Consider the following 60,948-nt stretch of genomic DNA (forward strand, 5'->3'; position numbering starts at 1 on the left):
AAATCCATGATTGTCTCATAAATTCTCATACAAATACAAATGACTTTTTAAATAACATAACTCTAAACAATTTTAATTAATTCTAAAAACGAGCAATTAATAATCCTTATACATGCTTGAAAACCTACAAAATTTATTTATTAAATAATTTTACAATAATTTTATCTTATTATCAACACAACATTTATCCCTCAAAAAAAAAAAAAAAACAACACTTATAATTTTGACTAAAAGTCAACATTAACTTTTTTATGACTAAAACTCAACATTAATTTATATTTGGCTAAATAACATCAGGGTCCTTTAAGTTTGAGGTTTGTAATATATTGGTCCTTTAAGCTATTTTGGTCACACCTAAGTCTTTTAAGTTTGAGGTTTATAACTGATCGATCATTTAAGTTATTTTTGTAACACATAAGTCCTTTAAGTTTTTAAACGTTTTCGATTTAGTCCTTCTACCACATCATCATTTTTGTTACGTTTGGTTAACAAAAAGACTAAATTGAAAACGTTTACAAACTTAAAGAATTTATGTGTAACCAAAATAACTTAAAACATCAATATGTTACAAACCTCAAACTTAAAGGACTTATGTGTGACCAAAATAGCTTCAAAGATCAATTTGTCACAACGCTTATGCTCCAATTCAATAAAGTCAAGATTCATTGACATAAGCCACTTGAGAGATTGCAACAGCCCCCACGCTTCAACCCAAATAAAGTACTCTCTCCGGTCACTGTTATAAACAAAATTTCACTTTTTAAATACATGGAATAATTAATGTATATAGTCTTTATTATAAACTAGATACATTAATTATCCAATGTATCAAAATTTTGCTTATAATAGTGACGAGAGAGAATATGTGTGATGTGAAACGGCCTGAACTATCACACACACGCTCCCATACAAACTCAATCCCCAAGAAACAAGGGTTTAAGACAAAAAAATATCTCTTCTAACAAATGATAAGAGATCCGAAAATGATATTTGTACAACCATTTTGTGACAACTTTTATGACAACCTTCTCTCTCATATTCACATTATGTTTTAACTTTATCTTTCTATTATTTTGATTTTCGCATCAATGCATACTTTTATTTGCAAGTCCATGATTGTCTCATAAGTTCTAATATACAAATGGTTGTTCAAATAACACACCTATAAAAGATTTTAATTAATTCTAACGAACGACAATTAATAATCCTTATACATGCTTCAAAAACCTACAAAATGTATTTAATGTTTATTTTTACAATAATATTCTCTTGTTATCATCACAACATTAATAATTTTTTTAGACTAAAAGTCAACATTAACTTTTTTATGACTAAAACTCAACATCAATTTTTATTCATTAAAACTCAACATAATAATTATTTTCTAAAAATAAAAAATAATAATGATAAATATAAATAAATGTTGAATGTTTTAAATGAGTATAAAAAATATTTTCTACCACTTTTGACCACATTTATTTTATACCTTTTTTTATGCCAAAAATATTTTATACCATAAACACTATTTTTTTAATGATTGAGTTTAAGATGTAGAAAACTTTACATAGTTTTTTAATGCCTCTTTTCTATAAATATTATCACATTTGCAAAAATATCCGTCAAAAAAAATTGTCACTTTTAGTTTCCAATTTTACTTTAATTGTATAATGTAATTAATGTTTTGAGCATCACTAAAATGTTAGTAAGTTCCTTAATTTATGTTTTTAATAATTTAAATACATCAATAAGTAATATAAGTATTTCGTTTTGTCAAAAAAAAAAAAAACTATCTCGGGGAAAGAATCATTCTATTTTATTTATTTATTAATATGCGTCGATTGAGGTTCTGTATTTGATTGTACCATATACGATGTATCCACGTGCACTCTCAACATCCTCCCTCTCTCTCACATATGAATCTGCACAAAAGTTAAGGTTGTTTTTTCTTCATTGCACTCACTTCATAATCAAGTACGTTACTTATCATTATCATATGTTTTCCAACCTTTTTCTTTGTCTTTCTCTTTTATGTTTACATTCATCTTAAATTGATCATATCTTTTGATTGATCCACCTTGTTTGGTCTTAAAGTTTAAGCCTTTTCATAACTTCACTTCAAGTTGACAATCATGAATATATATTCATGTCTTACAATGTTTATATTTGTTAAGTTGACAGTGTCTTTTGATTAAAAGTTCACCTCATTTGGTTTTAAAATTTAAATCTTTTCACAACTTCATTGTAAGGGAACCATTAGAAATTTATACATTCTATTCAAGTATATCCCATATCTTTTAACTTATATATATTTTTTATTTCAATTAAAAGATATTAAAAACATCAACCCACACACACACAACACACACAAGATCTATATATGATTTATCCAAGAGATTTCTCAAAATCCTCTCTCTCTCTCTCTCTCTCTCTCTCTCTCTCTCTCTCTCTCTCTCTCTAATATGAATCTGCACATAATTTAAGGCCGTTTTTTCTTCATTGCACTCAAATCTATAGTCAAGTACGTTACTCGCTATTTATATTCATCTTCAATTGTTAATTTGTTCATATCTTTTGATTGATCCACCTTGTTTGGTCTTAAAGTTCAAGTCTTTTCATAACTTCACTGTAAGTTGACCATCAGAAATTTATATTCGTGTCTTTTGATGTTTGTATTCATGATAACTTGTTAAGTTGATGATGTCTTTTGATTAATTCATCTTGTTTGGTTTTAAAGTTTTAATCTTTTCATAATTTCGCTCTAAGTCGACCATCAGAAATTTATATTCGTGTCTTTTGATGTTTGTATTCATGATAACTTGTTAAGTTGATGATGTCTTTTGATTAATTCATCTTGTTTGGTTTTAAAGTTTTAATCTTTTCATAATTTCGCTCTAAGTCGACCATCAGAAATTTATATTCGTGTCTTTTGATGTTTGTATTTATGATAACTTGTTAAGTTGATGATGTCTTTTGATTAATTCATCTTGTTTGGTTTTAAAGTTTTAATCTTTTCATAATTTCGCTCTAAGTCGACCATCAAAAATTTATACTTTCAATTCAAGTATATCCCGGATCTTTTAACTTAATTTTTTTCAATTCAATTGAAAGATACTTCCAAAATGTCATGATTTATGCATATATATCTCATATCTATCTTAAGTTGAATTTTGTGATCATATTTTTTGTAGACTAATCAAGTATTGAAGAATAACACGTTGCAAGATCAACCACTTAATTAGCTTTTAAAATTTGAATTCCGATGGTACCCAGAAAAAGAAATTTGCAACATTGGAATCATCTATTCGTGAATCTTATCGTAAGTCTTCTTTCCTGTTTGCCCTAATTTATTATTCATGAGATAGAAATCAAAATAATAACAACATATGAAAATTTACAAATGGATCAAGAGCATTGATTATGTGATTTTTTTCTCTTCAATTTGTGATATATATTGAATAGATTTTATGTCATTACCATGATTAATGCATCGACTATGATATATAGACCTGGATTGGTTAGATTACAAGAGAACAATTGATTGCACGATAACGTTAGTTACACAGGATGCCTTTTGTATTTATACACCCGACAATTTCGTCAACCAAATTGTGAATTAACAAAGCTCGTTGAATCTATAAGAAGTCACTAAATTATAATTGAAGTCATCTAAAATCATAGTTATTATAGTTCATTAGACTAGTAATAAATTATTCAATCATGACTTCATTAACTGTTTAACTTTGCCAGCGTTTGTTCGTTACATTGGCGCACACACAACATTTACACACACACACACTCACTCACTAACCATGTGTGAAATGATAAGTTGTCATATGTCAAACACAATATTATTTGATTTTTGTGTGTATTTTTTAAATGTCTAAATTGTAGAAGATAAAAAGTGGGAGAGGATTAGTATAACATACCGTCATTAACTAGATCTTGCATGTGTTATCAAAAGCACAACCTCAAGAGGATAACCAGTGCACTTAGCCATTTTCTTTTGCAGTTTACGTAAAACTTCGTGTTGTTCATCAGATGTATTCATGAGCAGTGTTTAGATTTGTAAACCTGGAAGAGTATCAGAAGAATTTCCACTGTCATAAACATCGATGAAACGACTAGTGATTTTTCGCAGCACATATATACCCTTCATTTTTTCCTCATCAATATCTGAGTTAAATTTCTTTGCAAATTGTCCACGAATTTCCTCGCCCGTTTCTCGAGCAAATGCTGCGCTTTTTTCATTATTTTACCACTCCTGTACTTAGAGTCTAACTCTTGTAGAACTTTATGAACAAATTTCCTTCTAGCTAAACAATGTGTGTTGAAATCAAGGCTAGTTTATTGAAAAGAATATTACTTCCTTAAGCATGAAATCAAGGCTAAGAGCAACCTTGATACAAAATTCTGTTTCTGGTGCTAGTGTTCCTTGAAGCTTTATCTATCACTGTTTGAAATGGCATTACTCAAGTCGTCTCATAAAAACTGACATGTAAACTACATGGATTCGTGTAAACCTTTTACGTTTACATGCATGAAATTTTGAACTATCTTTTCTGTGATATTTGATTATTGTTTGAAAAAAAAATTTGACCATCACTGTTTGGTGATAAATGTGAAGCTCCCATGAACAAATTACCACAAATTCAAAACATGGGTGCTTTTTGTTAATACATGAAGGGGTGAGGGATTAGGTTAAGTTACTCTAGAGGTGCTCATAGTTTCTCTAATTTTTCAAAAAGTACTAATTTGAAAGAAATTGCTTCAAAATTTTCAAAAGTCTAAAGAACTATGAGAAACTTTCAAACCGGTACTTTTTGAAAAATTAGAGTAACTATGAGCACCTGTAGAGTAATTTAACCTAATCCCTCACCCCTTCATGTATTAACAAAAAGCACCCATGTTTTGAATTTGTGGTAATTTGTTCATGGGGGCTTCATATTTATCACCAAAAAGTGACGGTCAATTTTTTTTCAAACAATAATCAAATATCACAGAAAAGATAGTTCAAAATTTCATGCATGTAAACGTAAAAGGTTTACACGAACCCCTGTAGGCTTTACATGTCCTTTTTATGAGACGATTTGAGTAAAGCCATTTCAAACAGTGATAGATCTGTTAGTTCTTCTAAAAACAATTTGTTTATTTTTCTTTTCTTAGATCATTGAAAACCTATGGATTTTAGTACTATAAAAAGAAACATTGAGGCTAAGAGTGGCTCTAGTTATAAGAATGTGCAGGAGATATATGCTGATGTGAGACTTATTTTTAAGAATGCAATGGAATAAAATGATGAAAAGAATGATGTCTTGACCATATGATGGCTCAAGACTTTTTTTGGAAAAATTTGAGAATAAATAGCTGCATCTTCTGCCTAAAGTTGTTAGGCGATATTTTTTGTTTTCCCAAATTATTTTCCTTTCTTTTGGATAAAATTGATTTCAGTCATCGTATGCAATATTTTTCTGTAGCTACATTGACTTTTTTTGATAATTTCTGGAGAGTGAACTATCAAAAGAAGACGCACATGAGCAATTGAAGCACATGAGAGCACTTATGCCAACATGACTAGTTAATCACTGTTGTTTTGATATTCATCAAGGCCATATCAATTGGTTTGGCATAAGTGGCTTCTTGAGCAAGCTTTTTATTCAACTGGCCATGTGATTCTTCCTTTGATGGTTCACTCTCCTGAAATTATCAAATAAGGTCAATGTAGCTCCAGAAAAATGTTTCATAGGAACCGAAATCAATGTTATCCAAAATAAAGGAAAATAACTTGGGAAAAACAAAATAACCGCCTTAGCAACTGTAGGTAAAAGGTGCAGTCATTTATTCTCAAATTTTTGTAACGAAGTTTTTGCCATCACATGGACATAATTTATTTCATTGTTATACTTCATTGCATTCTTAAATATCAGCCTTACATCAACATATATCTCCCGGATATTCTTATAAACATAGCCATCCTTAGCCTCCATTTTTCTTTTTATGGTAATAAATTCCATAGGTTTTTCAATGATCTAGGAGAATAAAAACAAAATATAAATTGTTTTTAAAGAGTTAGCAGGTATAATAGATAGATAACAAGCTGAAGGGCCACTAACACCAGAAACAGAATTTTGTATCAAGATTGACTCTAGCCTTGGTTTTGTGCTTAAGAAAGTAATATTATAAATTCTTTTAATGAACTAGCCTTGATTTCAACACACTTTGTTTAGCTTGACCGAAATTTGTTCATGAAGTTCTACAAGAGTTAAATTCTAATTACAGGAGAGGAAAAATAGAGAAGAATGCGCAGCATTTTCTCGAGATGCGGGCGAGGAAATTCTTCTTGGACAATATTGCAAAGAAAATAAACTCAGATATTGATGAGGAAAAAATGAGGGTCCATGTCCTGTGAAATATCATAGCGGTTTCATTGATCTTTATGACAGTGGAAATTCTTATGATACTCTTCCAGTTTACAAATCTAAATACTGCTCATGAATACATCTGCTGAACAACACGTGATTTTACATAAAATGCAGAAGAAAATGGCTAAGTGTACAAGTTATACTCTTGAGGTTGAAATTTTGATAACACTCGGGTCGATACATCCATAGTTGATCAAAACAGCAGCCACATGTGCAGCGAAGTTTTTCTCCAAAGAAAAATTGAAGAGACTAGAAGGAAGAAAATTTTACTTGAGGAAAGGTTCTAAAATAAGTTTTGTTTGAGCCTAATCTCACGTGTAACGAAAAATGAAAAGATTCTTAGCTTTTGTCTCAACCTTGCACCTGTGAGGTTTTTGATAGATCAGTTATTTGCAAAGTACTTTCAGTGGCGAAAGGGTAAAGAGATTTTGTTACTAACTTGTGAGGTATATTTAATTGAAAGTGATAGATAAGTTTGAAGGTTCTCGCGGCAGTTCGAAGATACTTCTGTCTTCAATCAATGTTGTGCTGAAGGTATTAGTTTAACAGCAGCTTCTAGAGTGAATTTTTTGGATACTGAGTGGAACCTTTCGAAAACAAAGCAAGCTAATGCACGGGTTTTTCGCCCGGGCCAGCATAAAGTGATTTATGTGTTTCAATTATTGACGACCGGGTTGATGGATGAAGATAAGTATAGAAGAACTACTTGGAAAGAATGTATTTTTTGAATGATTTTTAGTGAGGAGTTTGTGGAAGATCCTTCTAAATGGCAAGCTGAGAAGATTGAAGATTATATACTTAGGGAGATAGTTGAAGAGGATAAGTCTAAAGGCTTCTGTAAGGAATATGCCACGTCAAACAGAAGCACAACAAGGACTTCTAGAGGGAGTTGGACATCAAGGCATTCTAGAAAGATCAGAACTGGTAATGCAGGAGCCACAATCTGTTAGGCATGAGCTGCAATTACATAAAGTGAGAAAGGGGACGAAGCATCGGATTCCTAGTACAAAGCTCAAAGGTTTTTATTGCTATAGGTATAAATGGAGTGAGGATTAAGAATGTGGGTGTGGATAATTTGTGTAGAAATTTCTGTTCTTCTCTTCTCTGAGAATTCTCTCTTATATATTTATTCATCCATCAATATTGTAATTGGTTACCTTCATTTCCTAACTCACACACTAGGATTGGAATGAATAGAATAATACTTACAAGTTAGTGTAAGTATCTCATGATTTAACTATCAAAGGCAGTTCATAATATGTGTTTAATCAAGGCAGTGATCCTGTCCCTTGTTACTTAAGTCACAAGTAATGTGGAATGGATGGTATATTTTTATGATTTTATCCTCTTCCTCTATATTTTTCTATTTGGTCAGTGGTCTAAAATATGATTATGCAGACAAGACCAAGTAGTCATTGTGTCAATATCTATTATTCACTGCTTACTTGTTGCATTACTTTTATATTTTGAAAAGCTTTCTTATTCTTTATACAAATCCAATATTCCTTGAAAGGTTCACTCCTTGTTTTATACATTACTTTTATAATTGAGTTGGTGTTTTGAAAAATTCTATAATGTTTTTCTCTATCTTGTAGGCTCAATAAACATAGATATCTTCATTATACGTTTTGTGTTTTTTATTATTGCATTGAATTTAGATATTTCTTGAGGTTGTTTCAAGGCTGTGTTTACATGTCTGATCTCTTAATTATCTAGTATTCAGTTCCGGTTACACATTTAAAGGAACGTTTTAAGAGAAAAAACCTTTTATCACATTGTTAGAAAAGTATGATGTGAAAAACAAATAGCATGTTAAAATCATTATGCTTCTGATGAAGAAATTCGGTCTTACACATAATTATAAGAGAGACCCATACTCAGATAAATCAGTTTTAACATTGTAGATATCAGTCACAACTTGCTTACTTTCCAATTCAATAAATTCAAGATTCAAGGACACAAGCCACTTGAGAGATTGCAACAGCCCCCATGCTTCCCCTTCCACCGCCGTCATAGTTGAAGGAATCCACATAGAGTTTGCTGGTGTTAAACGGCCTGCACTATCATGCACACATGCTCCCATACCAACTCCGTTTTGGGCAGAAACTATAGCAACATCTGAGTTGCATTGGACATAACCGTGAGACAGAGGCAACCAGTTCATATGGTTCTAGTTTTTACTATCTGGCCGTGCATGCTTCAAGGCATGCCAAACAGCTGCTACCAGAGCCAAAACCTGTGAGCAGTTCTCCGAAAAACCCTCTCAAGGCTCTTTGTTCCTCCTCTTACAGAGACTCCACAACACCGTGCAAAACATTTCCAGCAAGTTCCGATCTAACCGCCTGCAAATTCTGAAAAATACGACAGAAAAACAGTCTGCAGTTGACAAACTCACGCAAAACATCCAAAATACCCAATCGCTTGCAGCACTGCACACTGCAATGATAACCCAGAAATAAATGCCAGTTACACACCTTTATTTTGCTGATTTATAGGCATAGCTAAACAATTTCTTGACAACCAAATACTCAACCAATCGCCAGGGACATTTAGATCTTCTCTATTAATTAATATCTCCATATACACCCCGTAGGCACTCTTTATAGAGTGTTTTCCATGCTATCATGTTGGATGTGAATATAGCTCATGGTACATGCAAATGTTTGGGGTTGTCATCTACGATAGGAAGAAGCAAAAAGTCAATGTTCAAAATTATCAGAGATTGTGTGTGGAAAAAAAATGAACTCTTGGAGTGGAAAGGCACTATCTAGAGCCGTTAGGGAAGTGCGTATCAAATCGGTGTTCCAAGTAATTTCAGCATATATGATGAGTATTTCCTTGACCCCCTCTTTTCTTGGTGACGACATTTAAACGATGATGAATTCATTTTGGTGGGGTTAAAAAAGAAGGAAATCATGGCATACATTGGATCTCATGTGATAAACTACCGATGGACAAATGAATATGGGGTATGGCCTATGGGGATAAAAGACTTATATTAGCTTAATATTGCTATGCTAGCTAAGAAAGCTTGGAATTGAATTACTAATTCTCAATCGTTAGTTGCTCAAGTACTCAAAGCTAAATATTTTCCTAATAACGACTTATTGAGTGCAAAAATTGGTAGTAATCCAAGTTTCACATTGCAAAGCATTTGTACTCCTCGAGCGTTATGAAAGGAAAATTTACAATGGAATATAGGAAAAGGAGAGAATATTTTTGTGTGATCTGAGAACTGGATTAATAGGTCGAATGGGAACAAACTGAAAGCATTAACATATCCCATAAATGTTAATTTGAAAGTAGCAGAGTTGTTGCGTGCGGACTCTAAAATGTGGGACGCAGATTTAATCCAAAGCCTAAGCATGCTGAAATCTACAGGTATATTTACAGTTAAGACTACTTATTATAAACTTGCTATAAATAATTTGGTTGATTATATTATTTGATGACTAAATGGTAACTGACCTTTAGTTTGGAAATTAAGAGATTGTCTTCCAGCTAGACTTAAGCTTGTAACAAAAAAGTTACCTGTTCTCAAAACTGTATTTATTTATTGTGATATAGTTCACTAGAAGGCTATAAACATGAAAACAAAATAATTTTGAATAAAAAATTAAAAATAAACAGATAGTAAAACAACTTTTTTATACCAATTCAAAATTAAAAATAAAGATTAACATTTCAATTTTATTTTATTTTTTAAAAAAATGTATTAAAATATTTGCAGAGAGAATTATTTTAGAGGGAAAGATTGTAAAAATGAAGTCTATTGATATAGGAAAAATAGACACATGTTGTGTATCTGCGTCGGCTTTTAGTCCGACGCAAATATCTTTAAAATTTTCAAAAATAAGCTCTAAAATTTATGGTTGTCATTTTGGTATACCGGCGGTTTAAGATCTTTGCAAAATAACTACATCGCTCTTAAATTTCTATGTGGTGTATGCCACCGCAATTGTTTGCGTCGAAAATTGTCCACGGCGGCAAATGTCAAAATACAGACGCAAATGTTTCTAAAAAATTGCTACTAACATTTGCGTTGGTAGTGCTTGACACAAATGCATTTCAAGCTGCCACAAATTTGCTAGGTTCTTATGATGTTTTTGTCCTAGAGATCAATTTTTTTCTTGATTTTTCGCAAACACGTTAAAATAAGGCTTCACAAATGAAATTAGAATTTTAAGACAATGGGACGATTAATTTTGATATTTTAAACAGTCAAAAATTTTATAGCATTCCAAAGATATCTCAATATCTTTTGGTTTTTAACCAAAACGTGCAAAATAGCAGTTTTATTCTGAGTAAGCATGGGACAAATTTCAATCCGCATTTTCGCATGCTAGTTTATAACATCATGAGAACCTTCACCTCAAAATTTAGGATTTTTTAAACGAGGGATAAATTAATTATGATTTTTCTTCCCCAATGATTATGAATTTTAAACATAAATCATAATTAATTCGTTCGTCGTTTAAAAATTCCCGAATTTCGTGGTGGAGGTTCTTATAAAGATTTAAATATGTCTACAAAATTGAGGAGTGAAATTTGACCCGTGAATATATGATTACTCTTAACAAAATTGTGATTTTGCACATTTTTGTTGAAAAATCAAAATAAATTGAGGCGTCATTGGAATGCTGTGAAATTTTTCCAAATTCTTTCTATGTATTTTAATAGAGGTCTCTGATGCCTAAATTATGCAAGTGCACTAAACCGTTATAAAGTAATAAAGTAGTAAGTAAAATGATCTCTACATAAATTGTCATTTCAACTAGGCAACTAGCTAAACTTATTAAAATAGTAAATAAAAGAAATTAAAATGGGAAAGTTTGCAGGTTTGATTTGATTGCGCAAAGCAATTGAATTCAGTGCTGAAAATTAAAGGGTTGATTGCAGATTTTAGCGGTGACTTGGATTCTTCAAATCACATTTAATTCCTTGTTGGATGTACATTTATTAGTTTTGAGCATAAGAGTTCCATTTAAATGGCTAGTTTGGTGGGATCTAACGTCCCTGTAGATGTCAAGTTGTTCCTCAATCACCCAAAAGATCATACATGATATATGGTCTTCGATCCTACAAAGATCTGTATGTGGTCGGATAGTTATTAAGGTGGGGACTTACTCTCTCACAGGTAATTAAAACATAGACATAGTAGAAATTCCTAAATTGTAATCTAAAGGAACCACGTTACATAGGAACCTTAGAATTTCACCACATACCCTTACTTGTCCTTAGTGGATTAAATGGATAGGCCTAACCCTATCTTACTAAGGGAAAAAGAAAAAGTTTGTATGCAGCGTTGAGAAAGTAGATCAGAAAAAATTGTGTAGCCTATTTCTATGTTTAGTCAGAATAGTTAAGTATGTCACACTCCTTAGAATTCGTGAAAGCAATTAAAAAAAAGACAAATTACTCCTTAGAGGCTCACCTTAGAATTATAATCAATATGGATTTAGTTACTCATGGTAACTAAAGACAAATTACATAAAAAAAATAAAAATAAACATGCTCTAAGAACAAAGGTTAGGAAGAGACTCATCTGTTGATGCTTCTAGCATTTTCCTTCCTTTTGAACCACCAAGTTTTGAATGATAAAAAGTGAATGAAAGCTCTTGTATTTATAGGGAAGTTTCCAGCTGATTTTGAGTTGAAAATCTGGGATTTTTCCACAAACCTATAGAGAAAAGAAATGGGAAAACCCTATTTTTACCCGATCTCGTATGTATCCCGCCCCAGGGGTCATTCGTGTTGAGTGCTGGAAACATGGGTTTTACCATGTGTTTTGCACACTCGGGGCGTGTAGGAGCACACCCTAGGCAAATCACTTCAGCTCCCTATTCGATTTTGCCATTTTCTTCGTTCTTTTGAGTGCTTCCATCCTTCAAATTGGTCTTGAGACTTGGGAAAGAATTCCCTCAAGTTGCAATGTATCTAGAGGCCTCTTGAATCTTCATTCCATGTATTCCCGAATCTTCATGAGGCGTCATTGTTTTGCCAAATTACATGATTTTTTAGAATGATTACAAAACACCTAAGAATTGCTTGGTTTAGGGAAGAACTAGAATTACATGATTCAGTATTAAAACAATACAAAACGTCCCTTAAAACATGAACAACTTCTCTAAAACTCTTTTGTATTGACTTAAATCACCACTAAAATGAATGAAAAATATGCTGAAAATAACATAAGATGATTGTGTTTTGCTGTTTTTTCTCTACGAGTTTGTGGAAAAAGCCCATTTTTTCAACTCAAACTCAGTTGAAAACTTGCCTATAACTACAAAAATTCTCATTCACAAATTCTAATTTAAAACTTGACGATTCTAGAAAAAGTCAAACGTCAAGAGCATCAAATGGAGGATCTCTCCTCAACGTTTGTTCTTAGTGTATATTCTATTTCTTTTCTAATTTGTTTTTAATCACCGTGAATAATTACCCCGACATTTTCATTATATCAAGTTGGTATGCTCATATAAGTTTAGTCAAACTACCGATATTCGTTCATAATATGATTATATGTGAACAATGTCCACCTTTCTTCTTTAGTAAGAAATCATTTGAACTTGAACATGCGCAAAACTACCAAATCTCCAACTCCATTATGTCCAAATACCCGTGGAACATAATGCCAAATCGAGTATTAAACATTTAATCTAACAACCTCAATTTTCCAACTCTCCGGTCCAATCAAACACTACTGTCAAAAGGTGAGGGATAACAAAAGGTTGAATGAAGGAATCTTTGACACAACAAATAAAACGCACTCATAGTAATAAAAGAAAAACACTTCATTAGTTAATAAAAAAAATAATGTTTATATAAGTGATAATTTTTAAAATAATTTTCTCTTTCGTATTTTTATTGTGTTTTATTTTCTTTCTCCGTTGTTTTTGTCTTAAAAAAAAAAATATTGTAAAAAACATTTTCACAAAATATTGATACAAAAATCATTACTCTTAATAAAAGAGGTTGAAGCACAACTATTGGTTAATATGATCAAGTCTCGTGCAGTAAATAACTTGTAAAAAAAAGAGTAAATAACTCAATCAATAGTAATCATCTAACAGTAAAATATAAGCAAACAAAGGTGTGATTGATGTCCACTTGCAAGCCAACTTGCAAGGCCCTCCATCCTTTCCAACAACTCACAGTTGTGTTTGTGTCTTTCCATCAATCAACTAGCCATCTTGTAACAAAAATAAATCAACTAGCTATCTATAACAATAAAACGCATAGAAATTAAGAGAGAATATTAACAACTTGACATTGTTTGTCCAACTAGTTGAGATATCATATATCTTGTTGATACAAGATTGTAGTTTAGACGGTTGATTCGTTCACCTAATAAATTTGTTTAAAAATGACGTCGTAATCCTTAAATATTAATATTATATGTGCATGGCTATCTTCAAGAAAACACTTTTTTAAATAAAAAAATGTTTTATTAATTAGGTTTCAATTAATAAATAAGTACTTGTCAAAAACAAGAAAGTAATAAATATGTAAGTACGATTCATGGCCCAAAAGGATAATAGAAGCTTCAATGCAGCTTGTAAATTGCTGTACACTACAGTATATAAAAAAAGGACCAACTTGTATATACCCGTGGCCAGTGGCCACCGTCATGCACCGATCTCCATGCCGCCGGTTTACTAAAAACTCCGGCAGTTAACTGCCGAAGGGTATTTACGTAAATGACTCGTGTGGTACAACCTTATCAAATGTGTAAACAGTAATTCTCAAAAAGTTTTTACAAAGGCAAGTTTTTACTTTTTATTAACAAAACTTTTATAAAATGAAAATACAAGGGTATTCCAACACATACAATTATGACAATATCAATCAAATACAATTAAAAATCAAGTGTGAATGAAGGAAAGAAGGAAAGTTGGATATATAAGATATGACACCCATAAATCTTTTGGCTTAAAGTTTTGGGTATGAGTGTGGTGTGTAAGTCTCTTAGAGCACCTTCAATAGTGATCTCAAGTTGTTGGTTTTTTGTAGGTCCCGTTGATCCATGTAAGCTTCAAGCAACCCATTAAAATTCTACTCCAATGGTGAACTATGTAAATAACTCAAAAAAGGGTCCAACAAAAAATAAAAATCAGCATAAACTACCAATGATGATCTCTACTAAATGCCAAGTCATCCTCAAAGTTACGTTACTTCAGAAGATAACGATAACTACATGCCGGCAAAATATCCTCTTTCTCCAATGGCGAATAGGTGCAAAATTGAAAGACACCTGGCAGACTGATTCAAAGTAACCTCCGTTGGAGGTGCTCTTAGTGGTCCAGGATATTTAGCACATTGCCGCCCCCAACACTTTTCAGACTCCCAACAAACTGCCCTAGTTAGGCTCGATGGGGGAGTAGGAGCAGAGATCCTAATGTAGATCATGCTAGTGATGTGGGTGAGTCACGCTTAAGGGGGAGATTGTTGGGAATCAAATGTGAGTGATTATGTCTCACATCGACTAAAAATGAAGGAAATGTTTGATATACAAGAGAGGAGACATATATACTTGATGCCTTAAGATTTTGGGTGGAGATGTGGTGTCTAAGTTTCTTAGTGGTCCTGAACGTTTAGCCCATTGCTGCTCCAAAAACTCCCCAACAAACTGGTATCAGAGCCCTGGTTGGGCTCCATTGGGGAAGTGGGAGCGGGATCCTAGTGTAGGTCCAACTAGTGATGTGGGTGAGTCACACTTGAGGGGGAGATTGTTAGAAATCAAGTGTAAGCTGATTATGTTCCTATCGACAAGAGATGGAGGAAACGTTAGATATATAAGAGAGGGGACACATAATCTAACCTCATGACAATGTCTTGATATGTGCAATGATTTTATTGCAATCAAATTTCTCATTGAAACATCCTCCTATATCTTGCTAATCAAAATGCCCAAATTACCTCGCACTATACAGGGGTGGCCATGAGCATAGTTGGGATGTGCGGCAACCTAGAGCACCATTTTTTAGGAGCATCATGTTATTATTTTTATTTACTAGCGAGTATTATATAGATACATTTGGATGTAGAGGATCAGAGGAAAATTTGGTTACAAGGCACAGTTAATATGAAACTAGGTTTTCTTCGACTTTCTAAATGGACAAAGAACTTTAACACACACTCGCGAAGTTAAACTTATGCACATGTATGAATTTGATTTTTGGAATTGCCTCAAGAGTATTGTAGTGATCAAATTCTTCGTGAAATTGCTGGAGCAATTGACACTCCTTTAATTATTGACATTGGTGTCTCCCAAAACACTAGAAGTATTTTATGATTGAAAGTCTAAGTGCAAGTATACACTGTCCAAGTTATAGTACAAAAAAATATCGATCCCACATGGACTGTGGAGCTACTTTGAATAGCTTTCAATAGAAAACTTATATGGAGAAAAATAAAATAAATCATTTGTCGCAACAGTAAAATTAAAAAGTTTAGTTTAGGAAAGCAGTTAAAGTCTTTAGAAAATCTCAAGATGGAAGGTGTGGTTTAGAACAAGGTTCAGTCGCGATAAAACATTACTGCGATTTACAGAGTTGTAGCTTAGATATAGCTGCATGTGTAGCTCAGAGTATAACCGGTTCAAAACATCTTTAGTCTCTGAGATACCCAACGCTATATCCTGATATAACTACTATGTCTCACCCATATAGCTATATCTCTCATAACCGGCTTTAAGGCGAACCAAAGGGGAGTTGGTAACTCACACCATTTGTTTAGTTCGGGATACTGCCATTTCACTTTAAGTGCAGCTACACAAATCCTTTTTTTCCATACGTCAAGATTACATTAAAGAATGTAATACTAAGTTATAACGTGCTATGGCTTTCATGATTCAACGCTATGACTGTTTATTAATCTCTTAAGTTAACTGAGATTCACAGAGCTATAGCTTTCTAAAGCGTTAGTTTTACATTCAGGTCTCGTGTCCCTTTCACTCTTTTGGTGCTTAAGGTCTAACTCATATCAGATAAACATTTTCCACTCATTACTTTGTGAGGGTAAGCGAGTTGTATCATTAGAAGTAAAATTTGTCAGGAATCACTTCTAATGATTTTACATTAAAAATAGTTTATTAGAGTAAAGCACGACGCTACAACTTTATATATCACAAGTAACTAATAAATCATAACCTCACTATGTCTAAATTAAACCACTCGAAGGGGTTTAGCTCATGGTGAGTTGAACCATAGAAATGAAAATGAAGATGGAAATAAATGAAAACATAGAAAACTATATTAATAGAATAGATAGAGTTGTCAAAAGATTACAATCCTTAAATGAATAAGGTGAGCCAAAGCATCACCAAGTAATCTAGCTACTCCAAAAACTCTAGTATCTAGCTACCATACTCATTTATGTTAGAAGATGAGATGAAATGAAATCTCTAAAGCTGCTAATCCTAGTCGTATTAAATAAAAACTAAACATATCTTTAGAGATTTTTAGTTAAATAAAGTTTCAGTTTCAATGTAGTCACTAAAAAATATAGTCACGAATATATATATTAGCTAGAACACACTCACTAGTGTTTATGTGGGAGTGTTTTAGCAAGCTACACCTTAAGTGCATTTAACTACTTTCTAGTTATAACTTGCTAAAACACACATTCTAAAAAATAAGTGGGTGTATTCTAGCAAATGCCTATAAGAGTTGCTAACATACACCCACTTATTTTTTAGAATGTATGTTTTAGCAACACCTTAAGGTGTATTTAACAATTTTTTAGTTATATCTTTGCTAAAACACTCCGACATAAAAACTAATGGGTGTATCCTAACAAACCCTATATATATATATATAAGTTGACCATGTTTTCAGGGAGACCATCGCGATGGAAGTTTACAAATGGATACCACAAACGTTGAAGTATATATCAAGCAGCTTCTAAAAAACACGTGAAGCATGTTTATTTGCATATAGGCACAAACGTGAAGTATATTAAGGATACTTTACTTTAACCACTAAAAAGACAATGTCATTTTTTTAGGAGAAAAACAATATCAATGGTGTGTTAATCTTTTAGACATTTTTTTTTTTTTGGGTTACAAAGGCTACTTTAGACAAATATATTGAGTTGTCTGAAAAACATGATATTATTCACAAAGAAAATTTGAAAAATGTTGCATGACATTCTTATTTTTAACTAGTATTTAACTTAATTGTAATAATAATTTTTATTATATTTTATTAATTAATTTTTTTCAGAAACAAAATTAAAATTTTTCTAGGGACAAACTAATAAAAACTATCTCAATGTCAAATTTTTAGAAACCATTAGAATTGACATATTTTTTGTGTTTTTATATGGTAGAGAGCAACATAGTATGTGGATCAACCCAGTAGTATCTTTGGCGACTGAAAAATTCTTTTTCAAATAGTTTTTCGAAATCCAAAAATAACAAAACTTATACACATTTTTTTTTAAGTATAGCAAACTATGAGAAAATTGCTAAAAAAAACTATGAGAAAATAATAGATTTGAATAAATTGGGGATATTTAACCTTTTTTTTTGAAGCAAATGGGGTGCAAATGATGAACCAACTACAACACCCTAGACATATAGATAAAAACCAACAACAAAAAGAGAGGGGGGACATGAACCAAAACCCTCTGCAACAAAAAAGCTAAACAAAAACTAAGAGGCCAAAGCCAAACCCATAAAAGAGAAGAAAATAAAAACAAAGAAACCAAAAGGAAAACAAAAGACAGTAAGTAAAGAAAACAAACTCAAAGAAAGTCTTCGAGTCAATCAGATAATTTATCCCTAAAGCGGATATTGTAAACATGAAAACCCTTCTTCAAATTCTTTTTTGTAGCCTTCGAACATGAACATGTCATAAAAAGAATCATTTGAACATGAACTTTTGTAAAAAATTAAAGGATATAAAATTGGTAGAAGAATATCTAGAGGAGCCACAATTTGAAGAAAAAATTTAGAGAGACTAAAAAATAAAAGTTGGTATAATTGAAGGGGCTAAAAACAAATTTAACCTATAAACTAATAACATTTTTCTAAAACATAGTTAATTTACATGAAATACTGACTAATGAGAATCTTTTTGAAGGATATGAATATGAGAATCTATAAAGCCCAGATGCTTGAGATGATTCCTGTATGGTACGATACCGATACAAGAAAATTATAGAATTTAAAATATCGTTCGGCCGATATACTTTAATAAAAAGTTAAATTTAAAATTAAATATCTAATAAAGAAAGTGATAATTAGTCAATTATATATAGGCTTAATTGCACTTTTGGACCTCTATCTTTCCAAAAGTTGCGCTTATGGACCCCTAACTAATTTAAATACAAAACAGCCCCCTATGTTTTGATTCTTTAGCAGTTTTGGACCCCCAAGGCAAAAAAAAAAAAAAAAATGACACGTGGCACCTCACTTAGGGTGCCACGTCAGCGTTGATCGAGTCAACAATGAACTCGGGGTCCAAAACTGCCAAAGAATATAAACATAGGGGGCTGATTTGTATTTAAATTAGTTAGAGGTCCATAACCGCAACTTTTGAAAAGATAGGGGTCCAAAAGTGCAATTAAGCCTTATATATATCACAAAAAGAGAACATCCTCCCAAAAAGAACATAATTAACCTAATGTATATATGAGTATAATGTTTTTCATTTTTATTATTTTTTTTAAAAGGAAAAAAAAGAAATTAAAAAAAAATCATATTTCCTCTTCTTTTTTTAAAGAAAATAGCAGAAAACAAAATAATAGAAAAATCATGTATCCCGTGCGTATCGGTTTTGAACGTCATATCTCTCGCATTTCCCAAATGTATCTAAAATATATAGGACAATTGTTTTTTTTTTTTTTTTTTAAATAAAATTTAATCATCGAATATTCTCCCGATACATGTCAGGACGTATCGATGCATAATATGCATCGGATTTCGGTATTTCAACAATTTTAAAGTATCGGATACCGCAAGATTAAAGTACCCAATTATTTGTTTATTTTTGTGGGTACATACCCAATTATTTGTTGAGAAATGATATTTGAACAATCATGTTTTACAACTTTATCTCTCATACCCACATTATCTTTTTATTTTCTCTCTCTATTGCTTTGGTTTTTGCATCACTACTTCATTTTCTTTATAAAATTTTAGTTGTTACATCTATGGATGTTCAAATAACACAAATCTACATTTGTTTTATCTCTTTACACATTGATCAAAGTATAGAAATGTGTACGAACACCCATATATAAATGCAGATCTACTTTTTTTTTTAACTAGCAAACAAGGTAATATACAATGCGCATCTCTAATTAAAAAACAAAATTAAAAAAAAGGCATTGCTCTTGCCCTTGTTAAAAAAAAATGCCGTCCTTCATGTTCTAGTGTTAGCACAGCTCTTCATCCCAACCTTATATAAGATCAAGAATGAAATGAAGTATACTATATAAAGAATACAAATTTCACTATAGGATGCAATGCACTATGACTATGGTATGGTATCTGATTTAATTTGGTGCAAATGGAAAAACCAGCAATCTATTATAAGAAACGCAGATATATAAATTAATAAAAGCAGAAGAAAAACAACAACTAGCACTACACATTATTTAGTGACATAAATATCATCAAATGCATATCCATTATACATCATCAATATATACATATCATATCATATTCAAACTACATTTGCCATCAGAAAAAAAGCCCTACTGATCTAATCTACCCATCCATAAATTCCCAATACAGGCTGGCATCTATGTCACGATAATGATCATAAGATCCATAACCCCATATTCGAAACAAAAACACAACCCAAATTATTAAAAAACAATAAAAAATAAAAAATGAGTTCATTCATGATTATTGCTCAGACTCAGAGTTTCTGATAGTATTCTCAGCGATCTGACCCAACGACTGTAAATTACAACGTACAATAGTATCAACAAAAAAACACGTTTCCTCCTTCGTGTTACCTTGCGGTACATCAACAACGTATGATTCAATGACAAGTGTCCTATCTCCGTCGACAGAATGAAGCGTCGTCACCGACCGGTAGTTTCTCAGACGGTGGTCCCCACCAACAACACTGAAGCTGATGACGTGGCGTTCATCGTCAAGAATCTCCAGCCTTTCAGTGCTGGACTCAGCTGGAAGTCCTGAAACAACACGAACTTCACGGACGGCGCCGACGGTGATGTTTTCTCCGGTGATGACTTGGCAGCTTTTGACGAAGTTTTTGTATCCTTGTGGATTTTCGAAGCGTCGAACTACAGGCCATACGGCGGAGATAGGGGCGGAGATTGTTTGTGTGACGACGGAGCAGCACTGGTTTGGTCCAACCATGTGTGCGTGGTGAAGAGATAACGTGTCTAGGACTAGGGTTCCTCCGTTGGAAGAAGATAAAGATGGTGGAAATGGGATAACTAAACGACGCGCCGCCGTGGGTGGTGGTGTTTGTGGTTGTCTAGGGCAGTTTGCACCGTTTGCTATGGCTAAGTAGGTGGTTGCATCGGTTGTACGGTTGAATCTCTCAAGCTGAAGAGAAAAACTTGATGGCATTTTAAAAAAAAATATATATATATCTAAAAAATAAACAATAAAAATGAAACTCTCTAAGGGAGATGAATATGATTATGAGAACATGCGTGTTAATGATTTAATGATGAAGAAGAAAATGAAGAAAGCTATATATGAAGTAAGAGAGGCAAAGGTGTTATGTGAGAAATATTTTTGTAGTACAAGTTGCAATATAGTTTTGGTGTAGTTAAGGTTTTTTTTTTCTTTTTCTTTTCTTCTTTGTTCTTTTTCAGCTCCGTGAGATAAGGGCTGAGAAAGTAATGAGATAGATGATAGGAATGGGATTGAGGTTGGGTTGGTTATACAAGGTTGTTGTTGGGGTTATTGATTTCTTGCAAAGCCACAAAGAAGCTTACGCATGGTTATGCAAGTGGATGATCAACTTGCAAATGTATTTGGTCTTAGTTTTATCAATTATCCATTTTTTTCTTTATTTCAAATTCCAACTTTTCCTTCTCTCCCTCCATCCCTATTATTTTATTGTTCACTTGTATATGAATAAAGTTTTTTATTTGCCAACTTCCTTCCTTTGGATCCCACCACTCTTTAAACTATTGTGTTTTTAATTCCCACTATTTCCTTATTTTCTTAGGTGTATAGTACTGTTGGTTTAATTTCTAGTGTATTTTAATGCAGCAAATCAAACTGCAAAATGAATAACCCTTTAAATATCATTATTAATTCTTCGAGTAGTTTCTTAATCTAAATTATATGAAATATATAATGGCTTATAAAGAATATAAAAAGTATAATAAACCGTGTCTCTATATGCATTCTATTATTTTGGTTCATAGAATTGTAATATTTTTTCTAATTAATTAGTATTTAAGCGATACATACTTTTATATATGGATCTTGCTAACAAGTGTTCTACGTTCCCTAAAAAAAAAAAAAAACAAGTGTCCTACGTACATTGTTTAAGAAAATCATAAATAAAAATATTTTTTTAAAAACATAAGTCAAACATATGAAAAAGTAATAATCACACATATTTCTATGTAAAAGTTACTACTATTATTGATTTTTTAAACAATGCCTAAAGGACATTTGTTAGCATTTTCACACACATACACATAGAGGTGATTACCATGGAGATGCTTTAGACCATAATCCCAATTATGTTTTTGAAGTATTTATAGTGTGAAAGATGTGATTCGTCGATGTTTTCAATGGAGTATAAACACGCGAGGTAGGATTTCTTAATGGAAATATCCCTAGCTCTGTAATGCTGAATGTATATCATTTGGAGTGGCCACATATCACCGTTGCAGACTTAATGGTCACAACTCAGAAACATTGAAACATGGAACTAATTAATGTTTTTTTTATTTTTTTATTTTTTATCATAACACAACCATATGTATTCTTAATACTTCGCTTTTGCTTTCAGTAACTAATGATATACCACTTAGAAAAGATGGTGGTTATACGGAGAAGAGTACGTTCAAGGACATCATGAATCATAATTAGAGGTTCTTGTACTTTTAATCCCTAACTTTCTTAATCTTGCGATTTTTACCCCATATTAAAAAAATGACAAATGTAGTCCACTATGTCTAGTCTCTTTTGCAATTGTAGTCATTTTCTTCAATTTTGACCGAGTCACCCCATACGTGACACCTCACTTAAACGAGTGGCATGTCATGTGGGTAATTAATGAATTAAAAAAAATATAAAATTGCCACACACTTATTTATTGAATTAAAAAATCAAAATGGAAAGTCAAAAGAAAGAGCACATGGTCAATCTTTAATTACCTCCTCATCAGAATCCACCACCCCTCTTCTTCTCTCCCAATCTAATCCTTCCAGAAATCTCTTCTCGAATCAAACAATTCAAAAAACCCTCAAAACCCTCTTATCACCACCCTCAGCCGTTCCCTAAAAAATACCACCACCACCAACACTAAATCTTTTGATCTTCTTCAACCTCCGCTTCATTGATTGATACCCAGAAACGCTATCATCTTATAGAAACAAAAAATCAAGGCGAGGACATCAAATGCTATTAAAATAAAGGCTAACAAAGGTACTTCATAGAGGTACCATGGCCAAGCTTGCTTTTATGAGTGTGACATTGGTAGTGTTTGATTTGAGGAGGTGAAGCGATGCGCCATCATTTTGATTAAGATGTGGATCATAGTATCATAACTCACTCCCAAATGAAAAGTAATTAAGAAGGAAGTGATTTACAATGTAAGTGTAGAAGAATCAAAGACTACCTATTGCCATAAAACCATCCTAGATTGTAGCTACAATCAAAGGAAACGTTTAAAATGACCCAACCACCAAAAATGCAATAAACACACCACAAATTATCCAAACATTGCTTGTAACAAGATCCTCCACATTTCGAACTACATTCGATTATATAATCTAAACTCTTGCATGTATTGGTTCAACTTATCTAATAAGAAACCTTCCCAAACTCTGTTAAAACTCGAGTTTTGGAGGGTTTGACAAGATTTATTAGATTATATAATCTTAACATAGTCCAGAACACAAAAAATTGGAAAAAAAGTCATTACATAAAATTCTACAACAACAACAACATGCATTAAACAACATAATTTCAACAACATAATTAAAAGACGTAAAACAACAAAATAAAAACAAACAAGAACGTGGGTCATCCAAACTTAATTCTTCATCTGTCTATTCATGCAAGACCTAATTTCTTCGTAGGTTATGGGCCGAATTAAACTTTTATAAATATCTCAAAAATATATAACCAAATAAGTGTCTAACTCGATTGGTCGTTTAGAATTGTGCTGAACAAATATAGAGAACATGAGTCTCACCTCATGGTCGTTATGGAGCTTCATCTAGGTGAACCAAACACACTTATCTAAGTCTATCGAAGAATGACCGTACTCAACACTATCCATCCATCTTGTGTCTATGTGGTTGAGACAACATTATCATTCAAGCCAAACAATGTGTCATCAATGTGGACCCTAAACTAAAAGTGTTCATGGTTCTGTAGAGTGGTTTGTAATTGAACCAAACACACCGATTTATTAAATGTTATGTGCATCGTGTACCACATGAAAATTCTATAGTTGACTGATTCAGATTATATAATATGAAATGTAGCAAACCCTCCAATGTACAAGTATTTACAAAGTCTTGGCATGTTTCAGATTGTATAAGCTGAACCAATACTGATCAGGTTTTGGCTTCTATGATATGAACCACTCCAGAATGTGGACGATGGTTTGATCAACAAGTATGACTGGTTCCATGCATGTCATGGTATCTTTCTTTTTCTTTCATACCCAAGATCAATAGAGACCTTCGTAGTAGTAGTTCTAGGGTTAGTAAGAATGGTCAGAGTGGGATATTCCATTTCAACTTGTTTTTTAGATTTGTCTGGTTTCAAGATTGTTTAAATAAATTTTCACATTCTTTTACTATGTTATCTTGTTTTCCCGAATACTATCGAGGATGCGTGACATGGATGACAAACCTTCTCCTCCTTCCACCTCCACCTCTTCTACTACATATTTAGCTTTAGGTGTAATTATTTTTTTTTTGTAATAATTAGTGTTATGTTAATGTATTATAATCATATTTAATTAATAAAATGTGACGACTATTAAATTTTGCCATCCATTTTAAATTATGTCACTTACAATTATGTCATTTTAATAAATTAATTTGAATTTGATCAAAACCGGTTAAACACAATTGGGATTGTAAAATTGAAAGCGCATAAACACGCTATGGATTATGAAATCTCGATGGAGGATAAAATGGTCAATTCAGAGCACGAGTGAGAAGTTGGTAGAGACAGAAAAAAAATTCTCGTAGTGAAATTAAAATGTGGGCCGAGGTGGAGACATTGAAGTTGGCCCATTTTGAGGATACTCACCCCTTGAGAATTTTTTTTTTTTTTCTTCTGAATTCTGCTCTTCTCCCAGCACATTTTGCTCGCACCTAGTTGATTTACCAATTATACTCCTGCGTGACTTAAGTCATGCTCCAGTGGCCGGTGCGCTAGTTAACTCATGCATGGTGGCCGGTTGGCCAGAGCTCAAAAACACATGTTTTTTGGACTTTGGTCAGCTTTTCAACATTCAATCTACATGTTTTTTTACACGCTTTACACGTTTTTTTGACTACATTTATGGTAGTTATAACCTATACTACCATTCCCATCTATACCCCTCAAAACTTCCCCATTTCTTCACACTATCTCACATTCTCTCCTCTCACTCTCACCCCCTATTTTTTTTCTCAATAGTCTCTAGTCTCTTTTTACCCCTTTGAGGTTTAAAGTGATCAGTTTTGAGATATATAGTGAGTAGCCGACTTGGGGAAGTGATCAACACTTGGGATAAAATTAAATTTGCTTCTTTTTACCCCAAAAACTTTTTACCGTTGGTAAAAAGAATCTTCTTCGGGGTATAAAAAGAACCAGATTTAGATTTAACTCAAGGGTTGATGATGTCTTTTCCCCCAAGAAGGCTGCTCACTATTTACCCCAAGGTTGATCACTTTTTACCCCAAGATGGTAAAAAAAAAAAAGTAGATTTAGTGAATTCGAATAAATGTATCAATTATAATTGTGTGAATTCTACTCCCTCCGGTCCTTATAGTATAAGAAGAAAAACAAAAAAACATCAAAACCAATGCACTCATTAATTAGTGTAATTTTTTTTATATTTTTACAAATACACCCACTAATATTAAAAAGACAAACATTAAATAACGGGTAGAAAAGTCTTTTAAACAATAACTACACCTTAAAAGTTGTGAAATTTTCTTATAAATAAGACCAACAATTTTTTTGAAAATTTTCTTATATATAGGACCGGAGGGAGTATTAATAAAATGAGATGTTGTTATATGTATTAATTTTGTTCATTTTTTTTATTTATATTTGCTTTTATTTTCTGATTTTGTATTTAATGAATAAATTCGAATAAATATTAATTTTGTTCATTTTTTAATTTATATTTGCATTTATTTAATGAATAGAATAAATTCGAATAAATATTTATTTTATGTAAATAAATAAATTAGAATAAAGGAAATAAATTAATTTGAATAAATAAATAAATTAGAATAAAGTTAACAAATAAAATAGAAAATAAATAAATCTTGCGTGAGTTAATTCACGCAACGTTAGTTAAGTTGCGCATATTTTAACACTTGCGCTATTTAACTAGCGCAGGAGTATTTTAGGTATTCCAGTTGGGCGCGAGCAAAATGTGGTGGGAGAGAGCATAATTCATTCTTTCCTCCGGCACCATGAAAAATGCAATATCCAACTCATTTCAAACTAAAACCAATGATTTATGAGAACCATCGGTGAGAGTTTTCTGATAATACTTATCGTAGCTGTGAGGGTAAGACTGATTGCTTGAAAAGTAGAAGACCATTTTCCTTATTGATTGTTAAGGGAAAGATGAATTCATATTATTATGCATTGCAAATGGGGAATATACAATGTTCTACCATGAGTTTATAATCTACATAACCCAGCCTATAACATCATGAAATCATAAATATTTGACTAGTTCTTTATTGCAAAAAATCAAAATACTGATAAACATCACATTTTGGAAAGAGGCCTTAAGCCTTTTCACTTTTCCTTATGTACAGTTTTTGTGTTAAGATTTAATGATTAAAATTTGGCTTTAATCACAGACCCTGCACTTCTGAATATAAAGTATTGAGTGGTTAAATATTCACACGGTAGCACCATGGCAAGCATGGATTTGTCTGGCTAGCTTTCAGAACATATTGGATTACTATCTGAATTGTGGATTTTGTACGCATTCTACTAATATATTAAAATATTCAAATTACTTTTTTTTTTTAAATCCAAAGATTGACTTGTCTGCTAAATGGAAATGTAGAATTTAATAGGACCGTTTCCAGAATAAATGTTTTCACAAAGTGCAGATTTAGAATGTCTGCTAAATGTAATCTAACATTCATTACAATGTTACTAATGCAAATAGTAACATTTTCACAACCAGTTATGGGTGATTGGAATGTAAACTTTTATGTTACGTGCTTATGATATAAGAGCTTCATAATTATGTCATTTATCTAAACAAATCGTTTTTATTATTAGAATACAAAAACTTTTAGAAGCATGTTGTGCAACCATGAAATTTCTTTTAACTGGGCTAGAGGCATGATTCATCAAATGTTCATCTGGCTCAGCCTTTTGTGAAGGCGAGAATCTAGAGTTATAGCTGTCTCCCAAATTTAAAGTGCTTTCTAAACAATTTTCTTGTTTTTCAGGAACATTCCAAATATGAGTTGCAGGTCAGAAGCATAACTCTTCTAGAAAGATATCAGAGTCACTGAAAGCATTATCTTTATCCACTGTCACAATGTCAATTTCCTCACCTTCATTAACATCATATTCCTTTACCTACAACGCTTTAGGTAAAAGAATTTGATGTTAATGAGGGCGAGGAAATTGACAAACCACAAATATAAACACTACTAATTTAAATACCTTTTTACAATAGTAGAGATAAGTTCAAACCATGCTGCCTCCATTATCTCAAACAAAATATCAACCAAAATTGTGTCGAGCACCGAATGATGCATGTTACATGTTACACTTACATCCCTTTCATTCAGATGTACAGACTTCCTTAAAATTTTCCACATTGGGGCATCCAAAACCTACCAAAATTTGAATATCCTACCTCGACTCGGACCGGAAAATGAAATCAATCAATAAGTTAATCATTTCAGTAACTGAAATGCAAGGTAGCAGTTTGAATTGAAAACTTATTATTACCGCATCAACAACACCTCACGTGTTAACAAACACAACAAAAACACAGAATTATACTCAAACCCAATGTAGAGTACTTAGTACATCAAGTTCTTGTTGGTATGATGATCTAGTCTCTGTCCGAATTGGCTTCTGATTCATGCCCATCTTTAGTGTGTTGAGTTGTGCAGGCACATGTTATGAATAAAACAGAATTAAGCAATACGAAACCAAATATTCATGCAAACATCCTCAGAGAAGGCAACCTACTACAAAGAAACAGATTGGATACAAGCTACAAAAACAATAAAAGATTAGACATCTTACTGCAATATTTATATTTAATCTTCTTCATATCAATTTGGTTCTTTCGATTTAGGCTTATTCCTGCAAGATGTCAACAACAACAAAATAAAATGAGGGTAAGCAAAATCAAGTTTATTGATGATACAAAACATGACAAAAATACATTAATTTGGTTCATACATTAATTTTTATTTCAGATTATTGAAAAATCTGTCAGAAACTTGGTGTATCATAATCCACTTGTATGATGGTTTTGCAGTGACAAATTGATTACGGCTAAACAAGCATCATAATCAAACACAAACTACCTCCAACAGTCAGTTAGAAAAAAGACAAATCTCACCTGAGGCACGCATGGAACATAATCATTCATTAAACACACTAGTAAGTAGTAACTGAAAGCACAAAACTGAAATATGTTAAAGATTAAACGAAGCAACAAAATAATGAAATATATATACAAAATGCCTTGGAAATTTTTATCAAGAGCTGAAAATTAACTGTAATTAGAAGAATGGTGACTAAAAGAGTTGTGCTCTTGATCCCTAGTAAAGCTAATTGACACCGCCATACTTCTGAAAAAAGCTTATATTTCAGCAAAGATAAAGTTGACACCTGCAATGCCTATACATCCAAGCTTGAAGGTCTCTTGTGTTAGGGAGCATGCCAGTTATAGAAAATTGTATGAGATTTCGCTTAACAATTTCATCTTTCAAGCAAACATCAAAACATATTTTCCTTTACGATTTTATTTTGAATAGAATAGTATTAAACAAACAAGAGTAAGAAATGAATACAAATTAATGAACAAACTTTGACTAAGATCAGATAACTAAGCCAATATATTATCAGACATAACATCAGTTGCAGAAATAACGCAGAATAACACAACAATAAGATGCTAAACAAAATAGGAACCTGTTTTACGAATACGAATGCTTAGCCAGTTTACTAGCTTGCCATCTTGAACCTAATGTGAATCCCTGCAATGCCACGAGCAAAAAACCATAACCCCCATGCTTTCATTTTGCAAACAGCAAAGCAGCGCAGCGACAATCGCAACAAACCTAACCTTGCCGTCACTCACCCACACATTGCATATAACCACTCATTGGAGTTCAACATTTTTGTTAGAGTCAACAATTTCTGTTAAATATTAGTACCATCAATTCCATATTATTAGCTGCGACCTAGGTAACAATGGACTGGATCAGTGCCTAGATTAAACACGAATACACATATTATAAGTCATCATTGAGAATAGAATCATGAGATACTTTCCCTTTTAAAGTAAATACACTCTTTAAAATCGTGGTTGGGCCTAACACAACTCCACAAAACCGGCTTGTAAGGTGAGGATGGTCTCCTCTTTATAAACTCTCATCAAGAGTCTCATCTATACGATGTGGGCCCAATACACCCCACTAAAATTGAATTATTACCTTAAACATACCCTATTGGAATTTTATACTTTATGTTTAAAATAAATCCTTAAATTTCTTCAAAAAGATATATGATAATGTTGTAACTTTTTGTTGTAATATTTTTTAGGAATTCACTATGAATTTTTTCACCTGCAAGACTTTTTATACTATTATATTTGTTTATTTCTAACATTTCAACTTATTTCTTTATACAGAAAAAATTGACACCTGTAGAAACTTTTAACATTAACATGTGGATTACCTTGAGAATTTTTATTTTTTGAAGTAAAAAATGATAATTTTATTTTATGCCTTATGTGATAAATGTTACAGTAGTTTCAATTTAGAGTTTTCTGTTGAACATCTTCACCAATGCCTTGTGTAGGTAGTAGATATTGCTGGTAATTTCAGTCATTGCTGTAAAAGTATAAGCCAAGTAAATTTTCCTAGTCTGTCAAGAGAAGCCAATTAAAGTATTCTCACCATTGGCTACACTATGATGGAAGTTGAAGACAGGATGAAGGGAAAAACATTGATAATAAACATGTTTTAGAAAATGATGAAACTAAGAAAGGCAAGGAACGAAGTATGACTATAAACTCGGCTGAAAGACAAGTGAATGATAAAGATGGTAATGGAAATAGGAAACCACGAGTTGGCATGATGTTTGAATCTGAAGAATCTGCAAAGTCATTTTATGGTGCATATGCAAGACATGTAGGATTTAGCATGTACGTTTGTCAATTCAACTGTGTTATGCCTAACGGTTCAATTGAATTTTGGGAAATCCTACATAGTTGCATATATAACACGGTTGAATTGACAAACGTCGATGCTAAATCCAACATGTCTTGCATATGCACCATAAAATGACTTTGCAGATTCTTCAGATTCAAACATCATGCCGACTCGTGCTTTCCTATTTACATTACCATCTTTATCATTCACTTGTCTTTCAACCGAGTTTGCAGTCATACTTCGTTCCTTGCCTTTCTTAGTTTCATCATTTTCTAAAACAGGTTTATTATCACTGTTTTTCCCTTCATCCTGTGCTTCAACTTCCACCATAGTGTAGCCAATGGTAAGATATACTTTAATTGGCTTCTCTTGAAAGACTAGGAAAACTTACTTCGCTTATACTTTTACAGCAATGACTGAAATTACCAGCAATATCTACCTACACAGTGCATTGGTGAAGATGTCCAGCAGAAAACTCTAAATTGAAACTAGTGTAACATTTATCACATAAGGCATAAAATGAAATTATCATTTTTCACTTCAAAAAATAAAAATCCTCAAGGTAATCCACATGTTAATGTTAATGGTTTTCATTGTGACAAGTGGCAGATTTCATTGTGACAAGTGGCAGTTTTAATTCTTTTATTCAAAATCACACTTTACTATTTAACTTTTTTATATCTTTTCTACCTTTAATAAACATTTCCATTCCCTTGCACCATTTGACTATCCTGTCCTATTTTTTTTTATTTTTTTATTATAGATTTGACTTAGTGATTTTTCTTTAGATGAGTTCGAGCTCTACAGAATCGTGATTAAACTATCACACAAAGAGACACAATTGGACCGGAGCCCAATAGGCATTCGCAAAAAATACCCACGATAGGCGGGTAATTACCCACATTGTTAGGCATGGGCCTGGGTTTGGGTAATTACCCGCAAATTTAAATGGGCATGAGTTCAGGTATTGGAACTCTAGTGTTCAGTCTGCCTCACACGCCCGCACATTATATATACTATAATTATAACATTATGTAATACTTTTTTTTAGTGGAACATTATGTAATACTAAAATTAGGTAATTAATTCTAAGTCTTTTGATATTTATTGTAATATGCACTTGGTTTTTATATTTTAGATCTTTTTTATTTAATTAAATACTACTACTTTATTAGTTGATTTAAGAGATTTTAGATCATATGTTAATTAAGTTGTGATATTTTTTTGTTATTTTGTGTTTTTTGTTGTTATAAAGTGCGAGTAATGGACGCTGGTACGAGAGTTTAGGTGCCTTTCGGATATGTACACCAAACTTGTTGACCAAGAGGGTATGGGCTCGAGGATGGGGATTTTTTGTAAACGCGAGTTTGGGGATGCGCACTATAGTACACTGTCCAAAGAGTACCCATTATCATCCCTATTCAGGAGAAAATAAATTATATTCAAAGAACTTACGATAGGAAAAGATGAAAAACTAAAAGTGTTGTGACTTTTTGTAAAAGCAATATAGAACAATGTCTCACAGGTTGCCATGAGCGTAAGATAGTTTTTCCTAACTCAATTTTTCTTTATAAGATCCAAAGTGTTCCATGAGCTTATCCTTATAGCTTCAAATGATGTTTAGAAACAAGAATTAGAGGTGGCGAAAATAGTATAGATCCTGATGAATAAATGTGAACATGGAGTTAAAATTTTGGCTAACTACTACCCACAATAGAAAACAATGTCTACATGTATTGAATCATGGTGTGTTTAGTAGCGCCACAGTGTCTTCATGTAATTTTGATTAAAGTTGCATTTTGGAGTTTCAACAAAATCAAAGTGTTACTGTGATTTTGTCAAACTCGTTGTGATTTTGTAATTTCTACTATCTCAACAAAACTAACTTGCATAGCAAAAATTGGAATCCAGAGGCTTCACAAATTTCTACTATCTCAATTATGTTGGCACATCAATAAAACAATAATCAATTGCAGCACCAAGACAATAGGTTAAAGAATATATATTAGCAAAAAATAACAAAAATATGGAGGGACATAAACATATAGCCCACAATGAAAACCAACAATAGTTATCGAATTCGAATGATTAGTTAGGTCATGATTGAATAATTTATTAATTTATCATCTAATGAACTATATTAACTACGACTTTGGATGTCATCAGATAAGATTGAGCTACTAATTATAAATTCATTGAGATTTGATAATTCACAATTATGTACATAATATATCAAATCAACAATATTGTAGGGTGTATAAATACAAAGTGTATCCTCCATAGCCAACCTTATGGTGAAATAAAATGTTCTCTTATAATCTAATTGTGTGCAACTAACTATAGAAAAGATCCAATTTCCCTATGTCATATTTATTTTATTGATCATTGTAATGACAAACAATCTATTCAATATATTACATAATCAATGCTTGCAATCCATAAGTAATTTCCGTATGTTATTGTGAGAGTTAACTTAAAATCAGGTTCTGCAGAAATCGTGGCACGATGATTGGGCAACGTGGCACGATTGGAGGTTTCAACTTTGAGGCAAGTCGCTGGATTTTCCGTGGCACGATGGTGCGCTGGCAGCGAATAAGAGAAACGTATTTTTGGGTGCAGATTTGTTCCAAATTTTAAGTAATACTTTCAGTATAAATATAGACCTTGTATCTGACTAAACTTTGAGATAGAGGGGGCTGAAACAAGGGTTCAGAAAGGCAACAACAAAACTAGAGTTTGTCTCTTTGTAACAAACACTAGGGTTTGAAGGTTGATTCACCTTGGGAAACACTATCAGGATTGAGTCTCTTGGTTGCGGGAAGAGATTGGGACTTTGGGCAGAATTAGGCGGAAGACTTATTTTTGTAACCCATTGATATCTTTTTTGTAAACGTTACTCATCATATAGTGAAACGGATGGCTGCTCTCTCTCCCAGACTATGCCAATTTGGACCGAACTGGGTCAACAAATTCTTTTGTGTTCTCTCTTCTTTTTCTCTCGCTGTTGTTTTCTACTTTTGGCTTGTGTTTATAATTGTTCCATACACTTTGATTTTGGTTGCTTGATTATCCCTTGCTCCACACATCAAGTTTGTTATTTGTGTGATTTTTTCATCGAATTCACAACAATTATTATTATTTTGAGTTACTTCTCATGCATACTAGATCAGAGCAAAGAAGAGAGAAGACTTACGATAAGCATCATCAAATGGATAATTGTTCATCCATTGTTGCAAAAGCCTTTTTCTGAATTCCAATAGAATTCATTTTTAACTTCAGCAGTTGATTAGACTGTAAAAAATATAAACACAAAGTTGAAGTTAAACTTGATCTGGTGTGTATGTGTGTATAAATCATAGCATTTTTAAATATCATTCAAATAAATAGAAAAAAAATAAGTTAAAAGATTGGATTTTGAGAACAAGTTTTTATATACATGAATCGAAAGTATAAATTTATGATGATAACTAACTATAAAGTTGTGAAAAGATTTCAACTTTAACATTAAATGAGGTGGATTAATCGAAAAACAAGATCAACATAACAAGTTAACCTGGATTAAGAAAACAAATAGAGATCTGGAGAGAAGGGAAAGAGAAAGAAAGAAGTGGAAAACAAAGACCAGTTATAAGTAACGTACTTGACTATATGCGGTGAGTGTAATGAAGAAATACAACCTCAAATTTTGTGGGGGTGGGAGCTCTTGCATAAATCTTTATACAGCACAATCAAATACACGACCTTCTTTATTCCAACAAGATATATTATAGACCATCTTAACAAAATGAGATTTTTTTTTTTTTTAAATAAAAAATAAATGAGTTCATAGATCAGTAATTTTTTGGCCGGAAAAAAGGAGAGATGAAGCATGAACATAGCAAAATATTGATATCAATGTAGAAATAATAAGTAGCAGAGAAATAAAGATAAATGCACATAAGCCGGTGCAACATTTTGATATCAATGTAGACTCCTTTATTTTTAGCTTATAAGGTGTAAAAAAAGTATTTTCTTAAAAAAATTATAAAAAAGTACTACTACTTTTTTTTTTTCTTTCAAAAAAGGTATAAAATAATTTTTGATACTCATTTAATACAGTCAAAATTTGTTTATATTTATGATTATTGTTTTTCACTAATGGTATAAAATATTTGTGATTATTATTTTCCCTTTTTAATTATTAATTATTTTTCCGTGTGCTCATTCTTTTTTATCACGTTAATATGTGTAAATTATAAATGATATTTTATATGAAATTTTAATTAAAATTATAAATACAAATATATGTGAAAACTCTTGGATACATCATTATATAGCACAATTAAATACACCACTTTCTAATTTATTTCAACAACAAAAAATATATACAATCTTAAAATGATTATATTTTTTTTTACGAAAAAATAAATGAGTTCATACATCATTCATTTTGTTTTTTTTGGACTAAAAAGAGATGATGTATGAAATATAAAAATATTGATATCTAATACTCCATCCGTTTTAAAATACATGTTTAATTTTTGCAATGTGTACTATTCACTTGACTTACTTTGACTATTAGCATGTAAGATGTTGTTTGATTTGTCTCGACAAATATTTTTAAAATATTAAATTTTTATAATTTTTTACTTTAGATAATTAAAGATATTAACGGTCAAAATTGTGCATTGACATATATGAAGTGGTTGACTTTGACATGTATTTTAAAACGGAGGGAGTACATTTTTTTCAAAATACGTGCATGGTGTCTAAAAGATTAAAAGTAGCATGGAAATAAAGATAAATAGATATACAATTTCATACATAAGACAGTGTCAATATTTTGATTTCAATGTAGACTCCTATTTTTTTTTAGCTTTTATGGTATACAAAAGTATTTTCTAAAAAACAAAAGGTATAAAAAAATTATTACTATTTTTTTTATCAAAAAAGGTATAAAATATTTTTTGAGATTCATTTAATACAGTCAAAATTTGTTTACATTTATGATTATTGTTTTTCCCTAAAGGTACAAAATATTTTTAATACTCATTTAATACAGTCAAATTTTTTTATATTTATGATTATTATTTTTACCTTATTAATTACTTCATCCGTCCCAAAATGTAAGCAAAAATTGATCAGCATAAATTGATGTATTTGGTACAAATTTTGAACCAAATACATTAACTTTTGTTGACTAATTTTTGCTTACATTTTGATACGGAGGGAGTTTTAAATATTGAGTAAATTACACTCTTATTCCCCCCAAAGATGCTTGAATTGCACTCCCCTTCCCTTTCTTGTTAAAATATACACTCCCATCCCCTCTTATTCAAAATATATTAGAAAACATTTCACTCCTCTCCCTTAAGAGACGATTGAATTACATTCTCCTCCCCTCTAATGTTAAAATCTACACTTTACTCCCTCAATATTTTTTTTATTTCTAATAATCTACCAAAAAAAAAAAAATCTAACACACTTCGAAAAAATAGTACTGCGGGTCTATTTTAATATAATCAAATTTGAATACATATTTTTCGCTATTTTTTATTCACAATTTTATTAACATATAGTCTTAAACTGTGGTTCAAAATTAGTATATATCATAAAAATATTTATTTATGTTAAAATAGATTAAAGTGTAGTGCATATTTAATTATTAAGGGTGATGGATGTAATTCAAGCATCTTATAGCGGGAGGGGAGTGTGTAGATTTTACTTTTCAAGGAAGGTAAGTGTATATTTTAACATAAGAAGGGAAGGGAGTGTAATTCAAACAAGGGGAGGGGAGAGTAATTTACTCTTAAATATTTATGATTTTACAATATAAACTCTCTCTTTCAATTTTCATTATAGAATGTCACATATGGTGCTAGTATTCTAATAATCAAATAACACAAATAAAAAATAAATTATATGTCATCTATTAAAAATTTACAAACTATTTCTTTCAATTATCAATACTTATTGATTAGTTGTTACCAATAGTACATGTATGATAATGGTGAATGAAAATAATACTAGTATTTGATAAGACTCATTATAGAACAAAATAAGTCTATATTTTTTTCGATAAGTCAGGAAAAAGTACAGACATTAAAGGTAGCACCAACATCCTAATCAGGTTGGCACCCCGATGAACCTCCATTCTATGCCGTCAAACTCAAAATATTATTGAAAAGAAGGGGGAAAAATATATACAAAGACGGGGGACTAGACCAAAACTCTCAAAACAAGAAAGAAAAAGGAAAAGAAAACCAACAGACTAGGGGAATCTGTAATTAGGCAGACCGCATCTGTCCCAAAATCAATCAAATTTAAATTCTCGAGGTAGCCGTCAACCAAACTGAACCTTGTAGTGCATGTCCCATATTAGCCAACTTTTTAACGCAACAGTTACCTTCGCGATAAAAGTCCCCCATGAACAACCAAGGCCCCTCTAATATTCCAATAGAAAAAATTCATTAGGCATATGGTTCCCGTCGAACGGGTTCTATACGGCGGCTTCCTAGTAAGTTGTTGTTTCTATAAATTCTAATTTTGCTTTTTTGACAAGACATGAGTGAAAGGAGCTTCAGCGGCCCTCTTGTCATAGTCTTTGATCCGCTACCAAAGCTCCATATCATGTTGAATCCTTGGATTACTGTGCTGAACAATACCAACTTCTTGCGAGACCAATGAACTTTCAATGGGAGCCGAGCAAGACACAATGGCCGCAGCTACTGGAACTGCATCATCTGTAAGCAGGATTTACGTGCCTATGCTGCTGTCTACGAGAACCGAGTCTGCAACAAAGGCAGGGACTACCGAGACGGGGTCTGGAACCGAACTAATGGTATAGGCTAGTGTGATTGAACAATCAACCGAAGTTGTAGGGACTGTGTGCACCGCAATATGGTGTGGATGCACAACTATTGCTTAGGGCATGTCTTTAGAAGAGGCAGTGACTTCCTCGTTCACTTCCTAGTTGAACTAAGATGCCAGCAGTTTAATCAACAATTTATAAGTTTAACGGAACTAGGAGAACCAACAGAAGAAAAAAAAAATCATAGGTTGATCAATAAAAACATGTAGAAAAAGATATTTAACGCAATTAAAAACTTTGCTTTTAATATGTCAGTATACGTGGAGCTGCCTAATCTTACAGGAAAAAAAAATCAAACTGAAATAGGCAAGAAAGCATGGGAATCAGGCTCAAAACATATAGGAGGAGCAGATCCAGTTGAATGGACAGTTTGAGTTGATTGAACAGTGCAAAGATGTAAGTAATCATTAATGAAAATGAATGTTTGTCAAAATGGATGGATAGGTTGGTCAGTGATATCAAGAATAACAGTGATGATATAGCACAAATATAAGTCATCGAAAAAATCATGTGCACACTAACACGACGATTTGATTATGTCGTAGCAGCGATTAAAGAGTAAAAAAATCATAAAATAATGACATTGACGACTAGCAAGTATCCTTAGAGAGTCACATGAAATGTGAATGAGTGAAAGGTCAAGTGACATAATCGACAAACATTTAAAGCTTCTGCAAAATCTGACAGATGGGGGATTTGTGCAAAGGAAGGTAGACCTCAACCAATTGAGAGGATAAAACTTTAGAGGTAGAGAAAGGTTTGCTATAACTAATTCAAGCAATGAAACTAGAAGCAGTGTCTCTTCACAAAATAAATACAATATTTTAAGTCATAAATGCAAGAAGTATGGACATCATACATAACAGCCATAAATTGGTCTACTCGAGCAATTTGGTTGCATAAAATATTAAGTGAAACATACATTGCATAATTATCAAGTGCGCCATAGAAATGGCTAACAATTGATTTGTATGACGAGACCAAACCTATATTGTTCAAACCATCAAATTCTGCTTGCAGCATATATAGAAAGTAACAAAAATAGCAGGTGTCATCTAGGAACTAGAAACATTCATATAAATGACAGGTTACATGTTGGAGAGATCCTTCCACATGAGGATAAATCATCTAAAAATTGGGGACTCTCCGTTATATGTCAATTACTTCTATAGCGGATTTCCATAACCTTTCAAAGTCTTGCATTCTGCAAAATATATGTTACAAATCGAAAATCAGCTTCTAAGGCATGATAGTCTAAAATTTTGCATGCTGTTAAATGGGATGAAACACATTCATGAATGGTATACGAGTCTTTCCAATCTTCAATGCCTCTGGTAGTAGATGAACCTATCCACTGTCAATCAGAGGCAAAATAGGATTCGTAAAAATACATAAAGAGACTAGAAAAGGAGAACAAACAAAAACCAATAACTATTCATCGACTTGACCAACAAACCCTTGAAATTGGAAGAGTTTGATGTTTGGGACAGTAATGGAGCATTTGCACTACCGCATACCAATCGTGAATGCAATGATCAAACCAAAATAGTCGAAGTTCAATTACGTTTTCAAACATAGGATAACCTTGGTAATATGAATTGATTTCTTGATTGGGGAGAATTTGCCCCATCTGCATACCAATTTTTTTTTTTATGCATATTATAAAACCAAACAAAAGCCATAGACCATGTATGGATAAACAACATAATTAAGTGCCGGAATTGGATATTAGTGTTTATGTAAGTTATTTCTACACCAAATATAAATAAACTTTTTTCATATGATCTATAATTATTTTCATAAGGTAACTCAATTAAAGTTTGGAAATAAAATCAAAGAAGCTTATGTACATATTATAAGTTGTTTCCCTAAACTCTAAAATAGTTTAAAAAACGTTTATGCATATGGATAATTCAAATAAATCAATCAAAACAGGCACATGATAATGTTGATAAAAAAGAATGCATCATATCATAACATATCATACCCTTGTTACAGTTAGAAATTGCACATTAGAAACTACTCTGAGCGGAACATCGAATAAACGGATATTAGCTTTAATCAACTTGGATAAGGGTTTAGAGTACCCTCCAGCTGTAAACTCGACCCCGACACTTGATGTGACATATGATGTTTTCAAATCCTCTAATATGGGAAACTCAGATATAAGTTTCTTTAAATCCTCGATATCATCCAAATGAACGTCAATCAGATGTAACTTTTTAAGTAAAGGAAGATGAAAAGAACAATGAGACATAGCTGCGACAAGTAGGTTTGTTAATTTCAAAACCACGAGTCTTTTGCAGCAGAAAATGGCAGACGTCAAGGTGACAATATCCAAAGTGATAGAACTTTGTGTATATTTGAAAAAAATAATAAGTTTTATCACATTGGATATCGTCACTCTGGAGGCATCGAGGCATGAATTCTGTTATGTCAAATGTTTGACCATTCCAACATCAATCAATGGGTCGAAGCAGCAATACGTTGACACGTGCAGGATCTCTCCCTATTCTTGTTATCATGTGTCACTTTGACGTCTGCCATTTTCTTCTGCAAAACACTCGTGGTTTTGAAATTAACATACCTACTTCTTGCAATTATGTCTCATTGTTCTGTTCATCTTCCTTTACTTAAAACGTTACATCTGATTGTTGTTCGTTTTGGATTATATCGAGGATTTAAAGAAACTTATATCTGGGTGTCCCATATTAGAGGATTTGAAAACTGCATGTCACATAAGTGTCGGGGTTAGAACTGGAGAGTACTCTAAACCCTTATCCAAGTTAATTAAAGCCAATATCTGTTTATTCAATGTTCCCCTCAGAGCAGTTTCTAATGTGCAATTTCTAACTGTAACAGGGGTATGATATTATGATATGATGCATTCTCTTTTATCAACATTATCATGTGTTTGTTTTGATTGATTTATTTGAATTGTCCATATGCATGCACGCTTTTTAAATTATTTTAGAGTTTAGGGAAACAACTTATGATATGTACGTAAGCTGGTTTGATTTTATTTCGATACTTTCACTGAGTTAGCTTATGAAAATAATTATAAATAATATGAAAAAAGTTTATTTATGTTGGGTGTAGAAATAACTTACATAAACACTCATATCCAATTCTGGCGCTTGATTATGTTGTTTATCCATACATGGCTTGTGACTTTTGTTTGGTTTTATAATATGTATTTTTTTTTTGTATGCAGATTGGGCAAAGTCTCCCCAATCAAGAAATCAATTCATATTACCAAGGCTATCATGTGTTTGAAAACTTAGTTGAATTTCAACTAGTTTGGTTTGATCATTGCATTCATGATTGGTATGAGGTAGTGCAAATGCTCCATTATTGTCCCAAACTTCAAACTCTTCCAATTTCAAAGGTTTGTTGGTCACGTCAATGAAATATTGGTTTTTGTTGGTTTTTCTTTTCTAGTCTCTTTAAGTATTTTTACGAATCCTATTTTATCTCTGATTGACAATGGACAGGTTCATCTACTACCAGAGGCAATGAAGTTTGGAAAGATCCATATACCATTCCTGAATGTGTTTCATCCCATTTAACAACATGCAAAATTTTAGACTATCATGCCTTAGAAGATGATTTTCGATTTTTAACATATAGTTTGCAGAATGCAAAACTTTTAAAGGTTGGAAATCCGCTTAGAAGTAATTGGAATACAATGGAGAGTCCCAAATTTTTAGACGATTTATCCTTCTGTCCAAGGATCTCTCCGACATGTAACCTGTCATTTATATGAATGTTTCTAGTTGGTTTGAACAATATAGGTTTGATCTCTTCAAACAAATCAATTGTTAGCCATTTAATTTCTATGGTGCATGTAACATCCCAGACTGCTTTCAGCATTGTCGACTGACCCCACAAACCAACACGAGTCTTTTCAATGTGTTTTTTCCTCACTCGCACACTTACCGGGAAACTTCCCGGTAGGTCACCCATCCCAAAATTGCTCCAAGTCAAGCACGCTTAACTGTGGAGTTCTTATGAAATGAGCTACCAAAAAGAAGATGCATCTTGTTAATATAGGTAGTACCCAACAATTCTTATAAGCCTTCCTTCAACCATGTAGTCCCATACCTACAAGGCCTTAGGATCCCTCTCATTCCGGCGTGATTCGGTTCCTCTAGAAGTTGTTGGGAGCCGCTCATTGTTGTGCCTTGTGCACTGGCGACCACTCCCCGCCCTCGTCAGCGGCACAAGGCACAAGGCACGACAATGAGCGGCTCCCGACAGCTTCTAGAGGAACCGAATCACGCCGGAATGAGAGGGATCTGAGGCCTTGTAGGTATGGGACTACATGGTTGAAGGAAGGCTTATAAGAATTGTTGGGTACTACCTATATTAACAAGATGCATCTTCTTTTCGGTAGCTCATTTCATAAGAACTCCACAGTTAAGCGTGCTTGACTTGGAGCAATTTTGGGATGGGTGACCTACCGGGAAGTTTCCCGATAAGTGTGCGAGTGAGGAAAAAACACATTGAAAAGACTCGTGTTGGTTTGTAGGGTCAGTCGACAATGCTGAAAGCAGTCTGGGATGTTACAGTGCACTTGATAACTATGCAATGAATGTTTCACTTAATATTTTATGTAACCAAATTGCTCGAGTAGAACAATTTGTGGATGCTATGTATGATGTCCATAGTTCTTGCATTTATGACTTAGAATATTGGATTTATTTTGTGAAGAGCCACTACTTCTAGTTTCATTGCTTGAATTATTTCTAGGAAACCTTGCTCTACCTCTAATGATTCAATATTTAACCATTATTCCAGGCCCTCATTTCTTCATTATGAAGTAGGCAATTTAACTTGATATCTCGTTCTCAGTTTTAAGGCTTGAATCTTTCTCTCTTCAATTTCCTCTATCGATACATTGAATGATCGATTTTGTTTGAGATTTGTAAAAGCGATTTATGTTTATGTCTTTTATTTTGCAGTTTCATTAGTGATTTTATACATCTAGATTTGGTCGTTGTCAATTATATTCAAAATATTGTTCATTCATTTTCCTTCGAGTTCTAGAATCAATTCCCATTATTTTTTTAGATATTGGTTCATCAAAATCAGTAGCTTGAGTTCAGAACATATGATTAGTATCATCTGCATCAACCTTCGTATTTGATTTTTGTTCATTATTATCTGCATCTACTGTTTATCCTCTTTGTGCTATTTTGTTCTTTCCACCTATCATTATATATAAATTATCATGTAGATTTATTCGGAGAAACATTTAGTGTATCCTAAAACAACAGCTATTTGTTCAAATTTCGCTACATTGTAGCCATAATTTAAAAACTGCAGTCTACAACATATATAATCAAATATGGAACTAAATTTAAATGTAGATTCTGGTTAGGGTTTGTTAATTGACTTACAATGGGTTCAGAAATGTCTCGTATCTCTACCTTCATGAAGCCATATCTAAGCTAGTATATTCCAACATCTTCACCCAATTTATAGTCATGTTTACTAATTTCCTTAGATATTTTATTGGTATCTGCTAAAACCTCTGCACTTGAACCCTGCTATGGTATATAATAGTTGAACTAAAGCAGCCTTTAGCCATGAAATAGAAGATAAAACCAAAAACATAAAATTAGTTCATATATGCTTTCAGTGTAAGGATTTCATACACTGTCATTAAATCATAATTGTTAAATCATTTAACATGTAATTTGGTTATATCTTGTTGACAATATAATTTTGTTTACAACAACAACATATCAAAATTAAACTCAAATAAAACATATAATTATAGATAAAAGATAACAGAGGGGGAAGGAATTGTCACACACCTCAGTTCCATCAAGAAGATAACTTGATGTCGAAGTTGTATCCATTTATTCCCAAAGCCATACAACAAGTCATCTGGATTTTCTTGTCGATACATTTTCTTCCTCCTTATTCTCCAACTTCCTTTTTTCCTCATTAATAGTTGCTCATTTTTAGATGGTAGCCTATCAAATTTCGTCATGTACATATTTGTCATTTCCAACATGACTTCTGTTTGTCGAAAAAATCAGACCCCATTTGATTGCAAAACCCATATCATCCAAGCCATGAAGTCGCCTCCTCATAGGCTTCTGTCTACATAAACTATAATGCAATAATGTCCCAAAGTAACATTATCATCAACTTTTATACACTTGTAGCCATATTGGAGGGCTCCAAATTTAACACATCATTGGCAACACCATTCTTCTTTGCATGATATTTTGAAGGAATTTCACCACCATGATCGTTTTGATCAGCATCACCTACCTTTTCTTCATTGGTTTCTTTCCTCTCTTTTGCACACTTTACTCTGCATGCATTGGTTCACCTGATTAAACTTTTGATCACTCTTACCATCATCCTCTTTAACATCTTTTAAAAATTTGTTGTAACAAACCAAGAAAGATCGGAGAAAAATTTACCGAAGAGTAATCCATATTGTGACCATGAAAAGCAATCTTTTGATGAATCCCATCTATAAGGCTTAACTTCCGAGCTATCATTTTATATAACAAGCCTTCACAAGTATTATAATGAAGCCTTTGGAGGATGAAAATTGTATCTTTTCCAAATGCATAAACTTCTTTATTATAAAAATGATAGCTCTCAAGTCTCAAGTTAAGCCTTATTGGTGGGATTCATCAGAACACTGCTCTTCGGTAAATTTTTCTCCCATCTTTCATGGTTTGTTACTAAATATATTTTAAACTTTAAAACTTGTGTATTTCCAAAAAAAATTAAAGCTTTAATGTGCTACTAAATATTTTATTTCCAATTTGTGTATCTTTCAAACTTTTGTGTATTTTCTATTTTGAGCTTCTTAATAACCGCCTTTTGGATCCATGGATCATTGGGTTCTACAACTTGATCTTAGCAACACCTTTTTGGGACATATAAAGTGAATCTTGGCTTGAGACCTGGAGTTTGCTCCCCTCAAAGTCTCGAATTTGATTCTTCCAGATCAGATAAAGTTAATTGACTCTCTTTTAATAAAAACATTCAACTAGCCTTAAAAAAAAGAGTTTTATATGTAATTGAGGATGGGGTATTTAGAAAAAACATTGTTTTAAATAGGGTTGATTTAAAAATCCATAGTTTCTCCTTGTGTGATAGTTTAATCATGTTTGTATAGAATTCAAACTCATCTGATTAATAATCATGTTTGTATAGAATTCAAACTCATCTGATTAAAAATCATTAAGCCAAGTCTATAACTTGAAAAACTAACGCAGGATAGCCATGTGGTTCAAGGGAAGGGATTGTCTTAGGTAAAAAAAAAAAAGGTGAAGTAGTAAAATGTTATTTTATTATAAAAGAATTGGAATTTGACATTATTCTTCAGAAAACTTATCACAATGAAACCATTTTCATTATCATTATTCTTGTCAGCTAAAGATTTACTTTTTGGTTTTGTTGATTTTCTAGCTTTTGAGAATTTCTTAACTTTTCCTGTCACAACTTCCACACCTTCTCTTAACCTTTCAATTTTCTTTTAATTCGCGTTTCCCTGGAAACATCTGTGAATAATGTGGAAACTAATATGTAAAAAATGTAAACACATTTGAAATAACAATCATTTTATTTTTGATATGAAAATTCTGAGAACAACATGGGGAAGGAACCTACCCTCAAATAAGGATCCAAGTCCTCTAAAAGGATATCGATCCTCTAAATTGTGCATCATACATTGAAGAGTTAAAGTCAATATTATCGTTGATTGGTAAACAACCTAATAGTTAATATTACATTTACATGTGCATAACCGATTATGGGAGATTGGAATGTAAACTTATATGTTCTGCTTATGATAGAAGCACTTCATTATGTTGTTTATCCAAACAGAGGGTTTTTATTAATATAATACAAAAAACTTTTGACAGCATATTATGCAACCATGAAATTTCCTTTAACTAGACTACAAGCATGATTCATCAAATTTCCATCTAGTAAGAAGCTCAGACTAGAAAATACACAAAAGACATACATCTGGGAATAAAATGGTAAAAGTTGATGAGTCTGATTCTTCTTCAGAATCAGAAGAAAATAAATTGTATTCAAAGAACTTACCACGGGAAAAGATGAAAAATTAAAAATGTTATGACTCCTTTGTAAAAGGAATTAGTGCAATGTCTCACAGGTTGTCATGAGCGTAAGATAGTTTTTCCTGGCTTAATTTTTAATTCTAAGCTTCAAAGAGTGCCATGAGCCTATCCGTGATTTTGTCAAACTCATTGTGATTTCATAATATTTTTACTATCTCAACAAAACTAACTTGCGTAGTAAAAATTGGAATCCAAAGGGTTCATAAATTTCTACTATCTCAATTATGTTGGCACATCAATAAAGACAACAATCAATTGCAGCACCAAGACAATATGTTATATATTAGCAAAAAATAACAAAAATGTGGAGGTACATAAAAATAACCCACAATGAAAACCAACAATAGTTAGGTTATGATTGAATAATTTATTAATTTATCATCTAATGAACTATATTAACTATGACTTTGGATGTCATCAGATAAGATTGATCTACTAATTAATTATAAATTCATTGAGATTTGATAATTCACAATTATGTTAATAGTATATCAAATCAACAATATTGTGAGGTGTACAAATACAAAGTGTATCCTCCATAGCCAACCTTATGGTGAAATAAAATATTCTATAATAATCCAATGAAAAACAATCTATTCAATATATCACATAATCAATGCTTGCAATCCATTTGTAATTTTCATATGTTATTATTATTTTGATTTACTTCTCATGCATACTAGATCAGAGCAAAGAAGAGAGAAGACTTACAATAAGCGTCATCAAATGGATAATTCCATTGTTGCAAAAGCCTTTTTTCTGAACTCCAATAGAATTTATTTTTAACTTCAACAGTTGATTAGTCTGCAAAAAAAGATAAACATAAACTTGATCTGGTGTGTATGTGTGTATAAATCATGGCATTTTTAAATATCATTCAATTAAATAGAAAAAAAAAAGTTATTAGATTGGATTTTGAGAACAAGTTTTTATATACATGAATTTAAAGTATAAATTTATGATGATGACTTACTATGAAGTTGTGAAAAGATTTCAACTTTAACACCAAGCGAGGTGGATTAATCGAAAAACAAGATCAACGTAACAAGTTAACCTGGATTAAAAAAACAAATAGAGATCTGGAAAGAAGGGAAAGAGAAAGAGAAAGAGAAAGAAAGTAGTGGAAAACAAAGACCAGTAACGTACTTGACTATATGTAGTGAGTGCAACGAAGAAAATACAACCTCAAATTTTGTGAAGAGAGAGAGCGGTGCAAAATGTCTAACAAATTAAAAGTAGCAGAGAAATAAAGATAAATGCATATATAAGTCGGTGCAACATTTTGATATTAATGTGGACTCCTATTATTTTTACCTTATAAGGTACAAAAAAGTATTTCCCTAAAAAAAGGTATAAAAAAGTACTACTATTTTTTTCTCAAAGAAGGTATAAAATATTTTTTGATACTCATTTAATACAGTCAAAATTTGTTTATATTTATGATTATTGTTTCTCGCTAATGGTAAAAAAAAAATTGAATATTATTTTTCCCTTTTTATTTTTATCTTTATAATTATTAATTATTTTTCCCGTGTTCTCATTCTTTTTTATCGCGTTACCATGTGTAACTTATGAATTATATTTTATATGAAATTTTGATTAAAATTATAAATACAAATATTTGTGCAAGCTCTTGGATACGACAAAAGTTATTATGCATAAGTCATTTCCTTATGCACCCTGCATAAACACTTCACAAAACCATTAGACAATTATTTTGGTTTCTCATAGAAGACTATCAAAACCATTAAACCATAATTATAGTTTCGGTAATAATTCAAGTGTATATCATCTTAATCATTATTTAAAACCATGTAACAATAATAATTTCATTAAAAATCATTACACAATTATCTTGGTTTCACATACAAGACTATCAAAACCATTAAACCATACTTATGGTTTCAGTAATCCATACCATGAAGTTTGTTTCAATTCAGCAACAACCCTTACTGCAAATCAAGTGTATCGTATGACGACGATGGAAAATGGAAATTGATGTGGTGTGTTGTTGCTGTTGAGTGTTCCTCATTTGATGTGTTCGTGTCGGTGTTGATTGTTATGCAAATGTTGACGGTTACCAAGTTAAGCATATGTATATATTGTTTTGCTAAAAGCTTAATCCAAAAATTAAAGACTTGTGCATATATGTGTTTCCATGACCACATATCAGTAAAGTGATCACGTGAATTACAGAAATAAATTGTCCAATAGTTAATGAAAATCCGGTATTGTGCCGGATAAGATTAAGAAACAGAATTGTGGTTTCGCTTGGGGGTGTATGACAAAATGGGTTGGGGTGTACGAAGCAATTAAAGACTTGTAGAGTAGTTCTTTTGGCACACCTTGTGCTAGAGGAGTTGCTTTTGGTGGTTAATATAAATTTCATTTTTTATTGTTCAAAAAAAATTATGTTGGGCTACCGGTTAATGGACTGAGATTTATACAGAGTGCATAAGGATGCCTTATGCATGATAACCGCACCCCTTGGATACATCATTATATAACACAATTAAATACACAATCTTGTTTATTCAAACAATTGTATACAATCTTAAGATAATTATTATTTTTTTACGAAAAAAAGAGAGAGATGACGATGCATCATTACTAAAAACTCGCGGTTTTCCTGCGGAATTTCATGCGGATTGCATTGAAATTTCCGCAGCCATGGATTTTGCTTTCCAGGAAATACCATCATGGGTAATTGTTTGCTTAGGATTTTAGGATCCGTTGGAGTGGTACATCCGTAGGAAAAGGGAAAAATATCCGCAGGAAGCATTCGGTCAGTGCTTGAGGAGCTATCCTGCCCGTTTAAAATCCGCAGGTACTTCCGCAGCAAAAGGCACAGGAAAATACGCAGGAAATGAATTTTATTATTAAAATAATAATAATGCATTTCAGTGCATTCTTGATGTATAAGTATATTAATTATAGAAGATACAATTGGATTAATTGTTGTAAAAGTGCCTCAAAATTGAAGAGATCCAATATTTTGGAGGGAGAGATATGTTTTTTTGAAAAGTTTGGAGAATGTAATATTTTAAAGGTGACAACTAGGGTACCCATGGAAGAATAGTGGGTAATTTACCCTAACCAATACACATTAGCCACATAAGCATATTTTAAGTGGTATCCATGAACTATCTTGACCCCACCAACAAATTGCTCATTTTCATTGGTTGGTGGGTAAATTACCCACCATTCTTCAAAGGTAATCTAGAAAAAACCTTAAAAAAAATGTGTGTTTTGATACAACAATCGATTTTTCATAAAAATTGAAAAAAAAAATAGAAATATGTGTTATGCAGGGATCGAACAGGGGACCGGTTAGTTCAAAGCGTTTTTATAAAAAAAAATAAAAAATCCACAACGAAATATCAACACAGGGAATCGAACAAGGGATTTGCAGATCAAAGTGTTATGCTTACTTTATTAAATAGCGCTTTTTTTAACCTATAAGCGCTATCTTTCTCAAGCATACACTAGCGCTTATTAAGCGCTATTTAAGGTTGATTTATTTATAGCGCTTTCCTTCAAAAGCGCCATATACGATTATTCCTGTTTTTTTTTAAAATAATTATTTTTTTTATTGAACCTATACTGACGCTTTCAAAACAAATCGCTATATAGACTTAGAAGCAGAGATAGCGCTTTTTCAAAAAAGTGCTAGCTATAGTCTCCATGTTTAGATTTATAGCGCTTTAGTGTTATTTATAGGGCGCTATATTTTCCCAATTTTGTAGTAGTGAAGGAAAAACAAATCAAAGCTATTCCAAACAAAAGATAAATTTGTCATTCACCATTTCATTTCCTTGAATGAAATAAGACTTGCTAGCTACTTCTTAACTAGTTCCACACATGAACACGGTCCAAGGTCAAATGCATCCAACTACTTATTAAAAAAATGAAGAATACCAAGTACCTAATGCCCAATTTTTGGGTTGCTTCATATGCTCGACCTTGTAGAAATTTGCAGCTGATAAGTTGGCAATAAGTAACCTACATTTAGATGAAATCAAAAAGAAGGCTTCAGCTGATTACTTGAATTGAGGTGCTACCTTCAATTATCAAGACTGTATCAAACTCACCACATTTTTGCATTATGAAGACACTATATATGTTTATTTTCAAAGATGTACTCAGATCAAAAGATATACTGGATGCTGACCCCTGAATTGAGTCATGTGCAGACTGCGGACTGCAATTCAGCTTGGTACAAGAACAGGGTGAATTCCCTTGGATTAGTCTCAGTACTTATCCTAAAGGTTTGGTCTAAACTATATTATACTAATCCTAAAGGTTTGGTCTAAACTATATTATTTTTGTTCACTTCACATTAAAAAAAATAATGTGATAGCAGTATGATGGGTATCTTGACCTTTAATAAAACTATACCAAGTGAAATGACGGGTCACTCAATTTTGTTCTTCATTAGTACTAGAGCTGTAAAAAATGGGCCAGGCTAATGGCAGATAACTTAAGTTATCTGCAGGAAATTTCGTTAGAGTAAAGAAAATGGCAGCAAAATCCTCAGGAATTTCCTGCGGGAGAGTTTAGTAGTGCATGAACATATAAAAATATTGATATCTAATACATTTTTTTAAAATACGTGCATGGTGTCTAAAAGATTAAAAGTAGCATAGAAATAAAAGATAAATAGATACCATTTCATACATAAGACAGTGTCAGTATTTTGACTACAATGTAGACTCCTATTTTTTTTTTAGATTTTATGGTATACAAAAGTATTTTCTAAAAAACAAAAGGTCTAAAAAAGTAGAGTTTTTCTACTTGCACCCTAGTTAATCATGGTTGCACCCCAAAATGACAAGATTACCCTTTCATAAAATTTAATCAAAAACTTAGTTGAAGTAAGTCATATAAACTGAATTTAAGTGTATATACTTAATCTCAGTTTAAGTAGGTTCATGTAAACTGAGTTTAAGTAGGTCATGTAAACTGAGTTCATGTAAACTAAATTTAAGTAAGTGTATCAACTTAAACTCAGTTTAAGTAGGTTCATGTAAACTAAGTTTAAGTAGGTCATGTAAACTTAGTTTAAGTAGATCATGCAAACTTAGTTTAAGTGTACATCTAAAAGTTCAATCTTATTCAATGATTATACGTCATCTCAGTTTAAGTATGCACATGTAAACTCAGTTTAAGTAGGTTCATGTAAACTTAATTTAAGTAGGTTCATGTAAACTCAGTTTAAGTAGGTTCATGTAAACTCAGTTTAAGTATGTTCATGTAAACTCAGTTTAAGTAGGTTCATGTTAACTCAGTTTAAGTAGGTTCATGTAAACTCAGTTTAAGTAGGTTCATGTAAACTCAATTTAAGTAGGTTCATGTAAACTCAGTTTAAGTAGGTTCATGTAAACTTAAAACTAAGTTTACATGAACCTACTTAAACTGAATTTAAGTTAACCTTGCCAATGTAAATTAAAACCGTAATCGTACAGTGCATCAGTGCAGTTGAAGGAAAAAAATTGAAACTAGCAAATAGAAGAAGAAATTCACTTACTTATATCCAACTGAGTATGGATGAAAAATATTTTGATTCACTCTTTAATTTTCATGGAGATTGATATTGAACATCAAATTGTTTGATCGATCGTTTTGAGGGGTGAAAGAGGGTGAAACTCACTGACAATGAATAAAAGTAGGGTTTTAAGAAAATTTATATAAAAGGGCAATTTTGGTATTATAAAAAACTTTTAAGAAAATTTGGGTGTAACCAGACAAACATGGGGTGTAAATAGAAAAACTCAAAAAAGTATTACTATTCTTTTTCAAAAAAGGTATAAAATATTTTTTGAGACTCATACAGTAAAAATTTGTTTACATTCATGATTATTGTTTTTCCCTAAAGGTACAAAATATTTTTAATACTCGTTTAATACAGTCAAACTTTTTTATATTTATGATTCTTATTTTTACCTTATTAATTATTAAATATTTATGATTTTACAATATGAATTCTCTCTTTCAATCTTCACTGTAGAATGTCACGTATGGTGCTAGTATTATAGTAATCAAATGCAGAAAACTTAGGTACAATTCCTTAGGTGTTTTTCGTATGGTTCTTAACTAAATTTACCATGATTTTCTCAGATCCATAATTTTCTCAAAGTTTGTTATATCCAAAAAATATGTATTTTTAATTAAGAACCATACGAAAAGCACCTAAGGAATTGTACCTAAGTTTTCTCCTAATCGAATAACACAAATAAAAAATTAATTATATGTCATCTATTAAAAATTTACAAACTATTTCTTTCATTTATCAATACTTTTTTTTTTTTACAAAAATAAAGGATATTCATTCATTCATTCAAATTAATAGAGTACATCGATACAATGCAAATTCGCTAACAACAAAGAGGATGAATCTGCGAACAAACACACAACATCCATGTTAATAGCATAAAACTGCAAAGCACAAAAGCCTACACATATGACTAAATTCAAATCTCCGAAATATCCATGTCTTCGGATCTGCAACGTGGACAACATCAAAGTCATTGATTGAATGTGCACTGGATCTAAGCTGATCTGACAATCTGAACCGAACAAATACCTGAACGAAACTAGAAAGACAAACAACGCCGCACAAAGACGACGAACAAACCAACATCGCACAAAGATGACAAAATCACAAAATAAAAAATGAAATAGATATGAAAATCACTTATTTCAATAAAGGGAAAGAGAAAAACAAGAGAAAAACGAGTTAATTTATCAGTAAGTTGTTGTTTCTATAGTCTTTGATCCGCTGCGAAAGCTCCATATCATGTTGAATCCTTGGATTACTGTGTTGCACAATACCAACTTCATGCGAGACCAATGAACTTGAAATGGGAGACGAGCTAGACACAATGGTCGCAACTGTTGGAAATGCATCATCAGTCAGCAGGATTTGCGTGCCTATGTTGCTGTCTACGAGAACCGAGTCTGCAACAAAGGCAGGGACTACTGGGACGGGGTCTGAAACCGAATTAATGGCATAGGCTGGTGTGATTGAACCATCAACCAAAGTTGTACGGACTTTGTGCACCGCAATATGGTGTGGATGCACAGCTGTTGCTGAGGCCATGTCTTTAGAATAGGCAGTGACTTCCTTGTTCACTCCAATGTTCAGAACCGGCAAAAAGCTCACCTCCCTAACCGAATCCAAGGTAGCGCCATCAAAATTCTCATGCACGTCAACATTCTCTACATAAGTCAAAAGTGGTGTGGATGCACAACTGTTGCTGAGGGCATGTCTTTAGAAGAGGCAGTGACTTCCTCGTTCACTCCAATGTTCAGAACCGGCGAAGAGCTCACCTCCCTAACTGAATCCAAGGTAATGCCATCAAAATTCTCATGCACGTCAACATGCTCTACATACTGTTGTCCTGAGATTCCTGATGCGTTCTCTCCACTTCAAGTAGGTGCACGTCATCGTGTGCAACATCAATAACCAATTCCAAAACAGGGATAGCTGATTGAGGTAACACGACATTAGGAATTGAATGTGAAACATTTTGTAAAGCAAAGCTAAAAGACCTGCTCAAAACATCCTTAGGAGGAGCAATGTTTTGAGTTGTTGACCATTCTTGTGTATCTATGATAGTACCTGAAGTTGAAGGGGCTGCAACAGCAACATATTGCATGGTACCTGAAGTAGAAGCACTTCTATCACTACAGTGCTGTCGAGGAGGAGCTTTTTTAGCAAGTGGTTCCGCCGCGATGGGTTTCTTGCCATGGTCAGTCACCTTAGTTGCCTCCGGGTGCATCTACTTGCAAGCCGAAACATTTTGTCTAATGACATAACAGTGATGGTAAAAGAGTGGTCTCCTCTCATATTGTACTTCAACCTTAAAGGTAAAACCTTCCTGTTCCACAAGAATTTCATCATAGGCTCTTTTAGATAAGTCAATGTCCACCAAAATTCTCGCATAGTGTCTGAATTAGCCCTATTTCGTGTCGGGGCATCTAAATCTATCGGAGTACCAACAACACTCACAATTTCCTTCAAAGTTTGTTCCCTCCAATACTCTTATAGAAATTCAACCAATCTGATCCAAATGGAGGCATGGATCTGCTTCTGAGAATATAGTGATTAAAGTCCTTCGTCCATTGAGAAAGATGAAGGAGACCCAGATTAAAGGCAATGTTACCAGCCTCCCAAACTCTGCGTAAGTCATCAGCCTGTTCAAAAAGGAAATCATAATAGCCTCTGCCAGGTGAAACCATTTTCCATTTCTTAATCATCCTCCATAACTTGCCTAACTTAGCAGCTAAACCTCTCGCCGTGTAAGGTTTGTCGCCTTTATTCAAAGTCAGTCTTCCCCACAGGGCATTCTGACATTCAAACAATCCTTTAGAATATTCTTCCTGTCCATTTCGAATACAAAGAGCATCACCCTTGATGCAAGGAACTGAAAAAGGAGCCTCATTTGAGGGAGATGACTTGCAGCCCCCTAAAGCCGCCGCAAAGGACTTGTGAGGTTCCGTGACAATCTAAAAAGAGTCCGTAACAAACTGAGAAGATGTAGAAGTCCATATATGCGCATATGGTGAAATAGTAACCGGAGCCGCAAGTTTAGTCTGCTTCGGAAAGTCCTTATCTGCGAACAAAATAAGTATATGTGTATATGTATGTATTATCAAACACACATAAAAATGAGGTGGAAAAAATTATTACTTTATATGTCTCATAATATTTGTTGTATTTGACAATTTCACAAAGATTAAAAAAGATATGATAAATGAAATAAAGATTATGGTTCTTTTGAGGCTGCTAGTTTAAAACCCAACTCCAACAGTAATTGAGTTATATTTCCCAAACACTTCAAACAAAAGGAATTAGTTCTTTAGTAGCCTCTTTTGTATATACATGTCTCCAACTTGGAGAAGAAATATGCAGAAACATTTAGGTTGAAATTAGGATAATGGACAACTAATGTTGAAGGGTCCAGAGTCATTAGACAATAATTGTAATTTCCTATCTATTAATTGTTTATTTCAGTTTAGGAAGCAAAAAAGAAAGAAAAAAACCAACTCTTATTTGTCCAGAGTCACAAGAGAATTGCAAAATGCAGACAGACTGCAACAAATTCCTGGTGCAGACTGTGATTAAATTCTGTTGGAGTTCAATAATGTTACAATAGCAGCTCAGTTTAAATTTATCTAGAAGGCTGTTTTAATTACCAAGAAATGGTATCAAGAGCCTAGTTGAACTAAGATGCCAGCAATTTCAAGCACATGAGTAACCTAACTTGAGTAAGTCTAATCAACAATTTATAAGTTTAACGGAACTATGTGAACCAATAGAAGAAGAAAAATCAAAGGTTGATCAATAAAAACAGGTAGAAAAAAGATATTTTATGCAATTAAAAACTTCGCTTTTAATATGTCAGTATATGAGGAGCTGCCTGATCTTACAGGAAAAAAAAAAATCAAACTGAAATAGCCAAGAAAGCATGGGAATCAGGCTCAAAACATATGGGAGGACAGATCCAATTTAATGGACAGTTTGAGTTGATTGAACAGTGCAAAGATGTAAGTAATCATTAATGAAAATGAATGTTTGTCAAAATGGGTGGATAAGTTGGTCACTGATATCAAGAATAACAGTGATGATATAGCAAAAAAATAAGTCATCGAAAAAATCATGTGCACACTTACACGACGATTTGATTACGCCGTAGCAGCGATTAAAGAGTAAAATAATCTTAAAATAACGACATTGAACGAATAGCAAGTATCCTTAGAGAGTCACATGAAATGTGAATGAGTGAAAGGTCGAGTGACATAATCGACCAAACATTTAAAGCTCCTTCAAAATCTGACAGATGAGGGATTTGTGCAAAGGATGGTAGACCTCAACCAAAGAGGGCAAAACTTTAGAGGTAGAGCAAGGTTTCCTTGAACTAATTCAAGCAATGAAATTAGAAGCAGTGGCTCTTCACAAAATAAATCCAATATTTTAAGTCATAAATGCAAGAAGTATGAACGTCATACATAACAGCCACAAATTATATTGTTCTACTCGAGCAATTTAGTTACATAAAATATTAAGTGAAACATACATTGCATAATTATCAAGTGCACCATAGAAATGGCTGACAATTGATCCAAACCTATATTGTTCAAACCAACAAGGTAGCAAGATATATAGAAACTAACAAAAACACCAGGTGTCATCTAGGAACTAGAAACATTCATATAAACGGCAGGTTACATGCCGGAGAGATCCTTGGACAGGAGGATAAATCTTCTAAAAACACGAGGTATCATCTAGGAACTAGAAACATTCATATAAATGACAGGTTACATGCCGGAGAGATCCTTGGACAGGATGATAAATCTTCTAGAAACCGGGGACTCTCCATTCTATGTGAATTACTACTATAGCGGATTTCCATAACCTTTAAAAATCTTGCATTCTGCAAAATATATGTTACAAATCGAAAATCATTTTCTAAGGCATGATAGCCTAAAATTTTGCATGTTGTTAAATGGGATGAAACACAATCAGGAACCGTATATGGGTGTTTCCAATCTTCAATGCCTCTGGCAGTTGATGAATCTGTCCACTGTTAATCAGAGACAAAATAGGATTTGTAAAAATACTTTAAAAAATAGAAAAGAAGAACCAACATAAACCAATAACTATTCATCGACGTGGCCAACAAACCTTTAAAATTGAAAGAGTTTGAAGGTTGGGACAATAATGGAGCATTTGCAGTACCTCATACCAATTATGAATGCAATAATCAAACCAAAATAGTCGAAGTTCAGTTAAGTTTTCAAACACATGATAGCCTTGGTAATATGAATTGATTTCTTGATTGGGGAGACTTTTCCCCATCTGCATACAGAAATAAAATACATATTATAAAACCAAACAAAACTCATAGGTCGTGTTTGGATAAACAACATAATTAAGTGCTTATATATGAGTGTTTATGTAAGTTATTTCCACCCACAACTTAAATAAACATTTTTCATATGAGCTATAATTATTTTCATAAGCTAACTCAGTGAGCGTATGGAAATAAAATCAAAACAGATTGTTGACATATCATAAACTGTTTCCCTAAACTCTTTAAAATAGTTTAAAAAACGTTTATGCATATGGATAATTCAAAAAAAATCAATCAAAACAGACACATATTAATTTTTATGATAAAAGAGAATGCATCATATCATAACATATCATACCTCTGTTACAGTTAGAAATTGCACATTAGAAACTGCTCTGAGCGTAACATCGAATAAACGGATATTGGCTTTAATCAACTTGGATAAAGGTTTAGAGTATCCTCCAGCTGTAACCCCAGCCTCGACACTTGATGTGACATATGCAATTTTCAAATCCTCTAACATGGGACACCCAGATATAAGTTTCTTTAAATCTTCCATATCATCCAAATGAACATCAATCATATGTAGTGTTTTAAGTGAAGGAAGATGAACAGAATAATGAGACATAGTTTCGACAAGTAGGTTCGTTAATTTCAGAACCACGAGTGTTTTGGAGTAGAAGATGGCAGACGTCAAAGACACACGTGATAACAAGAATAGGGAGAGATCCTGCACGTGTCGACGTATTGCTGCTTCGACCCATTGATTGATGTTGGAATGCTCGAACTGCCAGAAATTGCATTGACACTTGAGATGAAATGATTTGAGTGTATGTCGTTGGGCGCGTGGTGAGAGTAAAATTGTATCCAACATTTGACAGAACTGAATCCATGTCTCGATGTTGTTCACGCCACTTTGGATATCATCAAAGTGGTGAACAACACGTGAGTGGCGTAATGGGACCCACCTCTTCGAAAGAATGGTAGTTCTGAAAGCGTCTTTGACTGGAAGAAAAAAGAGAATGAGACTTAGTTTGTCGTCTTGGAATTCATTGAGAGAATCTACTCTTGAAGCTCTGTTGCTGTGTATTGGGGTTAGTTGGTTAAGAAGGTTGGGGATGTTTTCTTCCATTAGAGTCGAGTATGACTACTGAGTTTTGAGAAATGTCCTGTCAGATATGGACACAATTTAGGCTGTCCAATTAGTCGTGTGAAATATATATCATTTTCATTAAGGGTGTGCTTGGCTGTTTCAGGAGGGAAAAAAAATTGGCTGAGTAACTTGATTGGTAAAATTCATTTTTGATAAAGATGTTAACAATAATTATGAAGGTCAACAATGCGTATGGAAGAGTATGCGATGATTCAAGTTTTATTAAAAAAAAAAACAATTGTTTAATACGTTTTAGATATATCGGTGATACGAGAGGGATGTGGCGGTGATAATTCATCGCATAATGATTTTTCTATTATTTGGTTTTCTTTCTTTGAAAAAAGAAAGAATAGGAAACATGATTTTTTTTTAATTTCTTTAAAAAATGATAATATATGCATTAGGTAAGTACAGATGCTTCGATGTGTGTCAGAAATATTCGACTGTTCAATTTTAATTTTCGAAAAAACAATTGTCTAATACATTTTAGGTATGAATGAGATACGCGAGAGATGCATAATTTTTCTATTTTTTTGTTTTCTTTAAAAAAAGAAAAAAGAGGAATCATGATTTTTCAAATTTCTAAAAAAAAAACGGTATGCATAACGTAATGATATTCTTCTATAAAAATAAAAAAAAAAAGATAATGATGTTGTTTTTGGATATAAGTAATGATGATATCTTTTAAAGATATATGTAACTGACTAAGTAATGATTTTTTTTTTAATTTGAGATATATGTAATACATTCGTTAAGGTCCCGTTTGGATTGGCTTATTTTGAGCTTATGTGGATTTATCTACTTCCATAAGCCTTTTTAAAGGTGTTTGGGTAAATAAATAAAAATAGTTTATCATAGTTTCATAAGCTGCTTATGCCATATTTTAATAAGCTTAAATTTTCAGCTTACCCTCCGGCTTAACAAGGAGCTTATGAATTTATGTAACCTCCTTCGATTCTATCCACTTTTTTCAAACATATATTTTTATTTTATTTTTTTTGTTTTTAGAATAAAAAACATATATTTTAATTATAATGTTAGTTATCTTTGGTTGTGCATGACTAACAAAATTGCTATATACTTATCTTACTAAAGTAACACACGTAACTAAGATTTTTTTTTAAGGATGATTTTTATTATTTTTTTGTTACGTAAAAAAATGAAACTGAATAAAAAAAACAAATTTAATTTGTATTTTTTTTTGTAACAAATTGTACATTAATATCTATATATATGGTAAGTTTACAATCATAATTTCTCAAGTTTATATTTATATTATTATACTTTTTTTTAAAAGAAAGCTTATCATACATTATTATATTTGTGTATAATGATGTTTAAACTATTTATTTACACGTCGAATGTTAATTTTGTCTTATATGAATATTGATATTTTTTTAAGGACGAATATTGATTATACTATATATATAATTATAATTAATATATTATAATATTGTTTTTTACATCTTGATTAATTTTATCAAAAAAAATCTTGATAATTGTGGTTCGATTCTTTGATTTTTTTGTTAAATTAAAAATATTTAAAATTTCGATAATTGTTTATGTAATGTCACATCCAAACACTTCAATTTATGTAAGTACTTTTTAATGTACATATCCGAACATAAATAGCTTATCAAGTATAAGAGCTTATGATGTAAGCTCTAATGTTATAAACCCTAATGCTATAAGTATCTATATAAGCTGTTTATCCAAACGGGGCCTAATTATCTATTACTTTTCTTATTATCAATATTACTTATATTATATATTTAATTTTTTAGTAAAGTATCGCGGCCATATGTATCTTGAATTTAAAAAAAAAAAATACCATATTGGTGCCGTAATGTATCAAATATCTAGACTTCATAGCTGTCAAGTGATTTATGTTAAATTTATTTGTATAAAAGTGGATTTATCAATAAATTTAAAACTAAAATCAATTGTAGAAATAAAAAATTAGAAATTCTAGTTTCAAGTAGAATAATAAAATTGGTAAAATTTTGGAGAGAAAAGTTTTTTTAGTAAGAGAAACCCCACCTTTGAGGATGGGTGATTTTAGGTCATTATTTTATCCAGAATCATCCGTCCGCATCTTTTATCCCATTTCTTTTAATCTAAATAAGTGATTTCCACATATAAAGTTTTTGGTTAATTAAGTTTTTGGTCCATATAAATATCTGCAGTTTTGTTTTTAGTCCCTATAAAAATAAATCACATTTTTTAGTCTCTACAAAATTTTCCGTTAGTGTTTTTAATCCCTGTTAAATTAAAATTTGTTTAAAGATGCTTAAAATTTTAAATTTTTTAATGATTTTTTACATACTAGTTTAAAACATTATAAAAGGTTCCGCCACAATAAATTAGCACAATTTTTTTTTTTTTTTATGTCCAAATTTTCGTTAGTTTTATATTGAATTTTTGGCGTTTTAAAAAAATTATATTTAATTCATTACATGTTAAAAAATTCTAATTTTTTATAAAAGAGATTACTATAATGTTCTTAACATGTCTGTTAAAAATCATTTAAAAATATAAAAGTTTAAGTATAATTAAACAAAATTTCAATTTAACAGGGACCAACACATACTTTTAGTCCTTGTAAAATTAAAATTTGCTTAATTGTGCTTAAACTTTTAAATTTGTAACATATTTTTCACATACTTTCTTAGAATATTATACAAAGTTCCTCCGCAAAAAAGTAACTTAAAATTTTATTATTAGGTCCAAATTTTCATTAATATAATCTTGAAAATTTGGCTTTTAGAAAAATTCATATTTAATTCATTACATGTTAAAAAACTTAAAAAATTTACAAAAGAGTGTCTTACAATGTTATGAACATGTATGTAAAAAATCTTTCAAAAATTTAGAAGTTTAAGCATAATTAAACAAATTTGAATTTAACAGGGACTAAAAACACTAACAGAAATTTTGTAGGGACTAAAAAATGTGATTTATTTTTATTGGACTAAAAACAAAACTGCAGATATTTATAGGGACCAAAAACTTAATTAACCCTAAAGTTTTTTTTGTGTGTTTTTTCGTGATTTCATCGTCTGAGTGCGAAATTATGTTGTTTGTCGTTTTGTGCGACGTTGTTTGATTCCGCGTCTTGTTGCGCTGTTCACTTGGTTCCTATTGAAAGATCAACTTCAGTTAATCACATATTCAATCAATGATTTGGGCGGGATATTCTGGTGATTTAGATTTTATCATATTATTTGTAGGCAATTTGCTATTATATATTAACTTAGGTGCGGTAAGATTGCTCGCATGTTCACCCTTTACAATATTGATCATGTTATTGTACATGATGTATTCTATCAATTTGAAAATGAATGAATATCGTTTTACTTTTATCAAAAAGATATAAATACAAACAAAATTAATTCTCCTTTAAATCATTCAAATATGATAAAATATCAATTCTACAACTTCTAAAATCAATTTTGACCTTCCAAATTTGAATCCAAACATATGCTAAATTATTACCCCCTCGGTGATCTGTCCCTTTTTACAGAACCTTATAACAAAAACCACGTGAAAAGTTGTTAGAATAATAAAAATAAATTAGTTGATTATAAAATTAATGTGTTTTGTAAAACAAGTTTTTTTTTTTTTTTTTTTGACTAAATGTGTTTTGTAAAACAAGCTTTTGAAATAGTTGATAAATAAAAAATGACATAACCCACCTAAGTTAGTAGACATTAAATAATATCTTGATTTTTTTTTTCCCTGTGTAAAGTGTAAAGTC

At 32.0% G+C, this 60,948-nt stretch overlaps 2 protein-coding genes and 1 long non-coding RNA gene across 4 annotated transcripts; all 3 read right to left on the reverse strand.

Moving 5' to 3' along the window:
• Positions 1-20,020: 20,020 nt before the first annotated feature.
• Positions 20,021-21,376, reverse strand: LOC11413806 (abscisic acid receptor PYL4). Its single transcript, XM_003600940.4, has one exon. The coding sequence runs from the start codon at positions 20,974-20,976 to the stop codon at positions 20,278-20,280; it is 699 nt and encodes a 232-aa protein (XP_003600988.1). The 5' UTR covers positions 20,977-21,376; the 3' UTR covers positions 20,021-20,277.
• Positions 21,377-41,637: 20,261 nt separating this feature from the next.
• Positions 41,638-46,417, reverse strand: LOC11415897 (uncharacterized). 2 transcript variants are annotated; one of them, XR_003010154.2, is made up of 5 exons: positions 46,329-46,417; positions 46,156-46,236; positions 45,894-45,986; positions 42,882-43,390; positions 41,638-42,642 (listed from the first exon to the last, which is right to left on the reverse strand). It is a non-coding gene; the product is annotated as an uncharacterized lncRNA (long non-coding RNA). The 2 variants fall into 2 exon arrangements; XR_005645190.1 differs by lacking the exon at positions 46,329-46,417 and having other exon boundaries at positions 46,156-46,322.
• An 8,770-nt stretch (positions 46,418-55,187) lies between these two features.
• LOC11413807 (F-box/FBD/LRR-repeat protein At5g56420) lies at positions 55,188-57,367 on the reverse strand. The gene is made up of 3 exons (XM_024778441.2): positions 56,397-57,367; positions 55,870-56,043; positions 55,188-55,768 (listed from the first exon to the last, which is right to left on the reverse strand). The coding sequence occupies exons 1-3, from the start codon at positions 57,168-57,170 to the stop codon at positions 55,487-55,489; spliced, it is 1,230 nt and encodes a 409-aa protein (XP_024634209.1). The 5' UTR covers positions 57,171-57,367; the 3' UTR covers positions 55,188-55,486.
• Positions 57,368-60,948: the final 3,581 nt, after the last annotated feature.

This window comes from Medicago truncatula, chromosome 3 (assembly GCF_003473485.1).
Source record: "Medicago truncatula cultivar Jemalong A17 chromosome 3, MtrunA17r5.0-ANR, whole genome shotgun sequence".
Classification (NCBI taxonomy): Eukaryota; Viridiplantae; Streptophyta; class Magnoliopsida; order Fabales; family Fabaceae; genus Medicago; species Medicago truncatula.

What these genes read in the sequence shown, in the direction of transcription:
- LOC11413806 (XM_003600940.4), bottom strand. Translation starts at nt 20,976, where the DNA reads ATGCCATCAAGTTTTTCTCTTCAGCTTGAGAGATTCAACCGTACAACC.
- LOC11413807 (XM_024778441.2), bottom strand. Translation starts at nt 57,170, where the DNA reads ATGGAAGAAAACATCCCCAACCTTCTTAACCAACTAACCCCAATACAC. An exon ending in AATTTCTAACTGTAACAGAG is followed by an intron (nt 56,044 to 56,396) that starts GTATGATATGTT and finishes TTCTGTATGCAG; the next exon opens with ATGGGGAAAAGTCTCCCCAA. An exon ending in AAACTCTTTCAATTTTAAAG is followed by an intron (nt 55,769 to 55,869) that starts GTTTGTTGGCCA and finishes TCTGATTAACAG; the next exon opens with TGGACAGATTCATCAACTGC.